The sequence below is a fragment of the Panthera onca genome, chromosome B2, assembly GCF_046562875.1.
Source record: "Panthera onca isolate mPanOnc1 chromosome B2, mPanOnc1 haplotype 2, whole genome shotgun sequence".
In the NCBI taxonomy this organism is placed as follows: domain Eukaryota; kingdom Metazoa; phylum Chordata; class Mammalia; order Carnivora; family Felidae; genus Panthera; species Panthera onca.
Window position 1 is genome coordinate 137,326,680 of NC_138343.1, and position 72,089 is coordinate 137,398,768.

The following is a 72,089-nucleotide window of genomic DNA, read 5'->3' on the forward strand; positions in this document are numbered from 1 at the left end:
ATATGTCATTATTTGGTTAACCAATTACAATTTACAACATTTCATGGTAGCCAATTATATTGTGACACACAGACGTTAGTTTTGGCGGGAACCTATCAATTTAAAGTTCTTTGTCCTAAGAGGGTTTAAAATGACCAATCATAGTTAGACACCTGAGCTAGGGCAGCGAGTACGTGACTTTTTACATGTTGGTCTTGCCTAGGCCAGATCTTGGTAGAGGGGGTGGGGGAGCATTTTGCATCCTAAGTTATCTATTTAGTAAGCAGGCAAGGTCACAGAAGCAAGATAGGGCAGTTGGTAATTTCCGATAACCCTAATAGGGAACTACATAAGCATTTTATCTCAACTATTCATGAAAGGTGAGTTTAAGCTGAATTTATATACAATAGGCTTTCTGATATCTTATAAATTGACCTATTACAGTTCTGTGTTGACAGCTCAGAGCCTGGAGCCTGCTTCAGATTCTGTGTCTTCCCCTCTCTCTGCTCCTCCCCCACTCACAGTCTGTCTCTCTCTCTCTCTTTCAAAAATAAATATTAAAAAAAAAGTACATGAAAGTTCACACAATTCTGTCAACTTCTTTGTATCTAAATTTCTCTGTAATTAATTTTATGTAGTGATTCTTGGTCAGAGGTTCTTTATGACGTGGATATTTGCATACAAAATTCTACTGATTGAACATCTGAATGTGATGTAGGGTCATTTACAGGAATAAATATAAAGTTTTTGCACTTTCATAACAGCATGATGAAGAAAAGCTTCTACTATTAATCAAGAAATAAAGTTTTGTCTTATAAGTAACACAATTTTTCTTTTTATCTTTATTTTTGAGAGAGAGAGAGAGAGAGAGAGAGAGAGAGAGTGAGAGTGCAAGCGGGAAAAGAACAGAGAGAGAGGGAGACACATAATCTGAAGCAGGCTCCGGGCTCTGAGCTGTCAGCACAGAGCCGGATGCAGGTCTTGAAGCCACGAACCGTGAGATTGTGACCTGAGCTGAAGTTGGATGCTCAAACGACTGAACCACCCAGGCACCCCAACAGCACAATTTTTCTTAAATGGTAGTGCTGTGTGAACAGAAGAATGCTAATTATTATATCCTAAATGAAACCACATATTTTATTTTTCCTAAAATGATTCATAGTAGATTGTAATGTGAAACATTTTGAAATTGTTGGCATTTAAAAAAATTACTTTCCCAGTAAAGTTTAATTCTTAACAATAAACTCTGTTTGAAGTAAATGCATGCACAACAAATTTATAACTGTATTAAATTACAATATATACTTTAAAATAATTTATAAATAACTTTAAAACAAACATGACTTTTGTAGATATAACTAAAGAAAAAAGAAGAAAACAAATTTACTTGTAATTTTTAAGACCATTAGCATTTTGGTACATTTCTTTTTCTGTACATTTTACTTAGATTTTTTTTTTTTTTTTTTTTTAGGAATAGACAGTAGCCTTACCTTGATATAAAGCTTATAGAATAAATTTGGTAGCTTTTTTGTTTTTAACATTTTCTATGTTTTTCAGATTTAAAAAATGTTTATTCATTTTTGAGAGAGCAGGAGCAGGGGAGGGACAGAGAAAAAAGAGGGAGACACAGAATCTGAAGCAGGATCCAGGCTTTAAGCTGTCAGCACAGCGCCCGACCCAGGGCCCGGAACCCACGAACCCCGAGACCATGACCTGAGCCAAAGTCGGAAGCTTAACCAACTGAGCCACCCAGGCGCCCACAGATTCCTTTTTTTTTTAATGTTTATTTACTTGTTTTGAGAAAGAGAAAGAGAGAGAGAGTGAGTGGGAGGGGGGCAGAGAAGGAGAGAGAGAATCCCAAGCAGGCTCTGAGCTGACAGCCCACAAGGGGCTCAGGCTCATGAGCCATGACATCATGGCCTGAACCAAAATCAAGAGTTGGATGCTTGGTTGACTAAGCCACCCAGATGCCCTGTTTTTTAGATCTTTAATAAGAAATTGTTACCCTAATGGTTTGGTAACTTGCATTTTTTTCAAAGCCTTTTGAAACAGAGATTGGTATAGGTAAACTCATTATTTTTATAGATAATTTTTCAATGCTTGCATTAAATTTTATAGCATCTGTTTAAACTGATTTCATCTAATTAACTGATTTATATGTGTACCAAATGTATTTTTGACTAATGCATAGAGTCCTTGATTTTCCTTTCACTCTGCTGGAACAGTAAATGAAAAGCATGCCTGTGGTTTTCTGACATAGCTGAATGTCTTTCTGTTCCTAGGGAAGCAGCCTTAGTGCCAGGCTAAGAGCAGTGGGGTGTGTGTGTGTGTGTGTGTGTGTGTGTGTGTGTGTGTTTGTGGATAAGCTCTGGAGTCTGGCTGTTTGCTTTTAAACCATGCATTCACCATTCATTTGCTGTCTGAGCGAGCCAAGTTTTCCATCTCTCTCTGGTCTGGTTTTCTTATCTGTGAATAGGGCATGGCAATCATTATCACTTACTCAGTATTTACCATTAATGCAACACACAATTTTAGATGTCTAATGGGTATGAGGTATAGAATATTTGGCTCACAGATTCTTTTTCCTCCATTAAGTTTTTTTAAAAACTTAATTTTGTTATTCAACATTGCCAAGGAAATATGACTGAATTTTAAACTTTTTCTTCATTTATAATTGGCTTATATTTTTCTTCAGTGAGATCCATGGGATTAGTTTTAACCTTTTAAATACAAATGGCCAAAATTTGATTGACAGTAGATGGGTTGCATCACCGATTTTGCCTAAAAATCCAAACTCCTTGTCTTTTCTCTGCTCAGATTTTAAAATATTGTTTATTTGTTTGTTTATTTCCTCCTTTCAGTCTTGCTTTATTCCCTCCAGTGGATAACCATAATTCTAAGTGGGATTTTTTTTGTGTGTGTGCATGTACTTCTTATTGGCCACTTTCCTTCTACCTTTCCTTATATCTTATATCTTATATCTTTTACTTACTCATTCGTTCAGGAGTAGAGTATAGTAGAGTGGAAGAACACAGATTCTGGCATCAGATAAACTTGAATCTCAACCCTGGGGTCACCATTTGCAAACAGTGTGATCTGACAAATCACTTAACCTCTCTGATCATGCTCTTCTCCTCTGTCAAATGCAGAGACTGGTGCAGATTGAAGGGTTCCAAGTTCCTTAAGCAGAGCTATTAAAATGTTCGGTATGTTCCACAAGCTCTTTTCTGAATGAATATTGCTGGCTGTTCTTATCTCTATTAGCCATTCTAAAATCCTCATCACTGCTACTCATTGCCTATGCATGGCATTGGGCAAAAGTACAAATGGCATTTCTCACCCTGGCCTCTAAAACCCATATTTTATTTGCCATCGTAGACTGATTTGCCCAAGTATTGTGTATTGAATGACTTTTATAAAATTAAAATGGATCTCCAGAATCATGTGAACATTATCCCTTCCCCCTTTTCTCTCCTTTTTGTGACTCTCCAATATCGATTTTATCCTCTTATCTACAATGTGATTCTTACACTCGTCTCTACTTCTGCCAATCTTTCTTCTTTTTCAAACCGAATTTCAGCTAGCTTCATCAGAGGAAACCATCTCCGTTCTTGCTCTGAATTTCATTTCTATTTCTGTAAGTGTAACAATCTGATTAGGCCTTAATTCTAAGTGCTTATCTTCATGTCTTTTTATAATATTAGATTGAACTCCTGAAGGTGAAAGACCAAAATTGACTTGTGTTCGGATTTCCCAAAGTCACTAAAATAGTACTTTGCATAAACATTTATTGACAGGAATTAATGAATGGGGAATGTGGCTGGATATATTTTTACTAAGGAAATTTTGCAATGCCATACTAGCTGTATGTCATACCAACTTCTTCTACCCTCTCATAGATGATAAAGTTTTAGAAGAGAGAGATATAGGATATTTTGTTTAATGACATATGTTACTAAAAAGGTCACTAGAATAGAAGTCAAGATGGCAGGCCCTTGTGGCATGGTTTACCTGTGGCCTTAGGTTCCCCATCATAAATTCAGGATAATAACAGACAAGATTTCTAATTCCATTACTCCATCAAATTTGGAGGTTTTTCATTCTGTGTCTCCTATTAACAATGCTAATACATGCTGATACCTTGAAAGCAGGCGCCCAGTGAAGATTTATGGAAATGGGATGCTAATATGTGTGCAAATTTCTTTTTCTTTTTTAAAAAAATTTTTAAATATTTATTTTTGAGAGAGAGAGAGAGAGAGAGAGAGAATGAGTGGGGGAGGGGCAGAGAGAGAGGGAGATCTAGAATCCGAAGCAGGCTCCAGACTCTGAGCTGTCAGCACAAAGCCCGACATGGGGCTTGAACTCATGAGCCGTGAGATCATGACCTGAGCTGAAGTTGGACACTTACCCAACTGAGCCACCCAGGCACCCCATTTTTTAAATGATAGACAAAAATGTCATGATCTGAATACTTGGTGAGCTTTTGTTCTCTGAAATGGAAACTCAAGAATTGGAGAATTGTAAGAATTTTTTTAAGAATGTTTCAACACCCTAATTTTAGAGATGAGGTAGAGGAAAGTGGACCCAAAGCTGTGATTTGGTTAAGATGACAAAATTAAGGAGTAGAGAGCAAGGACCAGAAACCACGCCCTTGCGTTTTTATCCACAGTCTGTTCCCTTCTATTATGCTTTGAATTCCAAGAGGCAAACCAATGAATACAATGTTTTTTGCAGATAGTTATATTTACAAATGAAGACACCTTTTACTTTTCGTTCATGTCTTCAGTGTGTCAACAAGGAAATCCAAGAACAGGACTTTTCATTTTTTCAATCCAGAACATTTTCTTCAGTTTGGCTCAGTCATGTGTTATTGTTATGGAACAAATAATTAGTGTGTCAGTATAGACATACTAGAGTTGTTACAAAGATTCTTTAGCAATAAGAATGGCCATCTGTTAATTATCTTGGGTTTGGTTAATACAGGTAGTTTTAATAACTCAAAAAGAGAACAAACTGCTCCTTGGGCAGCTCCTGAAAGATCATTCTAAAAAGATGTTTCAGGAGTGGCAATGAGATGATCCTAGCTATGTAGAAGCAGGACTGGGGGCAAGAAAGACTTGTGATTTTTTTTTAAGATTTTTTTAAAGTTTATTTTATTTTGAGAGAGAGGGAGAGAGAGAGCATGTGTGTGCATGTGAATGGGGGAGGGGCAGAGAGACAGGGAGACAGAGAATCCCAAGCAGGCTTGTTGCTGTCAGTACAGAGTGGGAGGTGGGGCTCAAACTCACAAACTATGAGAACGTGACCTGAGCAGAAATCAAGAGGCTGAAGCTTAACCTACTGAGCCACCCAGGTGCCCTGACTTGTGATTTAAAACAAAACAAAACAAAACAAAAAAACTTTCAGTGACATTGGTTGTAATTGAGAAATTATTTGAAGTCAACCAGATGCCGGAGAATCAGAGGGGTTCTCCCCACACTGCCTGCTTAAAAACACAGTCAGACTCAAACCATCAAGAAAGGTGGAGCTATTTGGTCACAACAGGCTCTCCTCTGAAGTCTGCAGCCCCAGTGTTTTGTAGGGATACTCTGTGGTGCTGGGAGCAGCAATATCAACAGGAAAAGCAGGGCTTCTGGAACAGACAGACCAGACAGTCTAGTTTTCTCTTCATAATCAAGACTGGACTCTTGAAATGGCTAAGTGGAACTCAAGTTCTTTTGCTAATCATAGGGACGTGATACATTCACATTATGAGGGAGATGTGGGTATATAATTAAAATCAGAAATAAAGGACAAGTGGCATTATTTTGTTCACCAATTTGGTAAAGATGTAGTTCTTTTGCAGCGTGTGGGAAGGTTAATATTCATGAGTGTGATTATGAACTGAAGTCAAGGTATGCTATCTATTATACTGTTTGCTTTGAATTGTTTTGAAATAATATCCTCATAGAAAATCGAAAGAGGTGGGTTTTACCTGCAGCCTTCTCACCATGATTGTGCATATCACTTTCACTCACTTATTTGCATATTTTCAAAATGTGGATGTACTACCTGCTTTGCACCAAGTATTATGTATCACTGATTTGAGAACTCTGACTTCTATGGAAATTACGAAATATTTACATCAGCATTATTATTTAGGTCCATCATCGCCAAAACTCATGAAGTTTAGGTAATTGAAAAAAACATTTTTCTAAAAATTTTTGACAGCTTTCTATTTAAACTTAAAGGTGGTTGTCACATACATAAGTTGAAATCTGGAGATGGTCTACACTAAATGGTGCGATGTGCTGGAACTGTGTGCTCGGACCTTTCTTATAGGGAAGAATTGGATATGTATTGCATACTCCATCATAGAATTACTAGTGGCAGCAAATACAGGTTTTTGAGAGACTGGGAAGAGCGTCAGTACGAAGATAATGATCATCAAATGAGAATTGTTAATGAATGAGTCATCACTAAAAACATGAAGAGAAGATGAGAAGGCAATTTTTAAAGGCCAGAAGGACAGGTGGACTTCCTAAGTCAGAGACAGAGATAATGGAGATGGACTGACCTCGACCTGAAGCTGATAGAAATGCCCAGAATAAAATACTATTGTATCCAAGAAGCAATGTTTTACAGCTTGGTCTTTAGATACGAAGCTTTACTGTTTTTGCTGAGGATAGAGACTGCGGAAATGACCTGGTAACTTTCATTTCTTGGGATGTATTTTGCTTTATTCATTTCTTTAAAAATTTTTTTTTAATGTTTATTTATTTTTGAGAGAGAGAGAGAGAGAGAGAGAGAGAGAGAGAAAGCGTAAGCAGGTGAGGGGCAGAGAGAGAGAAAGACACAGAATCCAAAGCAGGCTCCAAGCTGTCAGCACAGAGCCCAATGTTGGGCTCAAGCTCATGAACCATGAGATCATGACCTGAGCAAAGTCAGGTGCTCAACCGACTGAGCCACCCAGGTACCCCTGCTTTATTCATTTCTAAACTCACATAAAGATTATTAATGCATGGTGCCTGGGTGGCTCAGTCCATTAAGTGTCTGACTCTCAATTTTGGCTGAGGTCATGATCTCACAGTTTGTGAGAAAGAGCCCCACTTTGGGCTCTGTGCTGACACTGAGGATCCTGCTTGGGATTCCTTCTCTCCCTCTCTCTCTGCCCCTCCCCCACTTGCGCTCTCTCTCTCTCTCTCTCTCTCTCTCTCGCTCTCGCTCTCTCTCTCTCTCAAAATAAATGAATAAACATTTAAAAAGAGATTATTAATACAGGTTTGGAGACACATACTCAAAATAGAGATATAGAACAATATGCACAGATGTAGAAATTTTCTAGAAATTATGATTTTTAATTAGGATTGTTCATTTTATAAATTCATACTTGCTATCAAGACAAATGAAATATCTTCAATGACATAGTATCTTTTTGATGCCCGTTAATCTTCATGCCTTGAATCACAAAGTGCATGTCTGCCTGGGTACAATAAGTCCAGCATTTTATGATATGACTTTGTTTTATTGTTTAGAAATCTTGCTTGACAATTTAATGAAAATGCTTACCATCTTAAATTCTTTGAATGCTTTTCAGATTTTTTTTGTACTCAGTGTTCCATGTCGAAGTTTTTAAAGCAAGAATATCTCTTTTTTTAAAGCAAGAATATCTCTTTTTGGATTGTCATAATTCACATTCAAATAAATCTTTGGCATAAAGTCAATTTTACCTGAATGATGTCTGATTTAAGAAAATATAAAAGTATATTCTTGAGGATTGATTATACTGGTAGCTAAAGTCTTGTCAGTATCTAAACTGTTAGATATGAATAACTAAATTCAAAATGACATTTTACATTTAAAGAATCATGTTTCATATTTAATACATGCATATGAGATTCAACTCAGGTTTTAGATGTTTCATTTTGGCGGTATTTATTTCTTGGGGGACGATAAGCTTCTCTTGGGATTAAGTTAATGACATGACCCTTGTGTCTTGTGAAAAATAATTTGTTTTTCATGCATATGAGAGTCTGAACACTACTTGAAATAAGTGATTGCCTTTAAACTATCAACGCCCATAAAGATGTCCAGAAGGCATCTATTTGGAGAAAATAGAAGTGACATTGCATGGGATTTGGCTTTCTACACAGGAATGTGGAAGAGAGAGTCAAGGATGTTACACTTTTAATAGTGGCAGAGGTTACAAATTAATTTCCTATATAGGAGTTATTCTTTAACTGAAATTCTACATATCATATAGATATTTTCATAGAAGTATTAACAGGCGACCCTTCCAAGAGTAACTTTAGGAGCTTGAAGACGATGCTGTAAGGAAAGACTACCAGGACTCTAACTTCCAAAAATAGTCCCGATTGAGCCCAAGACTAGGGCATGCACATCAAAAAAGATCATTAAAACATTGGGAAGTACAGACAATTAATAAGATTGGTGGACTTGGATCCAGAAGGTGAGATTTGGGAAAGCAGAACTTCAAAAGCTTTATGGTTTTTTGTTTGTTTGTTTGTTTTATTTTTTACAGAAAATGACCTGCAAATCAACATCCCTTGGAAGCTTATCAGAAATTTATATTTTCAGGCGTCATCCCATACCTACTGAATCAGCATCTGTGGGATTGGATCCCAGAAATGTGTTTTAACAAACACTCCAGGTGATTATGATACATTATAAAATTTGAAAAGAAGAGTTACAGAGAAGATAAGTTGAATTAGATGTATATCCTATGCTGCCGGTTTTTAACAAGATTACCCTGGACAAGTCACTCAACCTGACCATATTTCTGCTACTTGATTGAAAACTGTGATTAATATTGTTATATTGAATGTCTTGACACCCATTGAAATGATCGACACAACATACACAACTAAGATCATGAAGATTAAACACTCCTTTATGGAAACAATTGAATGGGTTCAGGAAAGCAGATGTTGAGTCAGTAGCGTCACAGAGCAACCAAGAGATACAGAGAACAAGGGAATTCTGAAAGTTCTTATTGTAAAGGATAGATTCTATGGGATTTTTCCCCCTAAGGAATTAAAATAAATACATATGTGCAAGATATTTGGCACGATACAAAGCAACTGGAAAATGTGTCCTAGAGAACTCTTCTCATCTAAAAGCCTGGCTCCACCCTTTCCAACTATTCCCCTATCTCCAGAAAAAGTAGATTATAAAGTGGAGAAAATGTCTGACCTGCATAGAGAATGCTATAATAAAGATCTGCATTGTGCAAGGAGAGCAATGGGCAGCTAGAAGATGACTAGATGGAATTAAATCTGAGAACATCTGACACCCCTTTCAGAAGGTTCTTCACTGAAGCCAGTGATAGAGTTCTGAGTTCCAATCTGGCTCTGAGACTTCTGGTTAGGGGAATGGAGTGATAATGAAATAATATGCAACATTATAGGATAGCTTGCAGTGTGTAAGGCTATTGCTTACTTTTATCATAATTTGTCTATTCTCACTTTAAATGAATGGCCACAAATCTCAAATAGACAAATAACATGGTCAAGAAATCTATTTTACTAATGAGCCCATTGAAGGCCATTTCATATCTTCTAATTGTGCCCCGAAATTTCCGTACCCCTTCCTTCCCTGCCTACCCATTCACCAGGGAACTGCCTCAAATGCCGTTTGGAAAATATAAACTATCAGAATTGAAGTTCCTCTTCTTCCAACTACAGGATCTATCCACTTAACTATATCTGATCTTAACATTTCTGCCTTCACTTCTGTAGAAATGGATGCTCCCAGGAAGACTGATTTTTGTATTCTATTTCTTCTCACTTTCTCAAAACCTTTGGCAATTACTTCCTCTTTTCTCATCATCTCTTTCCCCCTTCTCTGCTAGATCATTGCCATCACCATACCAACACACTCTGGGATTTTTCATCTTGATCTCACATCTCCAACACCTCATTTCTATTCTTTCTTTTATAACAATGTTTCTAGAAAGTCATGTTACACTCTTTCAACTCCTCATCATACTTGTAAAAATTTATAAAACAACATTTTTAAATTTATACAACTGAGAGGAGTCAATTTTATGAAAACCAGAATACAGACAAGGAAGAAGAACACATTAAAAACTATCAATTATTCCAACACCCAGAGAATTTCAAGCTTAAAATTTGGTATATGGTCTTCCTTTCCAAATAATTTAGTTTATAACTTAATCAATTCATCAATTTGTTATTTATTATTTAGTAATTTATTAGTAAATTATAAATTTATTATTTAGTAATTTATTACTTTATCAGGTAATACATGTACATATTTTTTAAAGAACAAAGACAATGGAGTGAGAAAGCGTTTTCATTTCCACTTCACTCACTACTCACTCCTGATTCTGGCTCTCTGGAGACAGCACTTTAACCTCCAGGGCAGAAGCTGAAGTCAGCCCACAAGAGTTGATGCAAAGTTCTGCTCCTTGCTGACCACGTGACTTGGGTCAAGTTACTTAGCTCTCTGTACTTCAGTTTTCTCCTCTCCATAGTAGGTGTGACAATATAACCTATCAAAGGGGTTATTGATGGAACAGTGTTTAGCACACTGTATATAATACATAAGTGTTGCTACAATTGTTTTTGTTGTAACTATTAATTGCATAATTCTAAATGAAATGTTTCATATTACTATGTCTTGATTTTTAATATTAAGACAATAATTAGAGACCACGTTGTATTTATGATACTTTTGCTCTTTTACCTTGTCAGATGAAACACACATTGCCCATCTCTCTATGCTAACATTATAGCCTGATCAAAATTTTTGCTTAAGTCAAAGATTCCAATATAGGACATTTTATCCTTTAAATTTCTTTGCTGTCATTGTAGTGTGGTTTGGGGAACAAGTGAAGGTAAACACATGTGTTCTATGCACCATGTTGAATGGAAAAGTTCCATTGGACCTTGACCCTGCTCGGTATTAAGTCACTAATGACCTCCATGTTGGCAATATCTCTGTCTTCTTCGGCTGACTTCTCAACAGCATTAACTACTTTCTCTATATTAAAGCACTTTCCTCTTCTAGCTTCTGTGATACCATCTTCCTCTTGGCCTCCTTTTTAGTCTCTTTGAGTTGTTCCTTCTCCTCTGCTAGACAGCAGGGTTTTGGAATACCCCTGGACTCACTTCTCTTCTTTTCTACATTGTCTCTTCCTAGACAGTCTATTTTGTTCATGTAATTTAAGCAGTGCCTAAATTCTGATGCTTTATTTATTTCTTCCATGGCCTTTCAAACATACATTGAATGGCCTAATTGAGATCTCCAAATATCTAATAGTTATCTTAAAACTAACATGACCAAAATTTATATCTTGATCCCTTGCATTGCTGCGCATACTAACGAAACATTTAAATTAAAAGAACAATCATGCTCTTACTCTGCCTTATCACCCAGTTGACAAAACTAAGATCCAAGACTCATTCTTGACTCCTTTCCTTTTCCTGCCTGTTCTAGCTCCAAAATATATCCTGAATGCACTTACTTCTCTGAACTTTCACTGCTACCACCTTAGTCTGGGTCACCCATCTTACCTTGTCTGGACTCCTACACAAGTCTCCTTGCTTCCATTCTGATCCTTTATGACCAGGGACATTATTTTTAGATAGGTGAACAAAAAGGAGGAAAAGTGGTGATTCATTCCCACATTTTCATAGCCACAAACTCCTAAAAATAAGACAAGACCTCTCCTGATCAACCAAGGCAAACTCCCCCTTCCACCATCACATTCCTTTCTGGGACAGAACACTTTATAGCAGTGCAACCTGAAATTACCCATGTGTTTGTCACTGGCCAACTCCCTTAACACCCATGCTACTTTGTCTGGAACATCCAATGCACAGAGAACACGTAAATTATGGTAAGAAAATATTGTTTGAGAATGAATTAGTGAGCAAATCAATGGAAGCTATATGACAAAACTTCCATTTATTCAGAGCATTTATATTTTTACACGAAATTCTTAGGGACAAAAATTATTTCAAGACCCAAATGAGTAAATCCTTCAAAGTGGAATTGTTGAATTTGAAGTACTTGTGGGAAACATATGGTACCATAAGATCATGCATCTAAATAGATAGCTGCTCTGTTTACCTCTATATAACCACACAATTACATAATATATGTGGATATGAACAAATTAATCGTTTAAATCAAAGCACATTCCATTTAGAACATTTAGTTTCTTTATCTATCTACTAAATATATAGTTTGGTTTTTATAATATAGACACTATGGATTGATTCAGTAAGAGTAACGTTAAGAAATCTATCATCTATTCAGAAAATATACATAAGATGTGATTTTCTGTTAAGCACTTCATAATGTAAACCCCATGGTAAGAAAACACCAAAGCAATTGTATTTTAAGATTGTGCAAAGGATAGCAATAAAAGTCTGCTTGCAAATTATATCTTCTTTTGTTTATTGCTTGTTCTTCTCCTCTGCAGAACAAATAAAAGTGTTTCCTTCAAAAGGGAGGTATTTATTGGCAAATCTAATGACTCAAATCTATACTGGAAATAATAGCAGTAGATAACATAGAGAACACAATATGTGTTTCAGATGTGAGATTTTTAAAGTCAACTTTAATGTCTTCTAACATCTAAGTGAGAGTAAGCCTACAGTTCTTAATCATCTAGTCTGCATAGAACTGCAGTCTCTAGTGATTTTTATTAAAAAAAAAAAGCGTATTCAAGGACAATAAATGTGCTTTAGTGTCTTAGCTATCCTCAGACCTCTGCTACACAATTACAAAACATTAAAAGAGACACATTTAAAGGAATTAATGTACGTATGCATAAAATCTCAAAATAAGCAGTTAAAATGTCCAAAATCACATTTGTCCTAAAATCCAATATTATATTTTTAAGTCGTGTCAGTAGTGATTATTCATATACTTAAAGGTTACATTAACAAATTAACTATTTGACTTTACATCTTTGCTTCTTCAAAAAGAATGTCATATTCATATCATACACAATGTAGTAAAATTGCGATTTTGCATAATGCTGTTTTAACAGAAATGTCTGAAATTACTAAATAGCCTGAATTATGGGTGACACACATTGAATGCTATTTGTTAGCCCTTTATGTGACACCTTCTGTTTTTTATTTTGTGTGTTTCACCATATGGTAGTGTTTATCCAAATGCCTGCATTAATAAATTACCACCTAAGTATATAGTGAACCAAATATAGCCAGAATACATTGTGATTATAATATATTCTATAAAAATTCTCTACCATATTTGAAAATTACGCCTTTAGTTATGAAGGAAGATGTTTTTCTTATGCAGACAGATAATTCAAAAGCACACAGTATTATGTTGGTTTTATTCCTTTAGGTATTGTTTCAATATATAATTAGACTGATTCAGTTAAAAAATCAGTTTTCATGGATAATGTTCTCTCAGGATCCTCTCTCATTTGGTTTATCTGTAGCAATATTTCCTTTTTGTACATTATATCTATACTAGAAAATTAAAAAAAACAGTATGAAATTAACTTTCATTTTTCATCGGGGTAAACAAAGAGTAAAATTAAATAACCCACTTAATGAGGAATATGCAAATTTGGGGACCTATTTCTCAGTGAGCTTGGAAACCAAATGAATTCATAAAATAATTGCTCAAATCACTCTTTTTCAAAATATTTACTTTTAATGTTTTGACTTTTTTGGTTTTTAGTAGTTTTTATATTTAAATTTGATAAGAAAAGAGTGGTAAGTAAATTTTAAATTCTAGTCGATTTATATACTTGAGATTCTATCTTCCAATGCATCTTTTTTATTATAAAAACTTCCAACTTTTTAGATTCTGTGACATTTTATTCCTTTACCGCTCAGGATTATTTATATGTATATTTATCTATTTACTCATCCATTTTCTTATATAAAGTCAACATCGTTACAAAACAGTTGAAAGTAGCTTGCAATAATGTATACAAGAGAGCAAGATAATGTATCAGAGGTGTATGAGAAATAGAAGATGACAGAAAAAAATTCAAAGGTATGAAATAAAACTAGCCAGAAGTTACTTTAGTTCATGTAATGCATGTAATGATGTCTCATTGTAGTCATTAACTAAGAACTTCTAGTTTACCATGAAAATACAACAACAATAATGATAATGAAAGGAACCACTCATATATTTTTTATTCTGTGTGAGACATTGAACTAAGCTCTCTACATAATAATCTTTGCCCCAACCCTGAAATTATGCCTATTTTCTACATAATGAAACTGATGTTTAGACAGCTTGTCCAAAACCTTGTCTAAATTAGAGCTAATAAGTCTAAAGCCTAGAAATTCAAACTGGCTTCTGTGAAGCTAAAGCTAAACTTATTGACCCTCAGCCCCATATGTAATTAATTTTTGCCAGCTTTATCTTCATTATACACTAAAGGTCAAAGATTATTTGAACACTAAGCACGTTCAGGATGCCAGAATGGAACTGACTCATCTAATTTAGATTTACAATTCATTATCCAAGAAAGAGCAGTTCCTTTTACAACAGGATGAGGCTCCTCCATACAGCTCATTGCAGAGAAATTTAGCTCTACAGAAATCTTTGGAGTGATGGCAGTTTGACGGTGTCAACCTTCTAACTGTTGTCAATGGAAATAACATGAATTTGTAGAGGTTAAACAGTAAGTTGGAGTACCTAGAGCCCTTGGGATTTTCCACAAAGACCATCATGTCATGTGTAAATAGTGACTAATTTTTTTCTTTTCATATCTGCATGCCTTTTCCCTCCCCCACCCCCACAATATTGGCCTGGTTAGGATTGCTAGTATCCTAGTTACAGAAGAAGCACCACTGTAGATGGATCACTTCATGGGAGAATGCCCTATAGATTTTGTGACCATAGATATACAAGGTGTCATCACTCGGTTTGTGCCATAGTTCAAAATGCTATTCTGTTTTCTATGAAGCCAATTTCTTCACAGAGATGGGGAACATGGTGAGAAGAGTGCATTCCTTAAGCTATGATTCCACTTCCCGTCTTCATCTGGTATAAAATGAACTCACTTTTCGTTTTAAAGGCCTTCGTTCTACGAACTGGCACAATGTGGGAAAATAGACGTGCACCACTCTCTATTGTGAGAATTAAGGTCAGACTTATATTCACACTACCTGAAACTTTTACAGTTTTGCAAATCAAGTAAGAATAATGGGCTGCTATCAATTTCAGTCCTAGGGAACTATGATCAGTTAGATAATATCAACAAAATAACTGATATTATTAAACTGATCATATTTCCCTGTGAGCCAAACCATTCTGATATGTTCTGATAACTGTTTTGGATCTGGCACCCATAATGGTTCCAGGTCTTTGGAGTTTGACTGCTTCCACCTGGTCCCTGTCACTCCTGCATCTCATCATCTTCCCTGGATTCAGAGAGGCCACATTGATAGTAAAAGCACCCACTGTTGTTCCTGGCCTTTATGGAGCTCCTCACAGATGCTGGAGAACCCTCCTCCAATGTATCAAACCTCAAAGGTCTGATGAAGAAAATGACTTCAGGACTCTCACAGTTAGTGTGTGAGTGAGAAGATCTCACATTAAAAATTCCATTCAGCATTTCTCTTTTTCCAGCCTTTGATTATTTTCCTCTAGAGTATACCAAGGAAGTTCTAGAATCTCAAGTTTATTTAGTATGGACTGTCTTTGGGTCCAGGTTAGAATACGTTGATTAAGCAAATTGTTGGAGCATTCCCAGTCACTCAAACTGATACAGTGAAGAGAGAATCTCTGCTTAGTGCACCTATTTTAATATGTTCAACCTGATTGAACATTATTCTCCTTCTACCCCGATCCTACACCTTAGATTATGTTCCTATACATATTCTGTACGTTTGTGTTAAAAGCTGGAAAAATGATGCAATTACCTTGATGTACATACAGGATGTCTCCTAATGGATCATACTTTGCCAACATGCTGGAAGTCTGCTCAGACTTGGTTCTAGTTCTAGGTGTAGAAACAACGAGATACAGCAATTCCCTGCAAAGGACTGACTTCATTGGAGACAAATACAGGTTTTCAGGCAAAGGAGAGATTAATCTCCTCAGAAAAAGGAATACAAGTTGCCCCTACAGGCACATGAGGATCAGTAGGATTTAGGAGTTCAAAGTCTTCAACTTCATCACAATCTGCCCATCAATCTTTATCTCAATGTTTAGGTCTTCGTGTTTCCAATATCTGACATAATTTTAGAATGCTTGTGAAATTAGGAATTTAGTTTAGGCATCTGTAGATTAGAATTAGGACTTCGTTTTCAAAAATCTGGATCCTGAAGCTATAGGAGATCATAAATTAGTGTAGTCATAAAAGTTCTCTGATCCCCTACCTGAAACTTGAGTTTAGAATTTAAAGACCCGAGCTTATAATTTTCTTTCTCCAACTTCTCTGTACATTGGAACCAAACAATGACTTCCTTTATCCTGAGAATCTTTCGCTATAATATTTTATGGTAGTAAATACTTGGTCACATATGGCTTGGCCTTCTGTTAGCATTTGATTATAGGTGATAATGAAAGGAATTCTTTCTGCCACTGGATGTGTGGACTGTCAGTGTCTGACTTACCAACAACATTGTTGCTTCCACATTTAATCAGATCAGAGAACTAATTACACATTCCCATTGTAAGTTTCTTTTCTCCAGACAAACATCTGATAATAACAATGGTATCAAGGGGCGCCTGGGTGGCTCAGTGGGTTGAGTGCCCGACTTCGGCTCAGGTCATGATCTCGCTGTCTGTGAGTTCGAGCCCCGCGTCCGTGCTGACAGCTCAGAGCCCTGAGCCTGTTTCAGATTCTGTGTCTCCCTCTCTCTCTGCCCCTCCCCCGCTTATGCTCTGTTTCTCTCTGGCAAAAATAAATAAACATTAAAAAAAATTTAACAATGGTATCAGTCAGTGTTCTGTCAAAGAAGCAAACCTGCACGAATATTGTAGAACAAAGGATTCATTATGGGAATGAGATCTTACACAATTGTGGAAGAAGCTGGAAAAATAGGATGTTTTAAGACCTTTTAGAAGAACTGGAGATTCACAAGAAAGTCACTAACCAGCCTTTCTGTAGTCAGCCACATCAAGGTGCCAGACTTGGAGCATAAAAGACACATGATGGAGATCTGGCAGCAACACATAAGCAACTCAGAGTTCCAAATAATTAACAATTTGTTTGCAGTTTGACTATAAGTATTGGAATTTGTCCATTGCTCATAAACATAAACTACTTAACATGTCATCAGCCAGCCATTTTGGGAGAAGAAAGGTGCTTTGTGTGGAAAATATTTTTTGACTCTAATGTGGGAGTGAAATTATATAAATATTTACTTAAAAAGAAATGAGTAACCACAGATCAGTAGGTTCATTTTATTTTGCACTGATATTTATTTCATTTTTCCCTTGCTGAGCTTAATTTAAAAAATCTTGTGTAGAGAAGTTTTGTGCAATTTAATCAGCAGGAAAATGCATTTATTATGGAGAAAGCATTAAGAAACAAAGAAAAAGACTGCTGGGAGAATTTATTTTGGTAATTCTACACAGAGGGCTAAGGTTAAAGATTCAATTTATACTCAACAGGAAGAAAGCAGTGAATAAAGAAGGCAGAGTGACTTAGTTAGCAAGATATTTTTGTGGCATAAATACTCCATGCAAAATGGTCAAATTTGTTTGGAACCGCGACTGGAAAATACCAGCAGAAAACAGAGCATTGGAAAAAATCATCCTGGTCCATTTTGCAGTTAAGAAAAGATAAACAGATCATCTTCAATATAGTATTCTAAGACATAAGCAAAATCTCTTGAGAACAAAGAAAATTGAACTCTCACCTAGGACAGATTGTAAAGAATCCATCAAAGAGTGTATGGTGATATTCTAGGTATGAAGATCAACAGGTTCAACATTATGGTGGTTGTAGGAGGTTCAGAAATGTGTTGGGAACAGGGAAAATTAAGATTTAGAAACATTTTATGGCATGCAATAAATGGTGATGATCTGGGAGATGAGTTCATGTGGTAAAGAGAGTGGACAGGGGATGAGGAGTTAATTCCATAGTGAGGAGACAGGGATGAAGGGTTGATTCCATAATGATTTCTTAGGAATGCCATGAAAAGAACTTTTGTAGACTAAATTAAGAAAGTTGGATGGAGAAGAATCAACAAATTTATCCAAAGTAGTAAAATGATCAAAATTTATATTATTGAACACTATAGCAACAAAGCAGAAAAAAGACTGGTGTTGGAAGAGAAAAAATTGCTGCCCTATATACAGGTCTATCTGGAGCTTATGCAAAAAATGAAAAATCATGGAGATATGTTAGAGAGAGAGATAAGTGATGGACATTTGAAGACTTTTTTTTTAAAAGGACCAGAGAAGGAGAGAGGTGTGTGTATTGGGGGGGGGGGGGGAGGGTATTCTGAAATTACAGAACAAGTAGAGATTAAAGAAAGGGAAGTACAGAGTTGTGGTAAGTGGAAGAAGTATAATTATATAAGTCAGAAAAATCAGGATTAAATTAAAGTTATATCACAAAAGATTAACAAAGTTGTAATCCCAAGAATTTTGTCTCTGAAAAGAAGGAAGGAAGGAAGGAAGGAAGGAAGGAAGGAAGGAAGGAAGGGAGAGAGAGAGAGAGGGAGAGAGAGGAAGGAGGGAGAGAGAGGAAGGAAGGGAGGAAGGAAGAAAAAGAAAGAAAGAAAGAAAGAAAGAAAGAAAGAAAGAAAGAAAGAAAAGAAAGAGAAAGAAAGAAAAAGAAGGAAGGAAAGAAAGAAAGAGAAAGGAAGGAAGGAAAGAAGGAAGGAAGGAAGGAAGAAGTAAGGGGGGAAGGAAGGGAAGGAAGAAGAAGAAATGAATGATTAAACCACCACTGGAGAAATTTGGGAAATATAAAAATTTCTTTTCAGTCTTTTTATTTTATTTATTTATTTATTTATTTATTTATTTATTTATTTATTTATTTATATCCAAGTTAGTTAACATATAGGGTAATAATGATTTCAGGAAAAGAATTTAGTGATTCATCACTTACATATAACACCCAGTGCTCATCCCAACAAGCATTAAGTTCTCCTTAATGCCCCTCACCCATTTAGCCCATCCCCCTACCCAACACCCCACAAGCAACCCCCTCAGTTCTCTGTATTTAAGAGTCTCTTATGGTTTGTCTCCCTCTCTATTTTTATGTTATTTTTACTTCCCTTCCATTATGCTCATCCGTTTTGTCTCTTAAAGTCCTCATATAAGTGAAATCATGTGATATTTGTCTTTCTCTGACTGACTTATTTCACTTAGCCTAATATACCCTAGTTCCATCCACGTTGTTGCAAATGGCAAGATTTCATTCTTTTTGATTGCCAAGTAATATTCCAATGTATATAACAAACATCTTCTTTATCCATTCATCAGTCAATGGACATTTGGCTATTGTTGATAGTGCTGCTATAAACATTGGGGTGCATGTGCCCCTTTGAATCTGAACTCCTGTACCCTTTGGATAAATGCCTAGTAGTGCGACATATTCCAGAGTGGCTGCACTAGTTTGCATTCCCAACAGCAGTGCAAAAGTGTTCTTCTTACTCCACATCCTTTCCAGCATCTGTCATTGTCTGAGTTGTTAATTTTAGCTGTTCTGACTGGTGTGAGGTGGTACCTCATTGTGGTTTTGATTTGTATTTCCCTGATGATGAGTGATGTTGAGCATCTTTTCATGTGTCTGTTAGACTGGATGTCTTCTTTGGGAAAAAAAGTGTCTATTCATGTCTTTTGCCCGTTTCTTCACTGGATTATTTGTTTTGTGGGTGTTGAGTTTGATAAGTTCTTTATAGATTTTGGATACTAACCCTTTATCTGATATGTCATTTACAAATATCTTCTCCCATTCCATTGGTTGCCTTTTAGTTTTGCTGATTGTTTCCTTTGCTGTGCAGAAGCTTTTTATTTTGATGAGGTCCCAATAGTTCATTTTTGCTTTTGTCTCCCTTGCCTCCAGAGACACATCTAGTAAGAAGTTGCTGAGGTGAGGTCAAAGAGATTTTTGCCTGCTTTCTCCTCTAGAATTCTGATGGCTTCCTGTTTTACGTTTAGGTCTTTCATCCATTTTGAGTTTATTTTTGTGTATGGTGTAGGAAAGTGGTCCAGGTTCATTCTTCTGCAGGTCGCTGTCCAGTTTTCCCAGCAGCACTTGCTGAAGAGACTGTCTTTATTCCATTGGATATTATTTCCTGCTTTGTCAAAGATTAGTTGACTGTATGATTGTGAGTCCATTTCTGGGTTCTTTATTCTGTTTCATTGATCTAAGAGTCTATTTTTGTGCCAGTACCATACTGTCTTGATGATTACAGCTTTGTAATACAGCTTGAAGTCTGGGATTGTGATGCCTCCTGCTTTGGTTTTCTTTTTCAAGATTGCTTTGGCTATTTGGGGTCCTTTCTGGTTCCATACAAATTTTAGGATTTTTTGTTCTAGCTCTGTGAAGAATGCTGGTGTTATTTTGATACAGATTACGCTGATTATGTAGACTGCTTTGGGTAGTATCGACATTTTAACAATATTTGTTCTTCCAGTCCAGGAGCATAGAATGCTTTTCCACTTTTTTGTGTCTTCTTCAATTTCTTTCATAAGCTTTCTATAGTTTTCAGTGTATAGTTTTTTCACCACTTTGGTTAGTTTTATTCCTAGGTATTTTATGGCTTTTCATGCAGTTGTAAATGGAATCAATTCCTTGATTTCTATATCTGTTGCTTCATTATTGGTGTATAGAAATGCAACTGATTTCTGTACATTGATTTTATATCCTGTGACTTTGCTGAATTCATGTGTCAGTTCTAGCACTTTTTTGGTGGGGTCTTTTGGGTTTTCCACTAAGGGTATCATGTCATCTGTGAAGAGTGAAAGTTTGACTTCCTTCTTGCTGATTGTATGCCTTTTATTTCTTTGTATGCTCTGATTGCTGATGCTAGGACTTCCAGCACTATGTTGAAAGCTTGTTGTGTTCCTGACATTAGGGGGAAATCTCTCAGTTTTTCCCCATTAAGGATGATATTAGTGGTGGGTCTTTTGTATAAGGCCTTTATGACCTTGAGGTATGATCCTTCTATCCCTACTTTCTTGAGGGTTTTTATCAAGAAAGGATGCTGGATTTTGTCACTTTTGCTACATCTATTTAGAGGATCATGTGGTTCTAATCCTTTCTTTTATTAATGTGATGTATCACATTGATTGACTTGCAGATATTGAACCAGCTCTGCATCCCAGGAATAAAACCCACTTGATCGTGGTGAATAATTCTTTTAATGTATTGTTGGATTCTGTTGGCTAGTATCTTGTTGAGAATTTTTGCATCCATGTTCATCAGGGAAATTGGTCTGTAGTTTTCCTTTTAAGTGGGGTCTTTGTCTGGTTTTGGAATCAACATAATGCTGGCCTTGTAGAATGAGCTTGAAAGTTTTCCTTCCATTTCTACTTTTTGGAACAGCTTTGAAAGAATATGTAACTGTTTTTTAAATGTTTGCTAGAATTCCCCTGGAAAGCCTGGACTGTTTTTTGTTGCAAGCTTTTTGATTACTGATTCAATTTCTTTACTGGTTATGGGTCTGCTCAAATTTACTATTTCTTCCTGTTTCAGTTTTAGTAGTTTATATGTTTCTAGGAATTGTCCATTTCTTCCAGATTGCCCAACTTGTTGGCATATAATTGCTCATAATATTCTTTTATTCTTGTTTGTATTTCTGCGGTGTTGGTTGTGATCTCTACTCTTTCATTTGTGATTTCATTTATTTGGGTCCTTTCCTTTTCTTTTTGGTCAATCTGGCAAGGGGCTTATCAATTTTGTTAATTCTTTCAAAGAACCAGCTCCTTGTTTCATTGATCTGTTCTACTGTTTTGTTTTGTTTTGTTTTGTTTCATTTTGATATCATTGATTTCTGCTCTAATCTTTATTATTTATTTATTAGTATTTCCCTTCTGCTGTTTGTGGGCTTTATTTCCAGCTCTTTCAGGTGAAAGGTTAGGTTGTGTATTTGAGACCTTTCTTCCTTCTTTATGAAGGCCTGGATTCCTATATACTTCCTGCTTATGATCACCTTTGCTGCATCCCAAAGGTTTTGGGCTGACATGTTTTCATTTTCACTGACTTCCATGTACTTTTTAATTTCTTCTTTAATTTCTTGGTTAGCCCATTCATTCTTTAGTAGGGTATTCTTTAATCTCCAAGTATTCATGGTCTTTCCAAATTTTTTCTTGTGTTTCATTTTGAGTCATAGCGTTGTGGTGTGAAAATATGCAAGGTATGATATAGATCAGTTTGTACTTGTTGAGAGTTTATTCGTGACTCAATATGTGATCAATTCTGGAGAATTTTCCATGTGCACTCGAGAAGAATGTGTATTCTGCTGCTTTAGGATGAAATGCTCTGAATGTATTCTTTTAAGTCCATCTGGTCCAGTGTGTCATTCGAAATCATTGTTTCCTTGTTGATTTTCTGTTTTGATGATCTGTCCATAGCTGTAAATGAGGTGTTGAAGTCCCCTACTATTATGGTATTATTATCAATGAGTTTCTTTATGTTTGTAATTAATCGATTTATATATTTGGGTGCCGCAACATTGGGGATATAAATATTTACAATTGTCAGATCTTCCTGATGGATAGGCCCTTTAATTATGATATAATGCCCTTCTTCATCTCTTGTTATAGTCTTTATTTTAAAATCTAGATTGTCTGATATAAGTATGTCTACTCTGGATTTCTTTTGACGATCATTTGCATGATAGATGGTTCTCTGTCCTCTTACTTTCAATCTGAAGGTGACTTTAGGTTTAAAATGATTTTCTTGTAAGCAGCATATAGATGGGTCTTGTTTTCTTTCCATTCTTATATCTTATGTCTTTTTATTGGAGCATTAATTCCATTGATATTTAGAGTGAGTACTGAAAGATATGAATTTAGTGCAATTTTTGTGTTGCCTGTAGAAATGGTGTTTCTGGTGATGTTCTCTGGTCATTTCTAGTCTTTTTTGCTTTTGGTCTTTTTTGTTTGGTTTAGTATTTTCTCCACAAAAAAAGTCCCTCTTAAAATTTCTTTCAGGGCTGGTTTAGTGGACAAGAACTCCTTTAGTTTTTGTTTGTCTGGGACACTTTATCTCTCCTATTTTGAACGACAGCCTTGCTAGATAAAGAATTCTTGGCTGTATATTTTTCTGATTCAGTATGTTGAATATGTCCTTCCACTCCTTTCTGGCCTGCCAAGTGTCTGTGGATAGGTATGCTGTGAACCTGTTCTTTTTTCCCTTATGGGTTAAGAAATTTTTTTCCCCTTGCTGCTTTCATAATTCATTCTTGTCTGTGTATTTTGTGAATTTGACTATGATATGCCTTGTTGATGGTCAGTTTTTGTTGAGTCTAATGGGAGTTCTGTGTGCTTTTTGGATTTTAATGTCTGTGTCCTTTCCCAGATTAGGAATATTTTCTGCTATAATTTGCTCATATAAACCTTCTACCCCTTTTTCTCTCTCTTCATCATGTGGGACTCCTATGATTCAGATGGTATTCCTCTTTAATTAGTCTTTGAATTCTCTAAGTCTTGTATCTGCTCTTTTGCCTTTGTTTCCTTTTTTTTTCTGCTTTATTATTCTCCATGATTTTATAGTCTATGTCCCTGATTCGCTGCTCTGCTTCTTCCATCCTTGCTGTCATGGAATCCATTGGAGATTGCATCTCAGTTATAGCATTTTTAATTTTGTCCTGATTAGATTTTACTTCTTTTATCTCCTCAGAAGGGATTCTATGCTTTTTCAACCCCAGCTAGTATTCTTTTTTTTTTAACTTTTTTTAATGTTTATTTATTTTTGAGAGAGACAGAGACAGAGTGCGAGTGGGGGAGGGAAGAGAGAGAGGGAGACACAAAACCTGAAGCAGGCTCCAGCCTCTGATCTGTCAGCACAGAGCCCGATGCAGGGCTTGAACCCACAAACTGAGATCATGACCTGAGCTGAAGTTGGATGCTTAACCGCCTGAGCCACTCAGGTGCCCCCAGCTAGTATTCTTATTACCATGGTTCTAAATTATAGTTCAGTAGTTCAGACATCTTGCTTATATCTGTGTTGACTAAGCCTCTGTTTGTCATTTCTTCCTGTCCTTTTTGGGGGGGGGTGAATTCCTTTATTTTGTCATTTTGGAGGAAGAAAGAAATTAATAAAATAAAAAATTAAAATTAAAACAAAACAGACAATCAAATAAAGGAAGTTCAATTCTAGGTGTATTTGTTTAAAGGCCTACTTGTTTAAAGAAGCTTGATAAAATAGAGGAAAAAAGGGGAAAGAAAAGAAAAAATTTAAAATTAAAAATATTATATAATAGAATAAAATTAAGACAATTAAAAAGAGTAAAAAATTTAAAAATAAAATATAATGTAAAAGAAAGAAAACAAAAATAAAAGTTTGTCTTTCTGTGTCCAAGAAAGAGGAAATAAAGAAAATGCTTTAAGCAAAAACAGAAGCAAAGAAAACAAATAAATAAATGAACCAGCAAACAGAAAGAAACCTGAATGAAGTCACATCCAGTTTCCCCTAGAACTGAAACTATGGGGCCATCTATGGTCTATAAACTAAACAGGTGGAGGGACTTGTTGCTGGTCTTCTAGTGGGTGTGCTGGAGAGTGCAGTTGGGCGGGGCATGATGTAATGGCTCCGTTCTCCATGAGATGGCGCTGCTTAGCTCACTGGGGTGGATCAGTATGGCACACATGTGCGTGTGTGGGAGAGATGGAAATGGCTTCACTTAGCTCTCTAGGTTCCTCTGACACAGGAACTTCAGGCTCTCACCCCCCCAGGATCAAGTACCTTTCCTTTGTCTCAGGCCTCTGTCCACTCCCTACCTTACCCAGTCAGTGTCCAAGCTGTCTGACTTCCAAGTACACCTCTCTCCAGAGTTTTATCTCAGATGAAGTTATGCTTCAAAACCCCACACTTCAGACACCCCTGAAGCTTGGACCCCCACTGTCTGGGGGAGGGTCTTGCTGAGCAATGGCCAGGTGCAGGCTTGCCCCAGAAAACGTTTGTGCAATCCCACAGCAGCAGAGGTTCAGAGATTATGGCGAATCTCAACACCATGCTAGCACAGGTTTCATTGCACTATGGGGTCTTTGTTTCAATACCAGCAAATGGGGCTGGTCTCTTGGGTCTGCTGGGACCTCTGCCTGTGGGGGGTGCATATGGCCTCATTTTAACAAAACATACTCCTTAAAAATATAAGCTTAGTACTAAAATGAATTAATAATGGTTCCATAGGAATTTACATTCTCTTTCTCCCAGAACTCATACCCCAAACAGTCTCTAATACCACTAGGAGTGTTTTATGTTATTTGAATTGACAGTTCACTTGAAGAAAATTCCTAGGATCTATTCTTACTTGCTTTGGAAAATGAAACGCAGTGTGGGTCTTTTGAAATAGATCCCAAATAGGGGTAATCATGTCCCCAGTTCTACTACAGACTTGGATGCTGGAGACATTTTGTGTGTTTGTGCCATCTGGCTTAATTCAAGTAGATTCTGAATTTTAATTTGGCTCCAGTAACATTGAATATTATTTAAGATATACTAATGAAGTTCTGACACTATATTTCTTTTTTAAAAAAATGTTCACTATAATCATATATCATGAGGCATAATAGAAAATTACTAACAAATAAGCATTTAACGGACATGTATTTGTTATTTATGTCATTATGGCTATTTATCAATAAGTTTATTCCCAATATACTGACTTTTAAAACTGCTTAATTCTTTCCATTCCCTACTCCCAACTAATCCATGGTTTTATAACTTGAGAACCATAACTATTTCATTGACCTACTTTAAAAGAACTCCTCTCTTTTTTCATTTCATACCACTTTTTCTTTAAATCACTTGTTACTATCTATAAATCTGAGCAGAAAGAACCCCTTAATATTTGTTTCCAATATGTTTTCACATTGTTTTTGTTCAATATGCTTGATAAATTGTTGATAAATTATTTATTTTAATTTTAATTTTATTTATTTATTTAATGTTTTTATTTTATTTTTGAGAGAAAGAGTGTGAACAAGGAGGGGCAGAGAAAGAGGGAGACACAGAATATTAAGCAGCCTCCAGTCTCTGAGCTGTCAATACAGAGCCCAACATGGAGCTCAAACTCATAGAGTGTGAGATCATGATCTGAGCTGAAGTCGGACACTTAACCAACTGAGCCACCCAGGCGCCCCATCTTTTTTTTTTTATTGGAGAGAGAGAGAACATGACCAGGGGAGAGGGACAGAGGGAAAGAGAGACAGAATTCCAAGCAGGCTCCATGCTCATTGCAGAGTCTGACCTGGAACTTGATCCCACGACCCTGGGATCATGACCTGAGCTGAAGTCAAGAGTTGTATGCTTAACCAACTGACCCACCCAGGCGCCCTGGTAAATAATTTTAAATGATTTTGTAGCAACTACACACTAAATGTCAACAGAGCTAAAATGCAGTAATTATTAAAGACAAGTTGAATCCAAGCTCTTTCATTACTGATATGGAGTTGCAAGGACACTACAGTAAAGTATTTTTTATTATAATTATATTTAACAAGGACAAGAGACAAAGTCATAGCAACATATCCCGTTCCAAACTTTTTACCATTTAAATCAGGAAAAAATATTTCTTGATCAGCAACACTGCCTAATTGAGAAGTATCGTAATGGGCCAATGCCTGGGGATATTTGATACAAAAACAGATTCCAAGGACTGAGGATTAAACTGAGAAATGCAACACGGTACTTTGGTGATTAATGATCATTTCCTTATTGTTATAGAGCAAATTATTCCTAGCAAATGGGCATTTGCTGAGCCAAGGGGGTGACATGAACTTTCTCGCTATTTTTCCAGCAAGAGATGGAGAGTCTTCAATCTACTGCACCTAGAGATTCAGACACTTGCCGTAGTATGTGCCGAGCATGCTTTGTGGAGGTAGACTCAAACTTGTTTAAGAAACTTAAAAGGGCATTTGTAACATCCAGAGAATTATGCTTTATGAAGCAATAGATTCGCCTGAGTCAAACACTTGATAGGAAGAACAGCAGAGCCATCAAGTAAACAGGTTTGGGGCTCAGATAACAATGGTTCAGTTTCAGGACCCATTCCTTACTAGTTGTTTGACCTTGAACAAAATGTCCAACCCCTCAAGCTCTCATTTTCCTCACCTGTTCATGGGGCATTGACTCCTATCACATTAGGTGATAGAGAAAGTGAAGTGAAATAATATAAATAAAACCCTCATAGTACGTAGCACACAGCAAGTGCCTCCAAATGCCAGCCTCTATTTTTTCTACATGTTTTAAATATTTAAACAATGAGCAATGCAACATATTTGTTATCCTTACAAAATAAACTAATGTTTCATGTATTTTCACTTACTTGCATTAGTTGAGAATCCCCTCACCTCCAAATCACAATATAAACAATGAAAATAAGAAATGTCTATTAGTGCTAATGATGTTAACTATTTCCTGATTTTTTTAAAAATGAAAAGCATCTTGAAGACATGACATGAATCTAATAAGGACTCAGTTTTGCAGACATTTATTTTTGTTCCTGTTCTAGAACAGGACTAATAGAGACAAGCAAAATAATATTCCCAATTAAGTTAATTGTACTTAATCATTTAAGGTGCATCACAATCATTTAAGGTTAATCATAAGGTGCATAAATTTATCTCTGCACTGCATGTGTCTTGGGAGATACTCACTGGAAATTACATATTTCTCATTCAAAATTAAGAAACTTGGGAGCAAAATACATCTGAGGTTTGCCTAGACACATTTTGCTCTGATTTGATTTACATGGAACAAGTCTGGCAAGAATAAGGCCAAAGGACTCTGTTAATGCAATAATTTCTAACAGTCAATAGGACCATTTTGAAATATTTCATTATCCTTATAAATTGGAAGGAGATGTGTGGGCCTGCATGGAAATGCTGATGGCAGTGAGCTCACATCTTCATCGACCCATTAAACTTCATTCACAGTTTGGACTGCAAGGAACCACACTCTACTGTCAGTCTGGGTATCTTGGTTTCCATTTAGATTGGCATATTTATGCTATTTTTTAATGTTTATTTATTTATTTATTTTGAGAGAGGGTGTGAGTGAGGAAAGGGCAGAGACAGAGAAAGAGAGAGAGAGAGAGAGAGAATCCCAAGCAGGCTCCACACCGTCAGCATGGAGCCTGATGCAGGGCTTGAACCTACGAACCGTGGAATCATGACCTGAATTGAAATCAAGAATTAGGCACTTAACTGACTGAGCCACCCAGGTGTCCTGGCACATTTTATTCTAGAGAGACATAGCATGCTTTCTCTGGAATTTGATATTTCACCTGTTTGGTATTTTAAGCTTTTCCATAATGTAGTTTAGAGTACCATCTGTATCACAGAATAGTGTACGAATCTTGAGATAAATGTTTGCAGGGTTTTTCAAGAGGGTGAAAATAAAGTGAAATTATATAAATAAACCTCTCATAGCGATTGGCATATAGGAAGTCCCCCCCCATGACAGTCACTATTATTTTAAGATATTTTGATTATTTAAATGGCAAACAATGCAACAATGTTATTCTTGCCAAACAAACAATCTCATATTTCATTGACACAAAGAATTCAGGTATAATCAATTTCAAAGATGCAGAAAAGGGGAACATTATAGGGAATTAAATTGACCATTACCTTTTTCTTAGGTATATTTGATGAAGAAATATGCGACTTTGTGTTTGGTTTGTTTCGTTTTGTTTGTTTGTTTGCTTCATTAGCTATACCCATATTAAGGAATTCCATTAAATTGTTTTTAATGTTTACTCATTTTTGAGAGAGAGAGAGAGAGAGTGCAAGTAGGGGCAGAGAGAGAGGGAGACACAGAATCTGAAGCAGGCACCAGCCTCCAAGCTGCTGGCATAGAGCCCGAAGAGGGGCTTGAACCCAAGAACCATGAGATCATGACCTGAGCTGAAGTCAGATGCCTAACCAACTGAGCCACCCAGGAGTCCCCAGGGATTCCATTTTTGACAAGCCCCTGCCACACTGAAGTGTAATCCTCCATAAGATGAGATCAATTCAGAAAGGAAAAGCTTATGAACAGATGCAACATTTTTTGACTGAATTTACAAACCATTTTTTCTATACAATAAGTTTTGTCAATAAATCACTATTTATTGAGTGCCTACAGCATGTTTGCTAGCAATATATTTAATTCCAATTCAGCTATACGCTGCTGGGGTATATACTAAGCAAAAGGAAATATTAATTTGGTTTGGGAGACACATTTTGGTCTTTCCCAGAATTCTTTAGATTCTTCCCATGTGAGCTGGACAAGGCATATTTTCTATAAGACAAATGTGTTGGCTCATTTGTGGCCCAAGTTTGATGAATCATTAACTTCCCTCCAGCTTTTATGTTGGTCTTTTCCGAAAGGAATAATTTATTATAAATGTGAATAATTCATTCCTAATTAACGTCATTAAATTACTAACATTTTAAACAGAATTTAATAGATGCTTGAACTGGCATTTTAAAAAGTTCACTATTAGTTAATTTTAAGTTAATGAACTCTACTAAAGTAGTATAATGTTGCTGATTCAATTTAAATATTTATTAGTGATTAATACTCAGAAGAACTTGCCTAACTCTCAGTTGTGTGACCTTGAACATGTTGTTTACCCTTGGAAACCTCATATTTCTCTTAAACAAGCTTGTAAAAATAATAGTATTCCTAAAATGGTAATTTTGAGTATTAAACTAACAAAAATAATGTAAAGTGCCAAAATATATACTCAATATATTATTTGATCATGGCTAAAAAGTATCTTTACCTTAGTTCTTTAAAAAAAAGTTTTCAGGGGCACCTGGGTGGCTCAATTGGTTAAGCATCTTGCTCTTGATTTTGACTCAGGTCATGATCTCATGGTTGTGACATCTCACGGTCGGGCTCTGCACTGGGCCTGGAACCTGTTTAAGATTTTCTCTCTCCCTCTCCCTCCATCCATCCCCTGCACATGCACGTGCTCTCTCTTTCTAAAAAAAAATCCTTTAAAAATCTTTCAAGTAATTCTCTGAGATAAATCTTACACTGTTGCAAAAACAAGAAATGAATAAATATAGAAACACAAGGGGGGGAGGGAGGGTTCCCTTCAATCACCTCCATGCTCCTTATTACTGCCTAGGCTAAGGGGTAAGAGGTGGGGGGGGGGGTGTGGAAATAGAGTTCCATCATGAGCTACATCGTGTTTTAAGTGAGTTCCCCTGCACATTCTTCACCTATTGAAAAGAAAATCTAAACAATAATGATAAAAATAGATCACAATTCAGATTCTAATTACTATAGTGAAAAGAATATTGACATCAATGATTCAGACATGAAAGTTTCCATCAGTGAATCATCCTACTTTTTGGTTTAGTAAGGATTAATGTTGCAATTTTCGCATATCATTGCTATTTTTTTCCCTAATACTTCTTAGTACAAGTAGACTTTCAAGCTCCAGTAAAGGTGGTTGAAGTTTCATTATTTCTATGTCTCATCAAATTATTTACCTTGCCAAGCACTTACAACCCATTTGTCTTCTGGAATTTCAACTCAAATTTGTTTTGAAGAACAAGTGTGTTGCCCTCGCTGATGAGGAAAGAATGTTCGTAGGGAAACAGAAGAGAAAAACATGAAAAACTCATTAGAAGAAGAGCATTTGTTTTTGTAATGCCATTTAGGATGTGATGGATTTGATGGGAAAGCACTGATGAAATATACAGGCATGTAAATCCAATCTGTAGAAGGAGTAATGGCCATTTCCCCAAGGATTTTTAACTCTCATCTGCTGAATTATGGTACCACATTTGTCTTGCCTCTGCCAGGAAATTCACTTGCAAATATTTCAGACACATTGGTTTCAAGTGGTCCACTTTATTTGAGGTGAGGGAATGTCTTCTATTTTATTATATTTATTTTTGGTCTGTCACTTTGAAATGGATTGAGGATATGATTCACAGGCATAAATTAAGCATGAAACCCAAGTTCTCACGTTTCTTATTCCATTTTCTTCTCTCTGCCTCCCATTGCTGATTACCACCACCACAAGCCCAAAGGACATCTTAGGAAACAGTTTAAAATGGCTAATCTAGGGTGGTATGGTAGAGATATTTGGGAGGTTTTGGAATCATTGGTGTGATTTCACAGAATACTTTGATGTTATGATATTTAATATTTATAGTGCGTAATTCTTGTAATAATTTATAAGATTATTATTTATGCCAAACGGAATGCAAACTTGTGACAAAAATTACAGTGACTATATCTTCATGTGAATTCACTAAATTATAGCATATTCCAGATAACTTCTAACCATGGTAGTTTGAGGTTGTCAAGGGAGATGTGTGGGGTAGTGTCCAGAAGATGGTCTCTGGATTCAGAGAGACCTGAGACAAATGTGCATTTCTTCACTTGGCAGCCTTGTTAAACGATTCTATGTGAAGTTCAGCTGACAACTCTATAAGATGTTGATTGATAATGACATTTATCACATAGGAATAAATAAGGCAGGGGTATAAATAAATCACTTTTCCTTTGAGAAAATGGCAAAATCCAGAGAATCACCTTCCTGGTTTTATCTGTGGTTTCTAGAGCGCTGAGGACTAAATCATTGCTGGTGATATGACCATATGGGCATTAACTCCAGGCCACACTTGCTCCAACGGAAGCCCCAGCAAGGTTCTTTGCATTATAATCCAGGTTCTAGTTATCATTGATGAAAGGGATGTAAGTAACAGTGGGACTTAAAAACATGTGCAAATCTTTGCCTTATTCAAATATCTCAGTAAAATAAGAGCACAGGAAAAAGAAAAAAAAAGGAATGAATCACAAGTCTAAGAGCACAGGAGGAGGGACTCTAGCAAATGAGAAACATCAGTGAATGTTCAGAGGTTGGGAAACAGATGTATTAGCAGCAAGAGGCTTTGCAGAGTGGCGAAAGCCAAAATCCAGGGCCAGCAGAAGGCAAAGCCATTTCGAAAGAAGATAGCTACAGGGAAGAACACTGAAAGGCTAAGGAGTCAGGTGCGGCAAGGAGTGAGATAAACTAGGACATTTGTCATGCATCTCCTTAAAAAGTCCATAGACTTCTTAAAAGTTTTTCTTCAACTATGCTTATAGACAACTACCCTATCCCAGGATAGCAGCACATGTGTTCTCTGCATAATTAGAACCAAAGAGAATAAGGACACAGTGAAGTGGAGACTAACATAGCTTATTAAAAACAGAAATTAGATTGAAGCTTATATACTTTAGATGACTTTCACTGTTTCACTTCCTAAAGATATTGAAATATTCTCCTATGGGAGAACTGAATGTCTCAAAGAAAATATCTACAGAGATGGCTTTTTGGCAGAAGTCTAGTGAAACTTCTGGGTGCTTGCTCACTCTCCTTTGGTTAAGCCCACCAGTTCACAAGGTCTTTCTCCAATACTATAACTGACTTTTTCATTCCTGAGGAAAAGAGAAAAGAACTCTATAGAGACACTATTTATGGAAAGAAAAGCATATCTTCTGGGAGAAAAAAAAGAAAAAAGAAAATATTGTATCCATAAGACAACTACTATATCCTCTGTTGTTGTTGTTGTTTGAAAAGAGAAAAAAAGTTCTTAAATGTCACCCCCATTATGCATACAAATGTAGAAAAAAATAAAAGAGAGGAAATCTTTCAGAAAGAATAAGCAGAACAAGCAAAAGCTATGCAGAAAATAGAGAAGAAAACTAAAGCATCATCCTAGGAAGGTCCAACATCTAAATAATAGGAATTCCAGAAAGAAAAAAAAACATGAGACTTTTCCTGGAGAGTATGTACCTCGTCTAGATATTCTATAGCCATCATCAGTGCTGAGTGGACTCCTATCTGTGCAGAGTAACAGGTGACTTCCTGAGAAGCTTTAATTTCATTATCAGGCTTCAGAGCAGCAACTGTGCACTTGTGTTTTCAACGTTTTTTTTTTTTTTTTTTTTATTTATTTATTTATTTTTGGGACAGAGAGAGACAGAGCATGAACGGGGGAGGGGCAGAGAGAGAGGGAGGCACAGAATCCGAAGCAGGCTCCAGGCTCTGAGCCATCAGCCCAGAGCCCAACGCGGGGCTCGAACTCGCGGACCGCGAGATCGTGACCTGAGCCGAAGTCGGATACTTAACCGACTGAGCCACCCAGGCGCCCCTGTGCACTTGTGTTTTGGGTTACCTCTCTCCTAACAGGTGTCAAAAGTAAACCCCAGCATACGGGAGGAAGCGTCTATTCCCTCTGGTGTGGGTCAACAGGGTTTCATACTGTGGGACCAAACCCACAATAAGATCTATAGATCTCACTGCCACCCATCAGCAGAAGTCAACAGGAGCCCTATAACCTACTCTTTCCTTTGTTTCCAAATCCAGAGCCTCCTTGCTATGATGTCTTTAACCCATAAGGATTTATAAGCATTATTACATCCTTTTTTCTTGTTTTATATTCATCACCCCTGTGCCATCCCTTAGCTCTTATACTAATCCCAATAAAGTTCTTCTATCCACTGTTCTGCTCCTTTCCCCCATCACTTCACAAATTCTGAAACCTTTTCCACTGTTCCCTTTGACTATTGTGGCTCATCATTGACAAAATCTCATGTACAGTCTTCCTTAACTTCTACATGCTAAATGCTCACCCTGTAAGATTCTTTCAGCTTCTTGTTCGAACAGAAATCTAGATCTTGTCTGATTATCTTGCTTTTCTTACAGCCCTTTGAAGTGATGACTTTGTATTTTACCTATGGGCAATATTCTTAATTCCTTACGGTTGTTTTCAAACCATGATCCCTCCCTCCTACCTAAAATTCTCTACCTTTGAATATCATATCATCAACATATTTAGTGTCATCTAAGAGGCCCTTGTCTTATTCTTCTTTATTTTTGTTGACTGTCACTCTAACATTTCTCCCGACTTTCTTCCTACTGATTTAAAGATACATTGGGGCCCCTGGGTGGCTCAGTTGGTTGGGCCAATGACTTCGGCTCAGGTCATGATCTTGCAGTTTGTGAGTTTGAGCCCCGCGTCGTGCTCTGTGCTGACAGCTCAGAGCCTGGAGCCTACTTCAGATTCTATGTCTCCCCCTCTCTCTGCCCCTACCCTGCTCACGCTCTGTGTCTCTCTGTCTCTCAATAAAAAATGTTTAAAAAAAAATAAAGATACATTGAGATAATACTTTCAGCCACTTTGCTTCTTACTTTCTATGACTTGTTTCCTTCAATAATCTTGCCCATCAGTCTACTCTAACTCTAGTGGTCAAACCCTAGAGCCTGTCATTGCCAGTAACTGCAATCTCTTCATAATTACGTATGCCTCATGCTCACTACCACCACCTATCATTTCATCTGACTTCATCCAGTGCTCCAACAATCCTGCAAGCCAACCAGGATTTCTAATTCATTAATACTCCCTCATTTTCATTCCTTGGCATTCTCTCCTCTTTACTACTTTAAACTCCATGATCCACCATTACAATCATTCCTATAAGCTTACTCCCTTGTCCCCATCCTGCTCTCTGAATCTTTCCTGATAAATCTTATACACAACTGTATTATAGGCTTTTTATACACCGTGCCTGGACCCATGCATACAATTGGAGATAAATTCACCTTATTGTTTGTTTGTTTATTTATTTTATTTATTTTAAGTTTGTTTTTAATGTACATTTTTGAGAGAGAGAGAGACAGACAGAATGCAAATGGGGGAGAGGCAGAGAGAGAGGGAGACACAGAATCCAAAGCAGGCTCCAAGTTCTGGCCTGTCAGCACAGAGCCTAATGTGGGGCTTGAACCCATGAATCGTGAGATCACGGCCTGAGCTGAAGTTGGATGCTTAACCGACTGAGTCACCCAGGTGCCCCTATTTATTTGTTTTTAAAAGTTTATTTATTTATTTTGAGAGACAGAGAATGCAGAGGATTGGTGGGGATGGTGGAGGGGAGAGAACCCCAAACAGCTCTGCACTGTCAGTGTGGAGCCCAATGTGGGGCTCAAACCCAGGAACCAAACTGGGAGATCATGACTTGTGTCAGACGCTTAACCGAGTGAGCCACCCAAGTGCCCCAAGATTCAGAGTATTCTCAAAACTGGTCAGCAATCAAACCATGTTACTGCAGAACAGTTCATTCATTCTCACATCTCCTAGGAACATTTTACAACTTCTCTGCCCTCTGTACTTCTCTAACACCTCCTCCCTCATCTTCATTCTCAGATGATCACATTGCTGCAAACTTTTCTTGGAAAAATTGAAGCAACGAATACTACAGAATTTCTACAGATTACTATCTCTACATTCTTCCACCTCTTGTGTTCACTGATCCTATATTTTGTTCCTAATCCATTCAACAGATTTATTAGGTATCTCCTAATAAGGGAGGTCTTGGGGATACAAACATGAACAGGCATGGTTCTTGCCTTCATAGAGTTCACAGCCTCGCCATTGGATTCAGCAGTCTTCTTGAGAATGACTCGTCATTCTATCAGAGAATGGATAACTTCATCACCTCTGTCTCTGTCATTTGCTCAAGAGTTAGAACTAGCAAACTCCCTCTTCAGCTTTTATCCACCTGACACAGAAAGAAGAATGAAGTGGAACATAATTATTCAAATTATAAAGTATGGAGATCATCTTATAATTACAAAGAAAAAAAAGTGTGGCACTGTTAATTACTGCAAATGATTAAGATTGTTGATTGAGAGGTGATGAGTACCTGCACTTAAGGGCTGGCCTGTCCCATGACGATGGCATAGTGCCATCTGGTGGATGCCAATTCTGGCTCACAATGTGATCTACCAGAAAAGAAGTTTCAAGAGGTGTATAATTGTATGAACAGTTCTGCTTTCTAAATCATTTCTGAGTTCAAAAGTACTCAAATATTTAACCTTGTCCAAATCAGTAGAGATTCAATCTGAGAGAAGTAACCCAGTGTCTCAAAATGAATGATTTTGAGAGCTGAAAGGGATATGGGCCAATCTTTTTGGCCATTTTACAGATGACAAAACTGAGGCCCAGACACCTTATATGACTTTTAAAGGTAATATCATGAGAGCTGGATGGAACTGGATCTAGGAATCTTAATCAGTTATCTTTCTTCTACATCTATATTTTATTCCTTATTTTCCAGTTAGCTGGCTGATTATATAGTAGGCAATATTATTACATAGTACTATAGTATATAAATTATATTTTTATAACTTTTTAGGGATAGAGATGAGAGGTATTCTAATGCAATTTTCTTTTTCATTTCACTGATGATAATTAGCTAAGAACACATTCATGTTTCCTGACTCAGAGTGCAGTCCTCTTTCCTTAAATGCCGTCTAAAAGATGATCTCAAATGTAAAAATGGCTGGTTAATAATGATCCTAAATAAACAAACAAAAACTTTGAGCTTATAATTAAATTGGTATCTTGAGGGGCGCCTGGGCGGCTCAGTCGGGTAAGTTTCCAACTCTTGATCATAGCTTGGGTCATGATCTTCCAGTTTGAGTTCGAGCCCCCCATTGGGCTCTGTGTTGATGGTGGGGAGCCTGTTTGGAATTGTCTCTCTTTCTTTCTGCCCCTCCCCCTACTGGTGCTCTCTCTCTCTCTCCCAACATAAATAAATAAACGTAAACAATTTTTTAATTGCTATTTTGAATTTCTGACAGTTTACAATAGTATTATTTTTAGTTTTAAAAATAACCAATTATTATATTTCTGAAGAGCAGTGTTTTCTTACAAAAGCTAGAGTAAGTTTAGTTTTCCATTAATTCCTGGAAAAATTACTTCTTCCTATTGTCAAATAGTAACATTAAAGAACAAACAGATGCTTCTGTATTTTGTTGTTAGGGACCAAAATAATGAGATGGGTATACTTGGAAATTTGAAAATATGCAGTCATGCATATGTTAACTAACTTGAATTTAAATAATAATAAAAAAAAGGAGAGTGGGGGAGAGGGGCCTGGGGTTGGAAGGAGGGAGGGAGACACAGGGAATTTTGATTCTGGGGAGAATGGTGAAAGGGCATCCATCCAATTCTGTTTATAGTTATTACTTACATGATGAGAATCTGCAGCAAAAAAAAAAAAAAACAAAACTTGTAAAGGAGAACATTAAGAATGACACAAGAGGGGCACCTAGGTAGCTCGGTCAAAAACAAAAACAAAAAAAAAAAAAACAAAGAAAGAGAAAAGGTGGAAACAACGCAAATGTCTATCATATGATTTGTGGATAAATCAGATGTGGTGTGTTTTTTATGAGAGAATATTATTCAGCAAAAATAATAATGAAGTGCTTGTACATGATGACCTAAATGAGCTTCAAAAATAAAATGCTAAGTGAGAGAAACCAGTCACAGGGGACTTCATGTTGTATTATCCCATTTACATGAAATGTCCAGAATGGGGAAATCTATAAAAATGGAGTAGATCGGTGGTTGCCTAAGGCTCAGAAGGGTAATGAGGGAGACTGAAGGAGAAAATGGCTAAGGAGTGCATTCCCCTTTATGGGGTAATGAAAGTGTCCTAAAATTGATTGCCATGATGGAGGCACAAAGTTGTGCATTAGTAAAAGCTGCCAGTTTTCCAACTTACGTGGGTGAACGGTATGGTCTATAAATTATATCTCAATAAAACTGTTTCTTCAGAAAGCAAAAAAAAAAATAATTAAATGATTCTTTAAAGTTGGTCCTCATAATGTCACCTGTTAACTACTGCATTGGAGACATAGCAGTTAGAAAGTCAAAGCTGATTAAAAAGGGGAGGTGGAATAAAAATCAAAGGATAAGGTAAACAATCATACTTAAATACACACAAGACCACTTTTAAACCACAAAAATATTGAAATAGTGATTTCCTAGGTAGACTTTTATATTTTGTTTCTATTGCTAAGTCAATTTAAGATTCTAATAGAAGGTCTCTTGCAATAGAGATTAATATGCAAACCTAATACTTCACTCCCCAGTGAGAAGATGATGATTGAAATCGATGGTGGCTGCAAAAATCAGAGTTGGTTAATGTCACTAAAGAGAACGATCAGAGGTTCTGTGAAATTGTGTTTTTGTGCAGCAGACTGCTTAAAATGTCCTCTGACAGTGTTTATAATATTGAACTGATCAACTAATAAAGGATTTCTTAGATTAAATACAGAGAATTCTTCAGTATAAGAGGCAGTGGAGTATAGTAGCTAAAAGCACAGCGTTTTGAGCAAAATTTCTAGATTTTGGGTGTGAGCTTTTACAATTTCTAACCATGTAACCTGAACTGTTCTGTACCTCAGTTTCTCCGTTAGTAAAATTTCAGGAATAATGCTGCATGCTTCACGGTGTTCTTGTGAAGATGAAGAGCTGATTTACAAGAGTCACTTACACCAGTGCCTAGCAACTAGTAGTCACTATAGGACAACACGTTAAGATATTAATATCAATAGGATAAATCAAAATTCCCAATAAACTTATTTAGTTTTACTCATCCTCAAAGTTTTGCAGCAATATGGACTTTAGCAGCAATACATACTTTTATAATTAAGATGATTTTAACAACATGAACAACAAAAAACAAACAGAGCATACGAGTAAGACTTAATGATCTTAAAATTCAGAAAGCCTGGAATTTTATTTTGCCTGTGTGACTTTCAGTAAGTCATTTAACCGACCTTAGTAAAATTTGCCAATAATTCTGATCCTTGTAAAAGACATGACCAAAGGATGAAATTAAGTGATAAATAAAAAAATATTAGAAACTGATTTCATCACTGGAGAAAATGCAAATATTATTATTAAGACTATACAAGATTTACCTTGGTGGAAACGTATAGAAATTCCCTTCCTCAAAGAATAAGAGACCACTCCATTTAAGAGATTACTTCCAATGCCATTTAAAAATCATGTCTTCCATTTGAAGATTGCAAATTGAATCTATCCTTACTCTATTCCCTGACATATTAAATTAAAATGACAATGAAATATTTATAAAGAGATGGATTCCTAGCAATCTGAGAATGAGACAAAGGTCATTAACAACCCAAAGATTTTGAAAAATTTCTGAAAGATAGAGAGAAGACGGGATTGTGACAATCTAAAGCTGAGACAGCAATATGGAGCAAACACAGAATATGGCTAGATTGCACATGAAAGCCCTTTTCGCCCTGCTCAGCTATGGAGAGACTCCAAATTCTGGATAAGAAGGCATTAAGGGTTGGAGGGGGAAAGGGTGCTATAATAGTGATAACCAAAGGGTCAACAACACAAATAGTGGCAAAGTCTCTGCTCTTCCTACCTCAGGCATGCAGCTGAGTTATCGTTGCCCAAGTTACCCTGGAAGAATAATCACAGAAGCAAATTTCTCAAATTGTGACCTGCTAACCCCTTGTATCAGAGCTATTAAAAATTCAATATCAGTGGGGCGCCTGGGTGGCTCAGTCGGTTGAGCGGCCGACTTCGGCTCAGGTCACGATCTCGCGGTCCGTGGGTTCGAGCCCCGCGTCGGGCTCTGTGCTGACCGCTTGGAGCCTGGAGCTGCTTCCGATTCTGTGCCTCCCTCTCTCTCTGCCCCTCCCCCGTTCATGCTCTGTCTCTCTCTGTCTCAAAAATAAATAAACGTTAAAAAAAAAATTCAATATCAGTATCAGACTTGTAGCAACTTACTAAAAATCCAGAGAGTGTATTCCATTCAAGAACTACTCCATTGAGATTCTGGGGCAACACATTAGAATATGTATTTTAAACAAGTTTCTCAAGTGATTTTTCTGCTTCCCGTTATATTTTGAGAATTACCACACTAAAGAAAATGAACCACCTGACTTGTAGTGGCAAGGTTTCCTTTAAAATGTGTTGAAAGCCTGTAGTACGTTTCTTATTCTGACCAAAATGGAGTGACAGGAGCCAGAGTTACCTTCCCATCTGAAAAAAAAATTTTTTGACAAGTTTTTCAGAAACTGGACATCAAGTAGTATAGGATTACTGAGGGAGGAGACATAAATGAGGTGAAGCCTATGATTATCTCGACTGACCACCCAGTTTACTGACTACAGAGCAGGAAGGCAAACCAAGGTGGAGCCCACTGAGAGAGCAAGAATCTATAGATCTGCCCAGGGCTGAGTACTTCTTTGCTGAGTACTGATTAGCACGTGTGTGGAGGCAAGAGAAAGAAATACTGAAAAGAAGCAAAAGCATTGATTCTTGGTCTCATACAGAGCCAGCACGAATTTGTTTTCCTACCCAAGAGGGAAAACATACTTCATAGGGTTCTGGGTGGAACACACAGAAAGTTCTTGCCTCAAGAACGGGGAAAAATTAGCCCTCTACTAAAGGCTTCCCTGGTCCCATCGAACATTATAAATAAGACATGAAGGGATCAGACACATTCCAAGTCATTTAACTGCATTTTAGAACCCAGCTGAAAAATATTTGTAGTAATACAAAAACATCCATCATTCAGGAGTTAAAATTCAAAATATATGGCATCCAATAAAAATTACCAAGCATGCAAAGACACAGGAAAGATGCCAAAGCAATTCAATGGGGGGAAAGGAAATTTTTTTCAACAAATGGTGTTGAAACAATTTTACAGCCATATGTTAAAATGTTAACCTCAACCCTGACCTCAGACTTTATATAAAAACTAACCCAAAATGAGTTGTTGCCCTAAAAATAATAGCTAAAAACTATAAAATCTGTAGACAAACCCAGAAGGATATAGCGATTCTAGGTTTGACAAAGATTTCTTAAATATGATGTAAATTGATGGAAAAGACTATATATTGGACTTCATCAAAATTAAATACTTTTATTCTTTAAGGGATCTTTGCAAATGGAAAGGCAAAGCTATCACGTGGGGGAAAATATTTCCAAAATATTTAGCCAACAAAGGAATTTTATCTATAATATGTAGTGAACTATGATAATTCAATAAGACAAAAAATCCAATGAAAATGGGCAAAAGATTTGGACTATTTGACTAGTGTGTGTGCGTGTCTGTGTGTGTGTCTGTGTACACACAGATGATGTTGAACATTTTTTCAGGTATATCTATTTCTTAATGGCAAATAAACACCTAGAAAATGCTCAACATCATTAATAATTAGGGAAATACAAATTAAAACCACAACAATATACGACTATACTCTCAGTAGAATGAATGGCTACAATGAAGAGGTTTACCAACACCAAGTCTTGGTGAAGATGTTTACCAAGTGGTTCTCATACACTGCTGGGCATAACGTGAGATGATACAACCACTTGGAAAATAGTTTGGCAGCTTCATAAAAAGTTAAATTTTCACTTAGCATTTGCCCCCTAGGCATTCCACCTCTATGTATTTACTTAAGGGGAAAGAAAGCCTGCCTTTATACGAAAATGTGGATATGCATGTCCACAGTAGTTTTATTTGTAATAGCCAAGAACTGGAAACAACCCAATGTCCATCAGTGAGAGAATGAATAAAAAAGCTGTGATATATCCATGCCGTGTAATACCACTCAGCAAAAAAAGGAATGGATCATGGATAAATGCAACAGAATAGATGCAACTCACAATCCTTATGTTGAGTTAAAGAAGCAAGACAAAAAGAGTACAAACTGTACGATTCCATTTATATAAAATTATAGGAAGTAAAAACTAATCCATGGTGTCAGAAATCCTGTCAGTGATTGCCTGGGGCTGGGGTAGGGGCAGGAGATGAAATTGCAAAAGGGCGTGTGAAAACTATTGAGGTTGATTGATGTGTTAATTATCTTGATTGTGGCAATCCTTTCCATGAGGTATTCATGTCAAAACTCCTCAAATTTCCACTTGTGTATCTGTGGTTTATTGTATTTCCCCCTAGGTTCCCTCCTTGGGGCCAATGCACCCATCCCTGAGCCACTGAGAATATTGGTTTCTTAAAAGTCACCACTCTATTCTTCTCAGGGAACGGCTCTCAGAAACAGAGAAATGCACCACCCGAAGTTTTAACCCCTGGCAGAGGATCCAGAAGGATAATAAGTGGTTGGTACAGAAGTAAAATGTTTGAGCCATCTTGCTTCAACTTGGGACTACTTTGGAGGGTCAAACAGAGCTCCGGAGCTTCCCATAGGATCAACTAAGGTTTCATTTACAACCCCACTGAGGGCCAGCTCTTTCCGGGTCCCATCCTTCCTTCTTCACTTTTTATAGTCTCTATTTTAAGACCACTCCTGAACACTTCATACCTCTGGGTCTATCACCATGGAAACTATGCCAAGCTATTTGGTCTCAGGATTGGTATAGGAAACAGACATTACATAGAATTTTAGTGTTGGGTCTTTTATCAGCTGTCTGGCAATTATTGGTGGAAAATAGGATTATGGGTAGCTCTGGCATGTTGTTAAAATATTCACCAGTGGTAACATGGAATGTGTAATTGGAGGGCATTCACTGGCTGATGCTCAGTGTCTCCAGTACTTGAGAAGTATGAGGGAAAGGATTAACTATATAAGGACTATGAATTGGGAAGCAGTTGCTGAGTGTGTTTGATTCATGTATTTAGAACAATGATGGTTCACTGATGATCCAAGGCAAAATTTAAAAGGCATAGTCTTTTTGCCATACTTAAAGAAAACTTGCTGTACCAGGAGTGTGTGCCTCAATTTGGGACAACTTTGAAGGGCCATCCCAGTTCAATAGCTCCTGGTAGGATCGGCCACAGCATTGTCAATCAGCTTCTGTTTCTGCTCATTGAGGCCATGTTCACTTCCTTCCAGCTGTATCTCCCAAGAGCATTCCCCAGTGAGATATCTGCGTGTGACTTCTTGCAGTTTTCCCGAAAAACGCAATTCAAGGCCTGTCCCTGCCATTTGCAGCTAAGCTGTCCCTTTTCCATATACACAGAGTTCACCTTCTGTGTCCTTCAGTGCAGTTGGGCCATTGGGAAAACAGGACACAGGCTTATATAACAGAAACAAAACTGGTCCAACCCAACTCTGTACAGCAACCAGGGACTTCATTCATAAACGTGATTAATACTCAGAGATTTCTAGACTTTTGAAGGGGAGCAAGAGCTCAAAAAGAAAGATGCAGATGAATCAAAGGACATTTATCCCTTGAGGAAAGAGAGCTAACTGGGCAAGAGAAGAGGGGGAGGCTAAACATCCAGTTGGTATTTTTGACCTAGCAGTGATCTGTGTTTTCATCAGTCTTTCCTCTGATTACCTCTGAGATTGAACAACTTTTTATATTCTTAGAGTCCATTTGTGTGTTCTCTTCTGTGACTCTCTGGTATATAGTGTTTGGTAATGTGTTGGCTGCACTACACGTATCTAAATACCCCAGAGAAAAAAGATTTTGCTTGTTTGATACCGTTCTTGTTTTTTTCTTACTTACCTTTAGAGTTCTCTTGATTTCTTTCTCTCTCTTTCTGCTTTGTCTTGAACCAATATTCTTTTTTTCTAAGGATAATGTTCTTTTCTAAGGATGTGTTCTTTATGTTATCATAATACAGGAATCACTTTTGATGAGAAGTTTTGGTGGGAAGAGTGCCTTTTTTATTGGAGTCTCAACTAAAAGCAGATTCCCAATGGGCAGAAACAATAATTCAGGAGTCGCTGACATTTAATTCTATTAAATGTCCTCCCTTGGCCGTTCTGTTTGAGGTCCTTTGTACATAACCAAATCATAATCAATTATCAATAATCAATTAGTGCATATGCTACATATATCATAAGATGTTCTTCACTAGATACACCCTAGTCTATCAGTGGTGTTTAAAAAAGAGAGAGGGAGGGAGAAACAGAAACAGAGAGGAATTTGTGTAGAGTGCATAGGCTCAGGATTGCGAGACAATTTAGAAGTAGTCATTTGGGTACAAAGAATGTGCAAAATAATGATGATTATTAAGTATTTCAGATCTGGTCCCAAGCTAAGTATGAAGAGAAAAATTCAGTATCTCTGGAAAGGATGGATGGTCCCCTACAATTCACTTAATCTTTATTCTTCATTCAATATCACTGGGGAGGCCGTTCATATAATGAAATGATTAAGGCATCAGTCTCTGTGGAGCTTTGGCCTGTATTTGAATCCCAGCTGTGTGTTTTTTAGGCAAATCACTTCACTTCTCAGAACCTCAGCTTCTTTGTCTTGGAAAGGGGAATAGCAGTAATACCTGCTTTCTGGGGTAGCTGTTTGGATTAAATTTAGGAGAACAATACATAGAGCATAGCAACACTGTGTGGATAAGATATTGTGATCATTTTTAAGATTGCTACTAGATAAATATAGTAATATTCAGATATCAATTTAAAAAACCATTTGGAACAATGTTTAATTTTGGTGTAAATGAAAGGGGGCCTTAAAATGAGTAATAGTAAGTTTCATAGAAATCTCATTTGGTTTTATTTATTCCATGACTTGGAAAAATTTAGTGTAAGTCTAACTCACTGGCTGAAAATTAGCTTTTAAATCTTTAAACTTGTAAACTGCATCATCCAATTATTTTAGATAGATAAGCACATTTAACTAATATGCTTTCTACCAAGATTCTCTCGTGTAGACATTACATTAAACTGGATAAGATATTAATTGTCTAGAGTTTTATTATAGACTAGCACAACAGAGCTAAATGTGGTCTATGCTTAATCATTCATGATTTAAGCAAGTTCTAAATATGACTCAATGCTTCTGTTAGGTTAGCTTTAAAACCAGGTCTAGATTTCAAGATATATATACTGTATCTATATATCATATATATGTATATATATTTTAATTTTTAATGTGTATATGTTTTAATTTTGTTTGTTTATTTATTTATTTATTTATTTATTTATTTATTTAGTGCTGATGTGGGGCTTGATCCAATGAACTGTGAGATCATGACCTGAGCTGTAATCAAGAGTCAGACGTTCAACTGACTGAGCCACTGGCACCCCAAAACATATTTTTCAAAATACTACCTAGTACCTAGTATTACCTAGTAAATTTTGTTTTTCTAAATTCTTTATTTTACTTGTTAGAATTGATTGAAATGCTACTTTGAGTATGCTGTATGCTTTATATTATACACCTTTTATTGTATTTGGTGTCTAGATATCTTATGGTGTCATTTATATCAAAGAATGTAGTTGAAACAGATTTTTTGCTTTAGTTTCAAATGGGAACATCTATTTGGGAGGACAGTTCTTTGATTTGGGGTTAACATCCTCTTTGCCTCACATAACGTCAATTGATTCTCTGAATTCCTTTAGTTTGTGGTTTGTATGAAACTTTTGTTTATGGTTTCTGCTTTTCCGTATGCCATGTAGATTTCTTTGTTGCTCTTCAGCTTTCTAAAATATACTTTTAATTTTATTTTTTTATTTCACCTAATTTTCTTTGGCAGCTCATGTAATTTTGGAACACTATAAAATGACTACTTGGAACATTCATCTCCATGCCCCTGAGGTTTTGTTGAAACAAAATTCAGGGGTGGTAAACCAGCTGTTCCAGATAGCTGCCTTCACCAAAAATTTGAAAATAATTAGAGAGGAAAAAAAACAGCCTTTGGAATAAATCTACCCTTATTTTCCTCTTGTTTCTGTCTTTGCTCTACTTTTCAATAAGCCCTTCCCATCAGGAGTTCCCTTGGAAACAAAACTTACTGACCTTCTACTTATTGAGTTATTTCCCATGTATCCTTACCTCAAAGACCACCTTGGCCACACTTTCTTTCCATATTCACTATTCGTTCTTGAATCTTAGATCCAAATCACCGTTAGCTGGTTCATTGAGGAGACAAAGATGTTTGTTGACTTTAAGTGGAAGGAAGAAGCAAGGGATGAAAGAAATCTCTGAACACAAACCATGAACTTCTTGATTATATGTATTTACATTGGGAAGAAAATTTTAAGAGAAGCAGGTGATATTATTATTACAGGCTTAATTTCATTGATAAAGCCTTGGATAACAGCATAAACTGAGAAATCTTTGCTATGATAACAACCTGAGCCTAAGGGCTCAGAGAATGGAAAAAAGGACAAGTTGTTTTCCTGGACAATTTTGTATTATGCAGTTTTTCTATGGGGATTAGTGTCTCTGTTTGCCATTAGGGCCACATACTTCATTGTTTTTCCTTCTGTCCTCTCATTCATGAAAAATTCTAGTCTTTGACACAGAACTTCACAATATTGCTCATGTGACATATTCTAGTGTTTCATACATTGAGAGATCAGTGTAGAAGGATCAGTGTAGTTCTTTGTTTATCACACCTAGTTAGCAAGTCAGCTGAAGTGGCCTGGCTTTTAGGTAGATTGGCCAATGAATCCTTTCTCTTTCCTTCTCTCTTGACTTTTAAAATTCTGTACGGCCAGCCAGAGGCTGTTAATAATTTCCAAGGATTATATGTGGGTTTTAGTGGGAAGAAAGTCCCCAATTAAGCTGCTGGTTCAAAATGCACACCAAAACTGTAGTTCTAGATATTATCTCGGCTAATTATATATCTGTGCTTTGATTTCTATTTATGTTAATTGAATATAAATTTCTCAGTAAATCTATCAGGATGATTGGTAATAAGCAGAGCCAAAGTTGGAAGTTCCTATGTCTATGGCCTTCTTAACTAATACTTAAACAAACAAACAAACAAACAAAACTTTTTATTTCTAAGACTTTGTGCAAGTTGTCAAATATTAAAACGTCTCTTTTAAGTGTATAAAAAGTTTTGGTTTGTATATGCTATATATTGTTATTTTTTTCTTTTAAGATTCTGTAATGTTTAAATATATGCTTGGTTGGAGATTGTGTTATTTTTTGAGTCCAGAAATGTTCATTAGCAACTTTGCAGGGAGTAAACGTAACTCTGCTATATGCATGTATTTAGTTTCAACTGGAGAGGAAAAGAACATTTTCAGTAGATAAAATTATTCTCTACGCCTTTCAGAAAATCTGTGAGGGTAATTATGAAAAGAGCATAATTATGCAAGCCACTAAATGCATTTCCAAAATAGCAGGACACTTATCATTTATTTATTTTAAATATTATGATGGATTAATAAAATGAATATATACAAAGGGAATGTTTATTAAGAATAGCAAGCCAGTAGAGTATAGAGACAATAAGTAGCAGTGAAAGATGCAAGTGATACTTCTCAGTGTGCTCAGTCTTATTATTTATTTTTTTTCTGGATTCTGGGGTAAAATGTATGATATTTATTGGTCCTTCCTAACATCCTTCCAAAATGGCTTTTTTAAGAATTTTCACCGTGAAGGGAAGAAAAGGGGAAAATAGAGTGATAGTGACCTAGTGAAGGATGTGTTGATTACTGTATTAAATATAAACACCTAGAATGAGTACATTGGAGATCCAGAAAAAGAGTTGTCTAGGGATAGGAAAAATGTTAATCCAATCTCCAAAGGAGATTGAACAGTACTTATCTCTTCTAAAAGATTGTAAAATACCCTACCTTCCCTTTGCTGAGGACAAAACCTTTCCTTCCCTCTACCCTTCAAGATTCTTTGGCTGGTCCAAGAATTAAATTGACATGAGAGAGATTAACAGGAGAAAATCAAATTTAATTACGTACATACGGCAGTTCTGTAAAATTCTGAGGCCTCCGGGCAGTCAGGCATTTGAGGCTTACATGCCATCTAGAGCTAAGGAGAAGGGGTTAAGGGTTAAGGGTCTGAGACTGCAAAGGGGAGGAAGACAATTCACAGGAAGATGATAAAGACTACATGTTTGGTAAACAGTTTTTGCAAGACCACTTGACAACAATGGGAGGTAGAGAGAAATTTTAACAGATTTTGCTAGGTTGCTCCCTGTTTACCATACCTAGTTCATATTATACCAGTAGTTACCTATGTGATAGCTCTCTTCCTGGAGCGGTTCCACTATCTAAATTCTTTTAGATAGGTTGGAGGAAGGTCAAGTGTTCTTCCCAAGCCTTCTGCTTCTGAGAAATGATTGGCTTAAACAAATTCATGCCAAAGACATTTTGAGGGGGCAAATTTTGCTCCCCTATACTTTCATTTCATATTCTGGATTTATTGAGATGATTTGGGCTATTAAAGAATGATAATATCATCTCATCATCATTATTTAATCAGCATGGCTTACCTTATTGTGTTTTTTTTTTTAATTTTTTTTTTTAATGTTTATTTATTTTTGAGACAGACAGAGACAGAGCATGAACGGGGGAGGGTCAGAGAGAGGGAGACACAGAATCTGAAACAGGCTCCAGGCTCTGAGCTGTCAGCACAGAGCCCGACGCGGGGCTTGAACTCACTGACCGTGAGATCATGACCTGAGCCGAAGTCGGCCGCTCAACCGACTGAGCCACCCAGGCGCCCCATGGCTTACCTTATTGTTGAGTATGTGCCATTCATAGCTCTAAGCACTTCGCAAGTACTAAAAAATTTAATCCTCACAAATAACCCTGTGAGATAGCTGTGACACAGGTCAATGTTAGTATTAATTTATTTTTGTATAGTTAATTTATTTTTCATTAATTTTTATAGAAGTCCTTCATGATGTACATTAATATTTGAATTGAGCTTTATACCATTTTAAAATATACTTATCAGACTTTAGTTCACTTTTACTGATTTCATAGACCACTGTTTTTAAATTTCATAATTTCATTTTTGTTTAGATCATAATTTTTATTAATTTCTGTTTTCTGTGGAATATTTCATTGACAGGTTTTTATTTACGAGAAAACATGGGAAAGTTTTGCATCATTGGCCATGTCTAAGAATGTCCTTAGGCATGAATAAAAGCTAGATTAAAAGTTGAATTTTTACAATAAATATTGCCCACTTGAAATGTGTTCTACTATTTGTTATAGTGGAAGACTCATCAGATGGCCAATTCAGTTTTTAATTTTTCTTTGTCAATAAGTTATTTGTTACTAGCTGGATGGTTGTAAAATTTTTTCTTAATTCCATAAATTTAAAAACAAAATAAACATATTTTGACATGGATATCTGGATATCCTGTCATTAGTGTTGCTTGGTGCTCAGTTGAGTTCTGCCCTGAAGTTGCAAGCCTTTCTTCTGGCTTTAATGTTGGTATCTTCCTCTGTTTTGTGAAGCCCTGCATAAAAATTGATGTTTATTCTTGTATTGTCCTATTTTTAGTTCCTTGCAGAGTACCTGACATATTTGTTAAAGTCTTTGAATTCTTGAATGAATTGTTCTAGCAGCTGAGAGAATAATATTTAGAGCTTTCAACTGGTAATGCAGGGTCTAAAGAACCATCAAGAGACTGAGATAAAAAAATCTATGTAAGAAGTTTATCTCTCCAGTGAAATGTATGAACACCAGATTCGAGTTATTTCTGTCAGAAATGGTAATGTCAATACATTATAGTATTATCAATAGTCAAAGCTTCAACAGTCATCAATCAATAGATTATAACCTCATCAGGAAGCCTGTGGGGCATTCATTTAGATGCTGCCAGAATTCTGACAATTGTGTTTTTATTTAAAATTCTGGATATCTTTGTTACAACTTCATTTGGAAAAACGGCGTCAAGCCTGCAAAAGTCTAAGCTTGCTTGTTTATTCACAGCCATACATTTTCATAAATGATAAAGAGATACTAGAAGGAGTTTATCATTTTATTGGTCTCTGACCCAGGTCAAGAAGTTAGTAGTTTCACAAAGGGAATTTGTAATGTTGCCAGATGATGAAATTGATAACTGGGTGCTTTGGTAGGACCTTTGAGTTGGTGTAGCTCTTCTGTCTATTTGATGGTGATGCTCTATCCGGTTATCTTCTGCTATTGCTATCATTTACTGATATTAAGTAAACATATGTCTTTTGCTTGTGACTCTTGAAACAAGAGGGTTTTTGTTATTTTTGTTTTTTTGTTGTTGTTGTTAAACAATCATCTTGGCTCTTGTGACATCTGCTCAGATTGGAGGAGAAAAGTGAGCAGTGGGCATAGATGGGAAAGAAGGGGAGAGAGAAAAATAGTGTAAAATGGAAACCATTGGTGAAGTTTGAGGGATGGGGGCACAAGACGTTGAGAACATCGAGTGAGTGAATAAATAGCCAAAGAGAAGATAAATGTTTGTTTTGTATGGTAGATGCCCTAAGTACAAATAACACTTCAAGGAAGAAAAAAAATCTTCAGACAATTACTAAATAAAATTGTTTCAATAAAATACTGCTCTTATTGTCAAAATAAAAACCATTCCTGCTGACCCGCATATAACATTTTGGGTCTAAGAAATATATCTTCAGATGAAAGAACTATTAATGTATCTTACTTTCCCCATGACACTCATATTATACAGGGGAAGTAATCACATGGTCAGTCTGTTCTGGGGAAGCTCAGTCAATCATCACGTGTTCTCTAACCTCTGCCTTACAAGTAAAATGATAGCAGTGCAAGAAAAGTAACATGCCAGAGATTTAGCATGCAGGGATGGAGTCTGGTAACATGGATCAGTTTCATTCCCTTTTAAACAAGCTCATTTTATGTATGAATGAGTGTGAAATACTCCCATGGTTGGCCTGAGGAAGGGAGGTATTCATGACCATAACACTATTGCTGATATTAAAATTTAAATAAAAGAAAATTACATAAATCAATTCATCTTTTATAATCAGAACGGTTTTTAACCTTTTAAAAATAGTATGTTTATCATTGAATTTGGTCTTTAATTTAAAAATAATCATGTATTTATATGTGTTAGGTCATGGATAATGGCATAATTACTTTTATCAAAAATGGCAGAAAATGAAATGCACTTTGATTTTTAGGAAAGAGCACATGAGAGTATCATGGCAATATATATACCAAAAGAGAGACCTGGAAATCCTAGAATTTGGGGAAGAGTTACTTGCCTTGTAAGTTCCTCAAATGTTGAGATCTACATCTCATTGGGAGATAAGGGGAGGTGTAACAATGTAATCATGAGCATATGAAAAGAGAGCGGGTGTTGCTGGCATTAAAGGCCCTTCATTGAAAGAGATAAAGAGACCTGTAATAACTGTACTTTCTGATGGAAGCTGGTTCAATGAAGGGGTATGAGTGGATGTGGAGGAATAACAACACCATATCACACTGTTGACTGAATGCAGCTATAATGAGTAGAATCCTCCTACTCCTGGAACTGGTCAACTATGGACAATTACCAAAATGGGGAATACTGAAGCAACTTGTTGGTGGTCCGGTAGAAGAGTCAATTTTGGTTATGCTAAATTCTTGAGATCGTGTATTAGACAGGCAGGTGGTGATATCAAAAGGATATTTAAATGGAAGGACCTGGAATTCAGGAGGGAGAGGATAAAAATATGTGAGTTGTTAGAATATAGGTAGAATTTAGTAAGTCTGGGACAAGAGGTGAATAAGGCATTCATTTCCAGTGCAGAATTTAAGGGAAGGGCACCAAAACCCTAGTAATCAACATAAAGAATCTTTTAACTCAACATTTTAAAAATAAAAATAATGTAAAAGTCCATGAGGAAAATATCAAAATTTTACATGTCTTAATGGGACTGGTTGTGATTTACTTAAAGAATGAGTTTAGATAGAGAAGAAAATTAATCCAAGGACTAAACTCTGAAACATTTAAATGTTTTGGCACTGGAGAGATGAGAAGGAACCAAGAAACACAGAAAGAATGGCCAGAGAACCATTTGGGAGTGTTTCTGAATGCAAGGAGGTGAAAGCCCAGGAAGGAGGTAGTGTTTAGCTGTGTCATTAGATCACAGAGGTTGAGTGGATAAAGTCTAGATTACAAATAAATTAAGAGATCTTTTGTGATCTTGGTGAGAACTGTTTCAGTTGTGTGTTGGGGACAAAAGCTTGACTGGGGTAAAAGAGAGAGAGCACAGGAGAGCAGTCAGGACAACACTTTTGAGTTTTGTTTTTATTTTTCAGTTTGCACAATGTGATTTTTTTTAAGGTGTAAAATGTGATTTCACAGATGTATAGACTGAAATGATGATCACAATCAAGCTAATGTAACACATATATCGCCTTACTAGTTATCATTGTGTGTGTGTTTGTGTGTGTGTGTGTGTGTGTGTGTGTGTGTGTGTGTGTGTGTGGTGAGAACATTCTAGGTCTACTCCCTTAGCAAATTTCAAGTGTGCAATATAGTGTTAGTAACTGAAATCCCCATGCCCTACACTAGGTCTCCAGAACTTATTCATCTTATAACTGTTAAGTTTATACCCTTTGACCAACATCTCCCCATCTTCTTCCTACCTTCCTAAGTCTCTAGAAACTGCTGTCCAATTCTCTGGTCCTATGGTTTGACTTTTTTCAGATTCTACACATAAGCTTTGCTCTAAGGGATAGCAGGGAAGGAGTGACAAGGAAAAGAGGATTTGAGGTAAACGGAGAGACTTCCTTCGAAGATAGAGGTAACATATTCTGTTGGTGACACAGGAATGCGACAGTAAATGTGGGGAATTGATAATGTGAGGGTATGGAATATAACGACAGGAGGAATAACCTTGAGTAGGTGATAGGAGCTAAGGGACCTACTGTGTGGAAGACCTGGCTTTATGAAGGCGCGTGGACAGTTCACTCGTTGCAATAATAGGGAAGACAAAGAGGACACCAGAAAGGAAGTTACCAGAAATCCTTCTGTATAATTATTTACAAAATTGAATATTTTAAGTCAACTTTTTTTCAAAGGATGCATCCACCTGTCCTCCATACTCCATTTGATACGGTCCATTACCCCATTCTATATTAAAAAAGGAAAAAAACAGAATCCATCAAATGTGAACTCTCCATAACTTTTAATCTCTGACCAAACTTAGCTGCAATAACACTAATCCTTCTTTCCCCCTAAGAGAATCCCCAGTGAAAGTTGACTTTCCTCCTGAGATCCATTTCTTCCTGTGCTATGGATTCTATCCCCTTTCATCAGTACACACACACCTTGCTCCCTCCATTATTCCACTTCTTACCTGTATCTTTATCTTCCCCATGTTTTCAAGTCCCTCCCTTGCTCAGGTCACTCCCGCCTGAAAGAAAATAAATGCCTTCTTTAATCCTATATTACTTTAAAAAATCCCTACATAATTCCCTTTTCCTTTGTAGCCATTTCCTTTGTAGCCATTTCTCTTTGTAGCTATTTTACTTTTTAATCCAATTTTTAAAAATTGAGGTACAATTGACTTCTAATATTATATGAGTTTCAGGCATACAACGTAATGGTTCAGTATTTGTATATATTGCAAAGTTATCACCACACGAAGTCTAGTTAACATCCATCACCATACATAGTTACAAATTTTTTCTTGTGATGAGTTACAATGTTACAGTATTTTTCTTGTGACCAGGACTCTTAACATCTACTCTCTTAGCAATTTCCAAATATGGAATTGTGTATTCTTCACTGTGCTCACCATAATCTACATTCCATCCCCATGACTTATATACTTTATAACTGGAAGTTTGTGCCTTTTCATATTGTACCACTGTACCACTCGCATTGTAAACATTACCAGAGCAATTATTCTAATCACCAGTTAATAATTTCATGGGTTATTTTTATTAATTAATAATAACATTATTAGCAGAAGTATGAACTACTTCAAATATGCAGAAAGGTATAAATAAATAAGATGAAGTTAACCCATAAAAGAATAACCAAAAGGTATAAATAAATAAGATTAAGTTAACCCATAAAAGAATAACCAAACATGAGAAATTCAACAAATCGAATCATAATGCCCTTTGTATACCTCTTCACCTGTGTTTCTTTCTACTAACCCCGAGAGAACAGGCAACTCTCTTGAATTCATTTATCCACCTCATAGGTATTTTTCTCTATCTTTTAAGGCAAATCTATGTATGCCCAGAAAATCTGATTTTTCTTTGCATGTCTCAACATTTTATATTAATTTTATCAGACTGTGTGCATCCTGCCACTTTTTCTCTTCCATTAAGTTTATTTGTGAGATTTGTCCATGCAGGTGCGTGGATCTCTAGGTGTTCATTTTAATGGTCAAGTGATATTTATTACATGAATACCACTAGAGGTACACTGCATTCCAAATGAATGGATACTGGTGTTATTTCCAGTTTTCTTTCATTCAAAAATCTTGTGATGAATATGTTTGAAGGTTTCCTTATAAACAGGTTGGGTGTTTCTCGAGTGCAATAGTGCTCAAAGTGTGGTTTGGGGCCTGTGAGGTCAGTTATTAATTATGAAGCAATAATTATAGTTTTCACGCTCATTGTCTCATGACTGCAGAATGGAGTTTTCCAGAGGTAACACGGCACGTGCTATGACTACAAATACGATGTGGAAGTGGGTAGGAGAACTCCAGTTGTCTTCTATTAACAGGCAGTAAAAAGATTTGCAAAACTGTAAAACCATGCCTCCCTTTCAATCGTTTTGTTTTTAAAAATGTAGTCATTTTACGAAAAATGTATTATGTGTTAGTGTGATTGGTTTGTTGTTTTGATTTTTAAAAATTAAACCGTGTTTGTAAATTTTCTGTTTTAATTTCTAATATGTTAAATATTTTTTTCTTTCTGTGATATTCCTGTACAGTCACCCTCTTCACCCCACAATCTCTGGCAAGCATTGTTCTGCTCTTAAATCTCTATAGTTCATCCTTTCAAGAATGTCCCATAATGGGAATCACATAGTATCTAATACATTAAATATTGATGAATATAATCCTTATAAATGAATATTCTGCATGTCCATCATCCTCAATACATTTTAAGGCTATAAAACGTTCAAATATAAAAGTAGTCTAACTTCTGCTATGGTGTATACATTTAAGATTTGAATTGCTTTGCTTGTGGTAATGCGTTATCACATTTCCTAGATATTGTCTATATGCTCTCGAAATCAATATCATATGAGAATTAGGTGCTGTTTTTGCGCCTTGGCAATGTTTGGTATTGGCACAGATGTACAATTGTTGCCATTCATTGAGAGCACACTGGTGTTTCCTTGTGGTTTAACTTTGCATTTCTGTCCTTACGAGTATGATAGAGCATTCTGTCCCATTCTTTTTGACCACTGGCTTTCCTCTTCTGAGAACTGAATATATGTTAGGTATCACAGGATATTAAGTGACATGCTATAAAATTAATTCTCTGATGTACAATTACCAGAACATAGGATAATTCCATCACATTTTGCTTCTCTCACCATACATGGATAGTCACTTTGCATGCTTTTTGGAACCACCTGGAAGCTGAATGCACCTTTTCCCAGGGTCCTTGCAGGAGTTTAAATCCTATGGGGGAGAATGCCCCCATAGTGATAAACTCTCATTTATCTAAATATATGATTTGTGCATCTTGGTCTCGCACATTTAGAATCCAGTCTCAGGCTTATTCTCTGGACTCCTGAATGTACACATTGGATAATCCTGAACTTCCTTCCAAGTACAGTCCCATTTCTCCCTTAGGAGAAGCAGGAAAGCTGACTGGTGAGGGCGAGTCATGGCACTGTTTATTGACTTCGTGATCAAGAGGAGATGTAGAAGGCAGAAGCTTGGGGTGGGAGAGTGCATGCTTTCTTGCAGGCGTGAGAACCTTCATCCCCTTCAAGCAAGAGGGGAGTGCTTAGCTTCAACAACAAGCAGTGCTTGTTTCTGCTGGCACCGCGCATTAAGGGGAATCCTGGAATTCAACAGTTTTAAGTGCATCAAACTAAGTAATCCCATTCCAAGTGTCAGGGCTCCTTCCTTTTTCAGCCAGGACTCTGACCTTGGCATATAGGCAAGTGTTTGAGATTGTTGAAGTTCTTCTATTCTAATATTAAGTGCTATATCTACCCTTCACCTTGCTTTGCTGTCAGGTGTAGGAGGGGACAATGTCTTTAGGAGCTAAAAGGAGAATTCTGAATTTCGCTCTTTGTTTTGCCTACGATGCATGCTCAGTCATTAGTTACATGTTTTCCTCAAAATCATCATTGGCACTTATCAATAATTCCAATTCCATTGTTTTATGGTCGCAATTGACTCCATATTTGTCCTTTGCCAGGTATATTATAGCTGCTAACGCAGTATCTCAAGCTGGAATAGTATCCAGGTTCACTGCCCATGAAAATTTCAACACTCTCATTGCTACTTTTTGCCAGGGACCGTGTGTTGCAGCTGCCAGTGATGGAGTCTTCTTTGCCTTCTGGATGACAAGGATCCTAAGCCTAAGTTCCATATTTACCATCTACTTCCTAAAGTTACTTCTAAAACCAACTGCCACAAATTAATTTCTTTGGGCAACATGTGGGAAACTTATTAGGGAATACCTTTAGGATTATCTCTTGGGGAAGGGAAGGAGGTAGGAGTGGAGAAGAGGAAGAAATTCAGTACCACTGTAGTTCCAGTGAAGACCCCCTTTGCCTCCAGCTTAAGCGGGAACTCTCCTTCAGAACTGAGTGAGGGGGCCAGGCCTTTATAACAATGTTAGTCAGTCATTGGATGCAGGATGCCCTGAGAAGGTGGAATGCCCCAGGACCTGTCAGCTGTTATGCCCAAAGCTGAGGGCTGTCTGTCCTCAGTTCTCCCAGCAGGTGGATTAACATGTCTTTCATTCCAAAAGGAGGGTCTGATCCATGGCACATCGTGTGTCCACCATGCCAAGCTCTCAGCTATTTCTGTTCTGTTAAGTCACCACTTTTCTGTACCACTTCTTTACTCTTGGTTTCTAACACTTTGTCTACCCACGTCTCCTCTACAGTCATCTTTGTTTTTGTGAGTTTATTCCTTAAAAGAAAATACCACTGAAATGTAATTTCAGGAGGGTGCCGGTAGTAAACAGAAGTAAACACATGTGTTCCATACGCTCTAAAAAACCCAAAATTTGATTGGGGAAGCATGAAAGACACTGTTCCTATTTCTAACACGTGTTGTCCCAGCTTTTATTTCTTTGGTTTTAAATTTTTTTTTTTTTCAACGTTTTTTATTTATTTTTGGGACAGAGAGAGACAGAGCATGAATGGGGGAGGGGCAGAGAGAGAGGGAGACACAGAATCGGAAACAGGCTCCAGGCTCCGAGCCATCAGCCCAGAGCCTGACGCGGGGCTCGAACTCACGGACCGCGAGATCGTGACCTGGCTGAAGTCGGACGCTTAACCGACTGCGCCACCCAGGCGCCCCTTATTTCTTTGGTTTTAGATCTAGGTGCTTATCCAGCATCGCCTTGGGCATATGAACGGGATAGGAGCCGCACTGGCCAGAATCCTAGTATTGATTATCTTTTCTAGTTTCCAAGGTTGTCAAACGACCTTATCACAGCAGAGAAATGTATCTCATTCTGCGACATAGGGGATGAGGCCATGACACACACAATACCCTGAAAAACCTTTCTCCCTTAACCATGTGGTCCACCTGTCATTAACTCCTCTCTCTTTCTCGGGAGAGGAATGGATTCACAGCAACAGACACGGAGAAACACCGTTCTGCTACTTAATTGCATTCTGACTCTATACTACTTATTCTGGTATCCTGGGGAAATATTTATTACATCCATATTCAATTTAAGAATGAAGAAGCCCCAAGGAATTACACACTAATGTTTTAGAAAGCGGGTCCTTACCATTTCTAATATTCCCTTAAAACAATACAGTTAGTATGAGCCACAAAATTTAGAGCTTGGCCTGCAGCCTGTTATGAGAAAATTCCACTCAGCTTTAGGCTGCAGTGTATCATTTTGTCAAAAATGCAGCTCATACTTACCATCTTCTGTGTTGTATGCCTTCATTTCAGGCAGAGCTCTTATCCAATCCCAATTTAGCTGCACCCACTTCTCTATACCACTGACAAACTCAGTGGGGATGGTTTCCCCAGGATTTTTTTTTTTTTCAATTGAAGTACCATCTAGAAATGAAGGAACACTCTGTTAACTCCACACAGTTGGAGTTGATTCAGAATGAAGCTACTTGATTTCCACCCTGGAGGGAAAGAATAAATAATGATGAAATTGTCACTCAAAAATAAAGTGTTACAATTTTTCAATCCCCTTTATTCAACGAGAGGTAATTAGATTTAGTAGTGAATTGGTTATTTTACTGGTAAGGATTTTCAGGTAAACCGAAACCAGTGGAGGTTAAATTGTGTGCCTAAAGTCACACAATTTTCCAGTGAGTGACAGAGTTGGGAGGAGAGCCCCAATGTCATGGTGCCTAGAATTGCTGTCTTTCTAATAACAATTAAGAGATGACCATCTGATTATTTGCTTCTTGTGTTAGATAGTGATTGGTCACATTCTAGTCACTCTAACTTTTCCTTACTAATTTTTTTTCTTGTCTATTGCACTCACTTGCCCATTGTAAGTTTCCACAAGTGTTGAAATGAGGAGACTTACTCTCTTCCATTGCTACTATGACAACCTATCTAGTCTATTATGACCTTTTAGAACCTTTATGAACATTGTTTTTGCTCATTAGCTTCTGTTCTTTACCTGTATGCCATCTATTGGTAATGAAACATGACTCTGATCTTTCAACACATTATACCGTCAGTTCAGGTCTTTCTATTACACAAGTTCATGGTTCCGTATGTCGTGTATAACTTTTAGAACTGTATTTTCTTATTCAACAACATTTATCTCAAGTGATAATTATGTTTTATATTAATTATTTGAATTATTTTCTTCATGTCTTCTTTCTTCATAAGCCTCCATGAAGGCAGGTTTAGATCTGTTTGGTTTTTTTTTTAATTTTTTTGTTAATGTTTATTTATTTTGAAAGAGAGAGAGAGCACGAGCAGGGGAGGGGTGCAGAGACAGGGAGACAGAGGATCTGAAGCAGGCTCTGTGCTGAACAGAGAGCCCTACATGGGGCTTGAACCCATGAACTGTGAGATCATGACCTGAGCTGAAGTCAGACACTTAGGCTACTGAGCCACCCAGCCACCCCAAAGAAGTAAGTCTTAAATGGACACAGGAGAACATCCCCATTGCTATGCAACTGGGTTTAGCACAGGTGGAACAAGCAACAACATCCATCACCCTGTTTCTCCCTGGAAGAGACCTAACCTCATACTTTCTCAGCTGCAACCTAAGAGTCCAGCTTCTAATCCACTTACATGAAGGTTTTGACTGCAATCCTCCCTTTTGGGACACTGATGGGTCTTGGCACGTCCTCAGCTACTGAAAGCCACTAAGAATAAAGATGGTGGCTTGGACAGTCAATAAGGTTTGAGAGGCAAACAGGAGCTCCAGCTGGGCTGATTGATGAGATTCATCTCCTACATGAAACTGCTTTTTCAAAACCATAATGAGAAATCCTCTCACATGAGTTAGGATGTCTATTATCAAAAAATAAGAGCTAAATTCTGATGAGGATGTGGGGAAAAGGGAACACTTGTACACTGTGGGAGGGAATACCAACTGGTATAACCACTATGGAAAGCAGTATGAAGGTTCCTCAAGAAATTAAAGATAGAACTACATATGATCTAGCAATCTCATTTCTGGGTATACATCTAAATCAAATGAATTCACTGTCTCAAAGAGATACCTGCACTCCCACATTCATTGCAGCAATACTCACAATATTCAATATTCAGGGCAGCCATGATATGGAAACATCTACGTGTTCATTGACTGATAATACATGGATAAAGAAAATGTGAAACAGAGAGTGGCTGGTAAAAGGGTACCAACTTTCAGTTATAAAGTGAACAGGTCTGAGGATCTAATGTATAAGACAGTGACTAAATTTGGTAGTTCTGCATTGTATCATTGAAATCGCTAAGAGAGGAGAACTTAAGTGTTCTCACCAAAAAGAAAAGAGCGGATGGATGTGTTAATCAAATCAATGGTAGGAATCCCTTTGCAATATATACATAAATCAAATCATCACACTGCATACTTTAAATGTATTTTGACTTTATTTGACAATAATACCTCAATACAGATGAAAAAAATAAACATAGGCAAAAAAATAAGTGAAAAAAGCCTTTATTTCTGGTGCAGATAACAGCCCATGGTACGCGAAAGGTGCTCAATAAACTTTTGTTGTGTAAGTGAATGAGCCAGTTGTCTTTGTTTTCTCTTATATATATTACATTTTTAGAATTCAGGCTCCAAGATTTTTATGTTCTTCATTCTTTATTATTATTATTTGTTCTTTATTATTCGTGACTGTAATTACTGCTTTCTTTCCTTTTTTTTTTTAAGTTTATTTATTTATTTTGAGAGAGAGCAAGTGGGAGGGGCAGGGAAAGAGGGTGAGAGAGAGAATCCCAAGCAGGTTCTGCACTGTCAGCACAGAACCCGATGCGGGACTTGAACCCACAAACCGCAAAATCACTACCTGAGCCCAAACCAAAAGTTGGCCACTTAACCAACTGAGCCTCCCAGGCACCCCGGTAATTACTGCTTTCTTAAAAAGCACTATATCTAACATTCTATTTCCTCCATTTCTTTGAGAATGTTGTTCAATGATCAGGAGAAGACGCACTCTAAGAAACATGATAAGGATTAAATTAATGTCATAGCAATTCTTTGCTAACAGCTCAGATTCTGTGCTTCGGGGTTGGAGGTGGCAAGAAGGCAGGAACAAAGTGTGTGTTGTTTTAGAAGCTGTCATCTTATAGCTGCATCAAAACAATGACAGTCATAATCACAACAGTATATTTGTATGCTGTCTGTGCCAGGAATTGTATTATTAGCATATCCTCGTTATTGTAATTAAGCAATAATCACTGAGCTTGATATTTTCACCCACTTTTTACAAATGACATGATTTGCCTAAGTCCACACCACTAAGAGCCGTGCAAGTCCTCAGATCCTGGTCTATCTCATACCAAAGTTTTGGTGATTCAACATCTCACTAAACATTTTGAAACAACTTCTTAAAGTAATATTTAAGACAAAACTATAAATATATAATGAGTAAATTCAATAGAAGTAGTCAGAAGTAATCATAGTCTGCAGTATATATAAAGCAAATATTTTCCTTCTGTATGTTTTGTTTTATTTTTCCTCACTCCTATTTCTTCCAGCTTCCTCAAGACTGTGGAATATATGGCTTGATTAGAAAAATGAGGTTTAATGTGAGTTTACTTGCAAGTTTCTTCATGTCTTGGCTTTATAAATCATTCTCTGTGAAAGCTTTCTCTCAAGGGAGACTGAGGATTATAGACTTATTTTTCAGTATTTCTACTAAAAATGTCTTCTACAAAACTAAATAAAAGAGTGAACTTTTACTTCGTCAATGGCTTTACTGCCACTCAAAAGAAATACCTTTTGATGAAAAACATTGCATTTGTATGGATCACGGTTACTTAATATCTTTGACTAGAGTTGAAGAGTCTTTTCAGGAGACGGATGAAAAATGAAACGAACAATAGGAATAAAATTATGAGATTAAACTCTTCTTTGAAATTTTGGACTCTGTATATATACGTAATTGAAATTTCTCAGTCCTTCTTTCGGTCATTCGTTGAACAAGTATTTGTTGTCCACTCTGTGGTAGACACTGTCCAAGGTGATGGGTATGCGATGGCAGATAAGACACAAACAGTCCCTGCCCTCAAGAAGCTTCTGTTCTTCAGATTCTGTGTCTCCCTCTCTCTCTGACCCTCCCCCATTCATGCTCTTGTCTCTCTCTGTCTCAAAAATAAATAAAATGTTAAAAAAAATTAAAAAAAGGGGGGGGCACCTGGGTGGCTCAGTCGGTTAAGCGTCTGACTTCGGTTCAGGTCATGATCTTGCGGTCCGTGAGTTCGAGCCCCGCTTTGGGCTCTGTGCTGATAGCTCAGAGCCTGGAGTGTGTTTCAGATTCTGTGTCTCCCTCTTTCTCTCACCCTTCCCCGTTCATGCTCTGTCTCTCTCTGTCTCAAAAATAAATAAAAAGTTAAAAGAAATTTTTTTAAGAAGCTTCTGTTCAATTATGAAAGTGAAACAATAAAAACAGGTACATATAAACACTTATATGTTGTGATTATAACCATTAAAAAATCAAGTGCCTGGTGACAAAGAATTATAGAGAAGGACTACTTGATTTAAGGTAGAAAGAGAATGAAGTTTTAGTGGAGACAACATTTAAACCCGGAGATAAGGAATTAGAAACCAGTGAGGGCAAGGTCTGGAGAACACAGTATCTGAGATTTCACAGGTACAAATGACTTATAGTGGAGAGTGTCACATTTTAGGAAAAGGGAGTGTGATTCGTGCCTGGTGATAAAGAAGAACAGGGACATATGTTGAGGCTGTAGACATTGACATGGTTCCAATAATATAAAGCTTAGGAACTCAGGATAAAGATTGGATTTTACTCAAGTGCTCTGTGAAGACACCAAAATGTTTGAGGCAAGTAACGATATGACCTGACTTATATTTTATAAAAATTACTCTTACAAGGAAAATGCAGTGAAAGAGAAAAGATAGAAAAGCAAATGGGTAAGGAGCAGAACTTTCCAGAGAAAAGTTGACAGATGGTGGCCCTGAAGGGTGAAAGAAATGGATAAATTTGAGTCAGGGGGAAGACAGTTTTATTAAAACAATGGACCAGATTTAGAACTACGGAATTTTAGGCTTGGTAGCACCCGATTAAGTGGCATTTTGGTAGAGAGATGTTCTAGTGCCTTTTAGAAAACACAAAATAGGCTATTACTTCTGTTCTCAATTGTTGTTCTAGTGCTAATTACCCCGTTAATGGCCTATATAGTCTCTTTCTCTCTGTCCATACTTTTGGTCTGTGCCCTGTGGCAGTCGACACCTGGGACTGAAAAGAAACAATAATTTCAATCACTAATTTTTGTTGCTCTGCTTTCTACATGGGTGAGGAATTAAGGACAATGATATGCCCACACATAAAACCTTAATGGATTCCAATTACTCATCCTATTTCTGATTTCCAGATTTAAAAAGAAAGAAAGAAAGAAAATGACGAAAACACGAGAGGTGGCAGTTGTCCTTCTTGTTGTAGTGGCAGGTAATGAGACAGCAGGGCTCTTTGTACTGGGGCCCTGAAAAACGAATTTGAATGCATTTAAGCCTTTTTTCTTCACTTACAATACTTTAGAACTCAAGAAAATTTGTTGCATTCAGTCGAATTTAATTTTTCTTTTATTTTCATTTTGACTGAAGTAGAAATGTTTTTAAATAAAATGCAAGTCATCAACATGTAATTTGTTCTTCTAAAAACTGTAGTTGTTTTCATAAATTTTATTTCTACTTAAGAAGCAAAGTTGGTATTTCTGGAGGCCCTTCTCACGTAAGACAGGTTTAGTCTTCAATTTCTGTGATTCCATTGGCATGACCATGTGTGACCTCCGAGTAGAGTGTGAGTATAAACACATTTGGCTTTTGTGTCAAAGGGTGACATTTTCCCTTTAAAAATAAGTTTTGTGTTTTTTACCTGGGCCTAACTTGATAGCTGTGTGTTAAATATTGTGAGACTGCTTCTGGCACATGAAAGAAAAACCTCAATAGGGTATGAGACTTTTTTCAACTATTTGCTTAAAAATGTACTTAAAAATCTCAAAGATGGGAAAATTTACTCATAATTGAATTGTGTGATGAAATATAGTATCAGATCCTAGATCTGGGTTAGCAATACAACTGATGATTATTGGGCCTGAGTGGTTATTTTTGACTTGTTACCATTATTTGGCCATTATTTTTTATCACTCACAATTGCAAAATGACAAAAATTCATAATTTGCTATATGTGCTATATGGGTCATATTGAATTAAAAAACACTGTTCTGTAAACATTTGTCAATGAGTATCTTGCCATAGATGATGAAATTGGTGGGATGTGAAACATGATATAAACTTTTTTGATTCCCAGTTAAAATTCAAATACAACATTGCCTAGAAATGGAATTTTATCAAATGTGGGTTTTTTGTACCATGACATGATCATATACACATAACATATAATTAGTTTATTAATATGATGAATAAATAAGTTTTCAAATGACAAGTCAACTTTGCATCCTTGGAATAAATTGAACTTGGTAATGATACATTAATCTGAATACACTGTTAGATTTTATTTTCTAATATCACACATTCCTTAATAGTTTTGCATATTAGTGAAATGAAAATGGATATTAATTATAATTTCTAGCACTTTTTGTCTGGCTTTGGTATATAAATATTATCACATAAGTCTGGCCCTTTTCTGCTCCCTAGAAGATTTATATGAGAATTAATGTCTTTTTCTAAATGTTAGTATATCCACCTATACAATTCTGGTAGGTTTAAACTCTCCAGCATCTCCAGGACTATTATCGTCATTTGATTTCCTCTTAGTTCATCGGTATCACTTGCCTGCCACACATTCATCCTGTGAGTCTATCCATCAGGGTAAAGTTTGGAGGCAGCTAAACATCAAGAGAACACAAGCAAGGGGCTTGCTAACCCCAAAGAACGTAGTGAAGACAATGAAATGCCAGAAGATGAAAAAGACATGGGATGGAAAAGTGGATGCCATCCTTCAGAAGAAAGGCAGAAGGGGCCACAATTCCAGGGGGAAGTGGTATTTTCTCAGAAATAAAGGGCTACTGCTGCCACTCCTTTAGGGGATGCACCTGTCACCCTGGGCAAAGGGTAGAATCCACATTTGGCAAGGAGACCAGTCATTCTAGCCGAAATCATGTTTTCTCTAATCCCTTTTAATCTTTTTTTGTTTCATTTTTTTTCACATCTGTCCTTTTTCTGTTTTTGTTTTTTGTTTTTGTTTTTTGTTTTTTTGTTTTTTTGCCCCTTATTACGCCTTCTTGTGGTGGCTATACCCACTGGTGTTCCTTACACCAGTGTGAACTTAGCTTTCATTTATGAAAACTTTTTGTCTTTTTCTTCAGTTTTTTCCTGAAATCTGTGAGTTCCCTGTGCAGTTTCTCGTTGTTGCGCTATAACCCCAAGTTTTCTTGACATTTTCTGTTTGTTTCCTTAATTTTGCTTTGTGATGTTTCTTCACTGATGCAATTGTTCTGTTTGAGTTTCTTTTAAGTTCAGGTTGAAATATTTCATTACAACTTTCTGTTGGTGATGACATTTTTTTCTGGTGAGTTTGGTTTGGGTCCTAAGAGGCTCTGCTTAATGTATTTCTTTTATCTTGAAATGTCTTTGTATGAGTGGTACTGTCTTATTTTTATGTCGTCAATATTTGAATAAATTGGATTTTCTCCACTGGCTTTTAGTAGAAGGCTTTCTGAAAGATAAGAAGTTAGCGTACTTAACTGGTTGCTTAGCCCAAAGGATACCTTTTTGCTGATAAAATGATGAATAATTTCTTTGATATTTGTTGTTTTTTTGTGGCCAGAAAAAAAATCTGCTCCTGTGATGCTGTATTATTTCTGGAGGGCTTCTACCAATAAACATTTCTTTCCTTCTCTTTACCTTGACTCTTACAGATATTGCCCCCAGAGCCCAAGATAGTCCCTTCTGTTTTAGATCTTGTGTTGACTTTGCTCTGCCTCCTTTGTCCTCTGCATACCTTCCATGCTTTGTTTTCTTCAACATCACAAGGCTTCTTCCCTATCCTGATTGTTTTTAGATCGTTTTTTAAATTTTTAATTTTTTTATATGAAATTTATTGTCAAATTGGTTTCCATGCGACACCCAGTGCTCATCCCCACAGGTGCCCTCCTCAATGCCCATCACCCACCCTCCCCTCCCTCCCACCCCCCATCAATCCTCAGTTTATTCTCAGTTTTTAAGAGTCTCTTATGGTTTGCCTCCTTCCCTCTCTGTGACTTTTTTTTCCCCTTCCCCTCCCCCATGGTCTTCTGTTAAGTTTCTCAAGATCCACATATGAGTGAAAACATATGGTATCTGTCTTTCTCTGCCTGACTTATTTCACTTAGCCTAACACTCTCCAGTTCCATCCACGTGGCTACAAAAGGCCAGGTTTCATTCTTTCTCTTTGCCACGTAGTATTCCATTGTGTATATAGACCACAATTTCTTTATCCATTCATCAGTTAATGGACATTTAGGCTCTTTAAATCTTAAAAGTAGTGGGATGCTTTTTTCACTTGAAGGGACTTTTGGCTGGTATTTCTTGGCTCTGCCTATCAGTAGGATGTCTCAACAACCCCCCCCCCCCTTTTTTTTAGTTGAGCTTGCTCACCTGCTTCCCCACTGTGCTTTCCTATGCCAGTTTTGCTGATCTTATTGTTTCCCTTCAATCTGAATATATTTCTTTCTTTGGCATTGAGTTTCACTCAATTTATATGTAATTGAGTGTTTACTAATCTTCCATATTTTTCTGGGCAGACTGGCACTCTTTTCTGTTTTCTAGTTTTTGCTTTGAAGCAGTTAGTGGCCTGTTGTTCTATTGTCTTTTCTTCTGCCACTCCTAAATATGCCTTGGTGATCTAAATGTCTCTAGTTTTGTTTTTTTTTATCTTCTATCTATTATTCTGTCTGTCATCTCCCTATCTATCTATCATCTGTCATTTTGGGGAAGGATTGATTGAGCTCCTTGTATCGAAGAATTTATGTCTTTTATCCTTCTCGAAAGTTCTCAGCCATTATTTCTTCAGACAGAGTATATTAGAGGGAAAAGCCTAGGATTATCACAAAATGGAACCTATACCTCTTCTTTCTTTTACTCAAACTTTGATTAAGCATTAGACTTTCTTATTTTCTTGTGTTTCTTAAATTTTGTTTTTCGTATTTTTTATTTGTCTCTTTGTAATCCATTCTTCGATATCCCTTCAGATTGATTTTCTGGTTTACTAATTCTTTCCTTGGTGCCTTTGAATTTGCTACTAAGCACCTTTATTGAGTAAATCTCAATTGTTTTATATTGTATTTAACAAAATTCTATATGACTTTTTTCAAATGTTCCCAGTAAAATTGTATAGTTTTTTATATATTTCTTATTTGTTAATTTTCCATTTTAATACTTTAACATGTTAAATTTTATTATTTCATATTATTTATCTGATAATGCCAAAACTTGCTGTATTTCTGGGTTAGAATATATTATTTGTTATTTCTTCTGACTCTTTGTCTAGTCCATTGTCTATTCCATTACGAGCTCTTGTATATTTAAATGTAATCTTTCAAAATTTTCTTTGGGTGCACATTTTTCCTAGGGTTGTTGTTCTTGTTTGTCTTTTGGTATTTAGCCATGAAGCTACTAAGAATACTTGTTCTTAATTTAAATAGAATTTGGCTTGTGTTAGAGAGTTTTTTCGGGGAAAATAATTTTTAACTATCATCCAGAGTCAATGCTGATGATAATATTCTTACAGTCTTTCACTAGACAGTAGATTTTCCCTAATTTATCCACTCAGTTTGCCACCATTATTGGTTCTTTCCATTTATGGGGGTTCAGATACAAAAGGTTCTACTTCATGTTACCTTTGGCTTTTCTTCTGATCTCTTTAAATGGACCACTGAAGCAAAACTCTAAGCAAATATGACTGTTTAGATGTCCCAGTCAAGAATACGGAAGGGTAAACAGCATCTTTTCTAAATCCATTTTTCTTTCCTTCCTTCTTTCTTTCCTCCCTTCCTTTTCCAAGTTGTTTAGTATTTCTCATACTATTACACTTAAACCAGTCTTACATTTTGGAAGATTTTTAAAATGTGGAAGGGTTTCTTTGGGTAGAAATTTTACTTTAGTCTTGGAAACTGAAACTCTATATTTACATCCTATCATTTTACTTTTTGATCCTTCACTAAACTTATTTTTCAGTGAAATGGAGGAAGCATAAAATACATAAAACAGTATTTCCTATGGCATGCTCCCGCACTTACAGTTTATATATTATCTTTTAGGAAAATTTGTAATACATAATGACAAGTAGTAGGGCAGGTATGATAGCTCCATTATAAATAAGAATACTAGAACACTAAGAAATAAAGCAACAAGAGTGCAGACCCATAGCAAGTCACATGCTGGCAGTTATTTAATAGATTTTTTTCTCTTTCCACACTGAGTTTGGTGCCCTTTTATTATCCCTTTCTGGTCAGTTTTAAGGCCTTTTTATTCTGGGTGGATTTTGTATCCGACATTTTTTTTTTTTCTATATCTAACATTGCAGCAAAACTCAAAACCGTCGACATAAGCTAGTTTATAAACTTCTAGGACATCTGTTATTTTAGAGACCTAGCGCTGAGTGAGAATAGAGTCTTACAAAGTCTGGGGTGAAAATAAGAAATCTCAGTAATTGCTTTTCTCAGCCTTTTCACTTCTCATCTTGGAAATTGAAGAGTACTGAATTATGCTCTAATTGACACTGAAATATAAAAAAGCAAATAAAAAATTCATTATGACCTTTAAGAATATGGCAGATAGAACGTGGCAAACATGTAGCCTTCGTTTCCAATCCAAATTAAAGGGTCATAGTGCATTGAAAATTGCTAATGTCGCACAGGGCTGGAAATTACGACTTTTCAAAGAAAACACACATCAAAGTCAGCTTTTAATGCTTTTTTAAGAATCCTGGTCTAAGAACTATTATTAATATTAAATGGCAAATCATTGTAGGTCACAACAAAGTATAGAACTATAGAACCTCAAGCATGGGTTGCATGTTTTTATAGTATTTGACAGAATTACTTTATGGGTTGGTGTTTCAAGCAGCTTTTAAGCTGACATAGATTCAAGGAGCTTCCCTGAAGAGCATATATGACTCTGACATTCTAAGCGAGCATACATCAAAGACCTAGGGATTCCTGAAGCTTCTCGTCATAGGGCACATAGTGAGCACGCATAAAAGGGCTTTCCTTGTCTCCATCCAAAAAACTAAGCTAATTTTTAAATGTAACTTAAAGGCGGGTTGTAAGGCTAATAACACATCAGAAGTTACTCAAATTTTGTCTGCTTGTCCTGTTCTCCTTCTCCTTGGAAAATGTAAAGATAACGTCAGATTAATTTCTTGTTGTACTTTGTTTATTTGTGATACCTTTCCTTACATTTTGGAGATCTTGTGTCTATACAGGTCTTAGCAAGATTCTCCACATCATTTTTATGCCACTGGATTTCGGGGTGGCTTTGGTTGCTGTCCGTTTCACGCCCTAGACCTTGTTATGTTTTGTTAATCTTTGATACATAGTAAAGAGAGAAATGGGACTGTTATCCTACAATATTCTCCTCATGTTTCTCTCTTCCCCCAGTCTTGCCCCGCTTGAAACCAGTCTCCATTGCGACACACTCATAACTGTAGATTTCACACATTCCTCACTGTGGATTTCATTACATCATTCATTTCCTGTTAAAAACAGACAGAAATAACTCTATTGCCATCACCGTAAGTTAAAATGATCACTCATTTCTTTAGTGACTGAAGCCTTCATGATCTGATTTCAACAGAACAATTTCTAGTGGCATCTCTTTCCCCTTCTCATACCCTTATCTCCTTACTATACTGACTTTGAGCTTCTTAGTATTCCTGAAGTATAGAGGTATTGTTGTAAAGCTGTGCTTTTCCATTCATCTGGTATACCTTTACTTAACTCCCTCTTTGCTTGGAAACCCTCACTCTGCGTTCATATAGTTTTATTGTGAGAACTCTTTTGATTCTCCAGTATGAGTATTTGTGTGGCACGCTGTCTTTGCCTACAACATTTTGTTTAAGACATCATAATTCATCACATCCTGCTTTTGTGTTACATATGACCTATTACTTGGTCTGTCTCTCTTGCTGTCTTAAAAATGACCTATGACAGGGCGTATTGCACATTAATTACACACTGTGGCACTTTCCAGCACACAGTAGAAGATATAGTACACGTCTGATGACTGGATTGTCGTCATTGATGACTTTATCCCAAGAAATGAGGAGGTTAGGGTTGGTTTAACAATTACCATGTATAAATATACGTGAAGATATGTATGTATTTATGAGTGGTACAACACAGAATAACCAGTGTCATAGATCTACTCACTGTGAGGTTCTGTTATTAAATAATAGTCATTTTTAACAATCAGTTGGAAAGGCTTTTATCTGAGCAGAACTAAAAGAAATTTTACTGTTTTAACTCTCATCTATATTTGGCTTAGTCAATTTAGTCATTTGGTAAATGTTAGGTTCTTTGTTTAAATGTTGATATTTTCTAAGTGTTAAGAGACAGTTGAGAATTGTGCAGTCCTCCACCACAACCTTGTTACCAAGTGATAAATTATAATGAGAGCAAGCCCTAAACCAAATTCTGCCAAACCTAAACTATGTGTTCATACACTGAAGTATAGGAGAGTCTGTCTGTATGGTCAAGCACTCCAACTAACTCCTTAAACAGAAAACTCATGAAGGCAGCACAATGATATTCTAATGGCAGAACTGGCCAGACTTACGATCAAATCTGATGGCAGGACCTCTATAAAGTGGAGGAATGCAGGAACTCTAGACATTAAGGCCAAGGGTAATCGGTTGATAAGTTTTCCATGCTTGTTAGATTCTTTTATTCCATTCCATGGGTGAATACTAACGATGCTTGATGGTGTTAATCAAAATTAAGCAAATTTTATGCTATTTAACCCCCATCCCCATAATTTCTGATTGGGTTTCTTTGAAAATTAACTAACATTTGTACACAAACATCAAACCACTTATACAGAATTATCTTTAAAATAAACTATTGCACAAGCAATAACAAGATATTCTCTTTCATTATCACTATTTTAACCCTGGATCTTTCCCTTACCGTTTCTATTCCATGAATTTCCACTTTAATCCATGAACAACAAAAAGAGTCTCGTGCTTCATGGCTGATATTAAAATTAGAAAGATAGCTTCTCTGTCTTTGCCTTCATGTTGCTTACAGAATGCTCAAGATTTGGGTTATCTTTTGACAACCTGGCATTTTGCAGGGTATATGAAATCTGATTTATTGAGGACCGAGAGTATAAGTACATTTTACAAATATCTTTGTCAAATCTGCAGACCAACTGCTGTAGCTGTCCTGAATATTCTCTCTTCTGTTACTGCACTAAGCGGTGAAAGGAAGGTTTCGTCTCCTTGACGATTGCTACCCATCAGTAGATGATATTTTCAGTCCACCTAGAAAGCATCTTCTACCATTACAAGGAAGCACTCTACACTTGGTAAAATAGACTATTACATAAATGATTAAAATAAACTACTATGCAAACAATGTAAGGATACTCTTTACTGCATTGTCCAGTTCCCAGTTTGGAACTAGTGGCTGGAAGCTTAAAAGTTGCTCACTCCCTCTCTTCCTGGCATTGCTATTACCATTATTTGCCATTAAATATGGCCCTTTTATATAAATAGTGTAAAAACAGAATGCGCCTATTTGTAAAACTAAGTATTTGCTTTTCATTCATTTGGCAAGTATTTACAAACATGTGATATATGAAAGAAAGACCTAAAAGTATAATTGTGTTTTAAAGAGATAATTTTTACACTAATAACAACAGCAACAAAAGCTTTTATTGGAGGTTTTCTGGAGAAAATGAAGAATTGAGTTTTAAACACATCTGTTTTTGAGTGTGGAAATGACTAAATCCTTCTTTGAAAAAGGAAAACATGGAATCATAAATGTTAGTCAGTTTTTAATTAGGGAAACAGGTTTCATTAAAAGGAAAATTTGAAACAAACCTCACAAACCTAAAATATTTTTGTTTTTTTAATGACACTATATTGTGAATTATTTATATTAAAACTAACAAAAAATCATAGATTAAATACATTGCTAAGCAGAGTACATCTGTTAAATAGAAGTGTTGACATAATCTGTTAAGGGTTAAATTTAACTCTGATGGATTAAATAATAGGTTGTTTATATTGGAAATTCAGTGCTTAAAAAGTTGAAAGCATTCTCTTGCCGTCAAATTGCTTTATTTCTGATATACAAGTTTAACCTTTAGAGTTGTAATATTTCCAAAGTGTGTTGGCTTTGTTTGGAAAATAAATTATATTGAGCCATAACATGATTTTCATAAAGTTTAAATAAGACCTTGAAAAAGTAAAGTTGAAAGTTTGTACCAGACATGACCTCAAATTTTATTTATGCTTTGACAGGTGCCTGCAGGATACCAAGTCTAATTATCTAACAGGTAGTTGGTACAGGGTATTTGATGTTTCAAAAGTAAGCTGTGGTTAGGCACAGAGATTCTGAAGTTAATTGCATGGAATTAATAACAGTAAATAAGTGACTGAATTTGAAGAGGCAAAAAGTATAGAAGAGGAGGGTGTATGAGCAAATAGAAAATTTCCATTGTTATGTCTCCCTTTT

At 36.5% G+C, this 72,089-nt stretch overlaps 1 long non-coding RNA gene across 3 annotated transcripts; it reads right to left on the bottom strand.

The window, feature by feature from the left end:
- Positions 1–35,458: 35,458 nt before the first annotated feature.
- On the bottom strand, positions 35,459–58,278 carry LOC132666508 (uncharacterized). Of its 3 annotated transcripts, XR_013555427.1 has the most exons (5): positions 58,234–58,278; positions 57,651–57,865; positions 52,911–52,967; positions 47,559–47,628; positions 45,693–45,791 (listed from the first exon to the last, which is right to left on the bottom strand). It is a non-coding gene; the product is annotated as an uncharacterized LOC132666508 (long non-coding RNA). The 3 variants fall into 3 exon arrangements; XR_013555428.1 differs by lacking the exons at positions 45,693–45,791; positions 47,559–47,628 and adding an exon at positions 35,459–35,638; XR_009604697.2 differs by lacking the exons at positions 45,693–45,791; positions 47,559–47,628 and adding an exon at positions 52,621–52,684.
- Between the last annotated feature and the right edge of the window lie 13,811 nt (positions 58,279–72,089).